Raw genomic sequence first — 67,926 nt, 5'->3', positions numbered from 1 at the left:
GGAACACTAGTGTTGTTTAAATGTTACAAAGAATATAACAGGATATGCAAAAAGGAAATCAAGGATGCAAAAATTCAAAACGAACGACAGATTGCAAAAGATAGTAGGACAAACCCAAAAAAATTCTTTAAATATATTAATAGTAAAAAGGTGAAGTCTGAACATGTAGGCCCCTTACAAAATAATCTAGAGTGGGTGACTGGGGACAAAGAGAAGGCAAATTTATTAAATGTTTTCTTCAGCTCTGTGTATACAATGGAGCATGGGGGAGCTCATGTCCAAAATGGGGGTGGGAGTGACACAGCCTCAAATCCACAATGGCTCAAAAGTGATATGGTCCAGAAATATTTAGACAGAATAAAGGTGGATAAAGCACCTGGACCTGATGGCATCCATCCACGGATCCTAGGTGAGTTGAGCTCTGTCATTTCAAAGCCACTGTATCTAATATTTAGGGACTCATTAAAGACAGGAATAGTACCACTGGATTGGCGCAGGGCCAATGTGGTGCCCATATTTAAAAAGGGAACAAAGTCTTTACCAAGTAACTATAGACCTGTTAGTTTAACTTCTATAGTTGGGAAGATACTGGAACGTTTAATAAAAGACCACATGGATGAGTGCTTGCTGGAAAAAAACTATTTAAGCAGCAGACAACATGGATTCATGAAAGACAGAAGTTGTCAGACAAACCTGATTTCCTTTTATGAAGAGGTAAGTAAAACCCTGGACAGAGGCGTGGCTGTGGACGTGATATATTTGGATTTTGCAAAATCGTTCGATACAGTTCCGCACACACGGCTCATGTGTAAGGTAAGGTCTACAGGATTGGATATATCAGTTTGTAAATGGATAGAAAACTGTCTGAAAGACAGAATTCAGAGAGTCGTGGTTAATGATTCTTACTCTGAATGGTCCAAGGTTATCAGTGGTGTACCCCAAGGTTCAGTGCTGGGACCCTTACTTTTCAATATATTTATAAATGATATTGGGTCTGAGATCAAAAGTAACATTTCTGTCTTTGCAGATGACACCAAGCTATGCAGTGGAATAACGTCCTTGCAGGATGTCTCCAATTTACAAGCCGACCTCAATGCTCTGTCTAATTGGGCGACTAAGTGGCAGATGAGGTTTAATGTAGATAAATGTAAAGTTATGCACTTGGGGGCTAAGAATATGCATGCATCATACATACTAGGGGCAGTACAACTGGGGGGATCTGTAGTGGAGAAGGATCTGGGGGTTTTAGTTGATCATAAGCTCAATAATGGCATGCAATGCCAAGCTGCGGTTTCCAAAGCGAGCAAAGTCCTTTCTTGTATTAAGAGAGGTATGGACTCCAGAGACAGAGATATAATTTTGCCCCTGTACAAATCATTAGTAAGACCTCATCTGGAATATGCAGTTCAGTTTTGGGCAGCAGTTCTCAAAAAGGACATCGGAGAACTGGAAAAAGTGCAGAGAAGGGCAACCAAACTGATAAGAGGCATGGAGGAGCTCAGCTATGAGGAAAGATTAGAAGAACTAAATGTATTCACTCTTGAGAAGAGGAGAATAAGGGGGGATATGATCAACATGTACAAATATATAAGAGGTCCATACAGTGAACTTGGTGTTGAGTTATTCACTTTACGGTCAACACTGAGGACAAGGGGGCACTCTTTACGTCTAGAGGAAAAGAGATTTCACCTCCAAATACGGAAAGGTTTTTTCACAGTAAGAGCTGTGAAAATGTGGAACAGACTCCCTCCAGAGGTGGTTCTGGCCAGCTCAGTAGATTGCTTTAAGAAAGGCCTGGATTCTTTCCTAAATGTACAGAATATAACTGAGTACTAAGATTTGTAGGTAAAGTTGATCCAGGGTAAATCCGATTGCCTCTCGGGGGATCAGGAAGGAATTTTTTTCCCCTGCTGTAGCAAATTGGATCATGCTCTGCTGGGTTTTTTTGCCTTCCTCTGGATCAACTGTGGGTATGGAGTTGGGTGTATAGGATTTTACTGTGTTTTTTATTTTGTTTTTTTATTTTTTGTGGTTGAACTGGATGGATGGATGTAACAAGAAGAATACACGGTTAAAAAAATAAATAAAAAAAAAAACAATATACGACCAACATAGCACCAGTATAATGGTAACACATCAAATATTGGATCTATACTTTGGAAACCCTCTCGCCAGGTGGCTTGAATGAAATGTTAGAAATATCTACCCTCCTCTAATCTTACCGTAAGTACATTTTTATACACTTTCTCAATTCCTCTATATACATTTAATTCTGTTTAATATAGACTTTTTTAAATATACTTTTTTATTGAGTGTATATACATATATTTTGTTGTACATACACAGTGTTACCCTAAAAATAATAATAATTTTCTAAAAAAAAAATTAAAATATTTGTAATAACTCAACAAATACACAGCATCCCCCATATTTTTTAAAAATAAATCTCTTTTTTCTTTTTGTCTCATACTTAAAAATAATACACTTTCCAATATAAGTATTGTTTAATTATTAATCATGTCACATTATCATTGGTTATCTTGTACTCCCCAAAGTAATCCAAAGATAAATAGATTTTACTTCTCTCCCTCCACACCATTGGAAACAAGCCCTTATCCCAGCCCTGAGTGTGTATTTCTCTTTGTGAATTTTAAAAAATAGGATCAGTTCCTTTTTTTTCCACTAGATGGCGCACTGTTTCTGCTTACAAATAGATATTGTCCATTCTCATTTCCCTATGCTTGAGAAAGGAGCGTGCTTAGTCATTGGAAAGCACCCGCTTCGAAACGTCGTCGCACCATAGTGACGTCACCGCGGCTCACGCTGCGCTCCGGGCCTCGTTTCCAACTAGTCCTCCGTACCAAGCTGTTTCTCCTTGCAATGGACGGTCCGACATAGGAGTTTCACCCGGGAGCACGATCGGCTTAACAACTAGCCCGGCAAGACGTCTCATCCCCCTCAGCACCCACTGATCGAATCTTCACACTGGATTTTATCATTTTACATGTAAGTCTACACTGTCATCTGTGTATTATTAAAGCTTCATAACGTCTAACCAGGAGGCGCCCTCTGTTTTCTTCTTTTGTGTACATGTTTGGAGTCCCTGCTCTGGTCTCCCCTGCTTTTGGAAGGGTTGCCCCTGGACAGCGTTTGGGACAATCAGCTTATCACAGAACAGTGTTTTTCCCTCCATCACCTTCCTCATCACTCATCATTCCCAGGTCTTATTTAATTATATAATTTTTTTATTTTTATTTTTTATCCATTTTTATATTTTATATTTTTTATTTCATTGTAACAAGGACTCATAACCTATACAGCGGACTTTTCCACCAATGTGTTACCATATTTTGTAAACCAAAGCCAGGCCGGGGTCATACACAGGGAGATCAGCAGATAGGTAAGGATGGGAAACCAATAGGACAGGGAGAGGACGGATGGATAGGCTGCAGGGCAGGGATCCAGGGTAAACAGGTAACCGGAGGGACAGTTCCAGGATGGCTCGGGATGTGGATAGGGATCAGATCGGATCAGGTCAGGTTTGGTCAGATGCAGGCTCAAGGTCAGGGAGAGAGATACCAAGGCAAGCATGTGAGGGCTTGCCGGGTATTTATAAGACCGCAGTAATTGTCCTCAGGTAACACCTGAGCGCAGGTGCCTGCCCCACACTGCCAGAATACACCCGCTGGTGGACACTGGTACTACGGCCCATGGATGAGAGTGCCGCCAGCAGGTGAGATCCCCCAACACAGATCCAGGCTGCAAGAAGACACCTGCTGGCGGACACCGGTACTGCGATCCACGGGACTACCAGCGCCACCAATGGGAGAACTCTTTCCTGACGTCTCTTCTTCCCTCCTGTCCACGGCTTATCTATTCTTTCCTCCTGTCCACCGCTCCCCTCTTCTTCCCTCCTGTCCACGGCTCCCCTCTTCTTCCCTCCTGTCCACAACTCTCCTCTTCTTCCCCCCCTAGCTCACCTCTTTTTCCCTCAGTCCACAGCTCAACTCTCCTTCCCCCTGTAGCTTACCTCTTCTTTCACCTGTCCCTCCTCAATTCTGCACCCCCGTCCACGTGTCATCTTAGCACCTCCCACAACTCACCTTTGTAACACATGTCAACAACTCAACTCTGCAGCCCCCACATCTACAGTTTACACTCCCAATCCACAACTACAGCTTGTCTCTACCCCCCTTCCACATTTCACTACTGTACCCCCATCTACAGATTACCCCAATCCACAGCTGTCATCTCTCCAGCTCTCCAACTTTCACCTCTTCACCCCCTGTCACCTTCAAACAACCTGCCAGCCCCCCTTACAAGCTCTTGCCACTGTATCACCTGCCCCCTCTCAACACTACACAGCTCTCACTTTGCACAACTTCTTTCCAGCTTTAACAACTTAACCCCCCCTTCACAAATTCACCACCACTGGCACCGTGGTCCACAGCTGTCACCCCCCTTCCCTTCATAGTTTTTAGTGCACTGCACTCACCTCCTCTCTGGGAGCCACGGGGCAGGGCAGGGCAGGAGCCGTGGGTCTGCACAGGACGGGAGCTGTGGGGCTGCACAGGATGGGAGCCGTGGGGCTGTGCAGGACGGGAGCTGCAAGGCGGGACAGGAGCTGCAGGGCGGGAAAGAAGCCGCCTCTCAACTTCCATTAAAAGTAGTCTCTTGGAGTTGGATGGCAAAACTGTCCATGAGAGAGCAAATCCATCATCACTGGAAGCGGTAGTGGTGACTCAATGCTTAAAGGGGTTGTAAAGGCTTGTTTTTTATTTTCTAAATAGGTTCCTGTAACGGCACCCCAAATGCGAAAGGGGTTAAAGCCATTTAGGATATTCCCTTTCCAAACACAAGGCAGCTACCGACACCCCACAATCAGGCGAACAAGATAATAATTCTTCCCCAGAGACGAGACGACACTCTGTATGAAGTTCAAGCAGGTCTGACTCTATTGAGAAAATACAGGCTCTTATATACAATTTAGGATACTGCAGTAACCAAATGAACAATGACCCAACTCCACCCACAACATCACACAATAGTTACCTAATGAGCCCCCCCAATACACATCATCCTCAATACATCTCTTTGCAGACATCCTGGCTCCGGGACCTGGCCTAATTTACATGATCTAATTAACTACAGCTGATGACTCAGACACCAGACCTTTAGGTTGTCTGCTAACTTACAATACACATTATCACAGGACTTCTTCACACAATACAGGGTCAATTTGCACAAGCCACAATGAAAGGTCCTCAGAAGCCTTCCTAGAATCATTTACATCACAACAGACAGACAGGTGGGCTGGAGTTGATGGCATTAGCATCTAACAGTATGTAGCCCCACATTATGAATGAGTCACTCTTTCAATTAACCCGTTGAGTTCAGTAAATAGTTCTTTATAGGTATCCTGGAATATATTGTGAATTACAGACCCATGTTAAAGCAGTCCAAGACATATTCTGAATGTCCATTATTTTCTGGCTCATGCTTTCTAAGAGCTGTTGTGTTCCACAGGCCCTCCGTTACATCTCTCCCCTTTCGGCAGGAGACTAATTGTGGTTTTTTTTTGTTTGTTTTTTTTCTCTTCCCTTTAGAGTGTCTTGGGTCCATTTAGACACGAAAGGGTGAATTAGGCAGCGATGAGTTCTCGGAACTGGGCAGGACACTATGCGGCTAGTTAAACACTGGCGGGTCCTGGGCCTCTCTAGTTTCCACTCCTCTGGTAACTATTCCCCCTTTTTTTTAGACACTCTTGACGATCTATGGCCATGATTATCCTTTTGTGATAGCTAGTTATCTCGTACTAGTACCAACAATGCTTTTCCACATTGTGCATGGGTCACCTCATTCCCTCTTACTTCTCTCTGACTGGCCCCCTCCCCCTCTCCTCTTAGACCCTCATCCTAGGTGAGGCAGCCCATGTTCTGCACACCTATGCTTACTACCCTATGATTGGCCATGGGTGCTTAGCATATAACTATTACATTTATTATATGATTCTTATCTGTTTTATAACTAGGTAATGAGGGATGCTCGGACGTTACTCCACCTCCACACAACTCTTGAAAATAATTTAACTAATTAAAGGGGATCCACACCCAGTCCACTACGTGGTTTGGTATGCTATCCGTTTGCCATGTGCTACATCTCTCCAACATGTTTTAACCTAATGCCCTATTTGTATGTACAGTGTTTTATGATGTGTCCTCTATCATTTTTTATTATAAACAGAACTACAACCTGCACTACTCTTCTTACGTGGCCCCTGATGACTGTTGTTAACCAGAAACACGTCGGACATACTTACATCACCCACTAGGAGAGTGCTTTTTTGTTTTTTTCTCGCCATTTTTGGCACATGTATTGTTTTGGTGGTATTGTCCTTGTATTTTGTACATTTGTTGCATTTATATGCACCTAGGTGTGCATTGTGTGCTTTTATCAAGTGCCAATTTGTGTAAGTTTTGTCCCATTAAAGATCATGTTTTATTTCAACACCTTATTTCAACACCCAGGGGGAGTGACTTTCTTTTGTTACATGTTGCCCAGGGATGTTGCCAATACTATAGTCATTGGATCTATTAGTACCTCTTCCTCTTCTACTTTTGGCAGGAGACTAACGCAGGAGGAGACCCCAGACGGGTTGGTTCCGAAGTTAGTCCATAGTTCCATTCCTCTAATGCCTGGACAACCCATCAGCATTGCCATTTTGCTTACCGGGTCGGTAGCTGATGGTGAAGTTGTAAGGTTGCAGGGCAAATAATGGAATTCAGTTCTGGAACAGTCACTTGCTTTGCTCTCTCAATGGCTCCCAAAACTTGTTGCTGATGCTCTTGGGAGAGGTAAGGCAGAACCTGGGCGCAAATCCCATTTAACCTTTTGACAATTTCAGCCTGTTTGTGCATTTTAATGTTCAAGCCACGGGACATCTCCTAATACATGACGTAGTTGCATCTCCGATTTCTCACTGGCCAACTTGTCACATTCCAATTTTAGACTGTGATATTGTGCCTGATCTAAGGTACATGTCGGGGGAGATAGTCTTATCCGGGTCTCAGCAGCAAGCGGGTTGGTTCCAGCACGGGTCTGGGCACAGGTAATCACTGGGTTGGCTTCAGTGGGGCCCATCGGGGCGTAAGCAGAAACAAGGGGGGACAAATCATTCCCCAGTAGTACATCCACTGGAAAATCCTTCATCACCCCCACATTCACGTGTCCCGAACCAACCCCCCAATCCAGGTGAACACGGGCAATGGGTAGCTGGAAGACATTGCCTCCCGCTACTCTTACGGCTACAGTGTCTCCTGTGTGTTGGCTCTCTGGGATGAGGTTCTTCTGTAGTAGGGTCATGGTGGCGCCAGTTTTACGTAGCCCATTGGCTACCTTTGCATTGACCCAGACAGTCTGCCTGTGTTGCTGCCTGTTGTCCTGGTTAGCTGTTTGTATTGGATCTGCCTCGTGCTGGACGCCCCAATGTTCTTCCTCCTCAACGCAGTGGGCCGCAGGCATGGATGTGCGGGGGTTCCCCCTTGGTGTCTGTCTCCATGACTGTGACTGCCTGGCTGGATTCAACGGATAGTCTAGCTTTTTGTGCCCTAGTTGTTTACACCCGAAACACCTAATGGGTTGTGAGGAGTCCTGGGAGTTGAACCTGGGCTGCTGAGAATAAGTGGCGGCTGGAGGTGGTGCTGTAGGACGGTGCTGTGCTGTAGGCGACAGCCGGAGGGGGTGCCACCGATCGATAATCCACCTGAGCTGTTGTCTTGACCACAGAGTTATCCAGTTTGCGGGCATCTGTGTATTCGTCCGCCAGGCGAGCTGCTTCAGGCAAGGTTTTCGGTCCCAGACCCACTCTCTGACTTCCAGGGACAGTTTGTCAAAGAAGTGCCCCAGCAGGAACACCTGCAGCACCTCTTCCCCGGATTCTGCTTGGCATCCAGTGACCCAGTGGGATGCAGTGCGGTGTAGGCAGAATGCCCACTCGGTATATGAGTCTCCAGTCTGCTTGCTCGTCTCTCGGAACCGCCTCCAGTATGCCTCCGGTGTGATGGCATACCTGCCCAAAAGTGCTTCTTTTACCAGTCCATAGTTCAATATATCCTCGTCTGGGATGGCCCTGAACGATTCACTGGCCTGGCCGGACAATTTCTCAGACAAAATGGTAACCCATTCCTCTGTGGGCACCCGGTGTAGGGCACATTGCCGTTCAAAATCGGCAAGGTACCCATCAATCTGCCCTTCTGTTTCAATTAAATTTTTTAAAGCAGAAAAATGTATCTTTCTCCATTCAGTTGGTGCTGCTGTGACTTCTGCTGCTGCAGAACCTCTTTGCTGTAGCCAATTTGCGTCCACAGCCGGTATAACTCGGTCTATGATATCCGGTGTAGGGTTAGGACAATAATGTGGCAGTCTTAGTTTAACAGCCCGATCAAAACTTGCCTCCTCGGGTGTCCTGTCTGTTACGCTGGGCCTTTCCTTTATGTTGGGTCTTTCAGCTCCATTCATTTCAAATCGTTCTGCGATAATGTCCCTCTTCTTACGGGTGTTGGCCACTCTAACCCGTTGAGTTCAGAATCAACAACCAGTAAATAGTTCTTTACAGATATCCTGGAATATATTGTGAATTACAGACCCATGTTAAAGCAGTCCAAGACATATTCTGAATGTCCATTATTTTCTGTCTCATGCTTTCTAAGAGCTTCTGGGTTCCACGGGCCCTCCCGTTACAGTTCCTTCCATCTAGTGCATTGTTGGTTCACTTACCTTTTCCTTCGATTTCCCTTCTAAATGTTAATTGTCTTTGTTTTCTTTGTCTAAATTTCTCACTTCCTGTTCCTCCTCAGTAAGCTGTTCAGTAAGCTGTTCTGGCTGACTAACCACCGCTCGGATGATGGTGGCAAGTTTACTGAGGAGAAACAGGAAGTGAGAAATTCAGACAAAGAAAAAAAACATTTAGAAGGGAAATCGAAGGAAAAGGTAAGTGAACCAACAATGCACTAGCTTAAAGGAACCTATTTAGAAAATAAAAAACAAACCTTTACAACCCCTTTAGGTGTAGGAGAGAGAAAGACACCAGCGCCTCCTAAGCCAAAATGGTATATTTGCAATTATTGATACAGGAAGTTCCACTGACAGCCTAAGAATTCTACCCTTCCACTGCTGTCTAGGCACAGTACAAATCTTGGTAGTAAAATACCACTGGCGCAAACACAAATATATTAAAGTGAAGGTTGTGCTGCAACCAATATTCACCACCAGTGTAAGTGAAGGAAGAAAAATGTTGTATATTAGGTAGTTGCGCTCACCCTTATACTGTATGCATGTTCCACCAATTAATTAAATCCTAATAGTGCTATCAATAATAAAAAATACATATATGTCATCAATTACTATCTAATACAATGCTCCTGTCTATTTAGATCCAGTGAGACAGAAGATCAAAATTCAAAAAAGAAAAAACTTTTGCAAAATTATGTGTTCTACAAGTAACACCAATTGCATTCTTCATATATTTATCCACCATGCTTTAATAAATTGTACATCCAAAAAAATTATCGTGATCCGTGATTTATTACCACGTTCCAATTTAAACGCTTACCAGAAATAGAAATGCCTGTGTATATTTCTTTAACACCCAGTATATCACAGTTTCGCCAGGGTAATTTTCTTAAGTTTCTCTAATGTGGCTTCTTATGTACTCATAGAAAACAAAACGGCCATCATTGCGCAAAATTCCACATTTATTTTGATTTGTAAAAGATTTAAAAGCTTACACTCACATGCATATGTGCCTTAGACCGGCACTGAGTCTGTCCAGCAATCCAGTAATGGCCTGTAATGGCTGCTCTGTATGCAGGGAACTTGCAACGAAGGGAATTTGGGACTTTAAATGAAACAGTGGGCTAAATGGGGACAAAGTATTGAAACAAGCCATAGATGAAAAGTTCATGTATTGAGAAAATAGAATATTTAGTAAAAACAAATAACTTGTACAAAAGTACAGAACATACATTTCATACATAATACAATAATTGATATAAAAATACATTAAATAAATAACAGTCCGTGACAACATATATAGCCACATAGAGGTTGGGCATAACCACGCAATAGGTGAAGTATAAAATGTAAATAGATCATAGAAGTAATGGGTCCCATAAACGCGTATAGCTACATCTTTGTAAGCCCGACGCGGCGTTTCGTGTATATGAAAAACACTCATCAGGGGCGGATGTAGTGGGATATCTGGAATACAGATTTGATTAGTGATCAAGGTATTAAAATTGGATCCACCAAAAAAGAGGTAGTAAGTCAATTCTGGTTACTTACATAGTATGTCAAAGTGGTAATGTAAATACAGTTAAGACCAAACATATGCCCGTCCCGGGACAGAGGTGGCAGACCAGCAGGCATTTGCTGGACGTATTTAAGCACCTTCCCAGCTCTTCAGCCAGTGGCCATTTTCTATGCAGGTCTTACAGCTGTCACTAGCTGTGGCCATCCTACTCACATTCCAGGTATCCTTTGTTAATTTTAATGTATTTGTTATGCCCTTATCCCCTTACCATGTGGGCCACTGTTTGATGGACCTATTCATTCATTCATTACAGATACCTACCTGTACTATGAGGATACACTATAATTTTACTTTACCCATGGTCGCTGTGCTGTCTGGGTGGGATGCTTTATGCGCTCTGCTGTTTGCCTGCTGGTCTGCCACCTCTGTCCCGGGACGGGCATATGTTTGGTCTTAACTGTATTTACATTACCACTTTGACATACTATGTAAGTAACCAGAATTGACTTACTACCTCTTTTTTGGTGGATCCAATTTTAATACCTTGATCACTAATCAAATCTGTATTCCAGATATCCCACTACATCCGCCCCTGATGAGTGTTTTTCATATACACGAAACGCCACGTCGGGCTTACAAAGATGTAGCTATACGCGTTTATGGGACCCATTCTGACCAACCAGTACTTCTATGATCTATTTACATTTTATACTTCACCTATTGCGTGGTTATGCCCAACCTCTATGTGGCTATATATGTTGTCACAGACTGTTATTTATTTAATGTATTTTTATATCAATTATTGTATTATGTATGAAATGTATGTTCTGTACTTTTGTACAAGTTATTTGTTTTTACTAAATATTCTATTTTCTCAATACATGAACTTTTCATCTATGGCTTGTTTCATTACTTTGTCCCCATTTAGCCCACTGTTTCATTTAAAGTCCCAAATTCCCTTCGTTGCAATTTTCCGCATATGGGATGGAGATATAGTATGGATGTAATCTCATATAAAGTCCAAGACACAAGGATGGAGATACATCACAGAGGTATTCTCTATTAAAGTCCCAAACACCTTTGGGTGCCCCCCCCTTTTTTCCTGTATGCAGGGAACCAGCGTGCGGTTCAAGCCTTAATGAGAGCGTAGTTCATAGGGAGGATGTGAAGTCAGTGTCACACAATTAGCCTCTGAAGCTAATTGTGCGACACTGACAGGGCCGGCCTTTGGGGTGTGCGAGCCGTGCGGCTGCACAGGGTGCCATGGGCAACAGGGGGCGCCGTGCAGCACACACAGCTCACAGAATGTGAGTCACATCAGGGCCGACCCTAGATAGGGTGCAGTTCACCCAGGCGCCACAGAGGTGGGGGCGCTTAAGCGCCAGAGTGCTCCCCTCCCTCCTCCTCCCCCTTGTTGGTGTCTCTCTCACAGCTCACAGCCGCCGCGCTGTTTCCCAGGTCCGTCCTGGTCCCCCCCCCCTGCAAGCCGTGCAGGGAGGGGGGGGGCTGCCTGCCTGTAACACTCCCCCATCCAATGCTGTTCCTCAGGGATCTCCAATGTCTCCGGAGGCAGCCTGAGTTGGTGGGCGTAGCTGGGGGTGTGGCTGCTTCCCCCCCACTCCTCCCACAGACTCCTTCACTCTGGCTGATCCCACAGCTGAAGGAGAAAGAAACGAGGACACAGCAGCATCTCCAGGCATGCTGTAAGTTAGTTACTGCACTGCTGCACATGTCCCTACATAGAGTCCTGACCTGGCACCATACCACCCCAGCCTGCCCTATGCCACCTCAGCCTGCTCTATGCCACTGCAACTTGCCCTATGCCACTCCAGTGTGCCCTATATCACCTCAGCCTGCCCTATAGCACCCCATTCTGCCCTATAGCACCACAAACTGCCCTCTACCACCTCAGCCTGCCCTCTACCACATCAGCCTGCCCTCTACCACCTCAGCCTGCCCTCAACTACCCCAGCCTGCCCTATACCACCACAAACTGCCCTATAGCACCCCAGCCTGCCCTCTACCACCACAACCTGCCCTATACCACCCCAGCCTGCCCTATGCCACCGCAACCAGCCCTATACCACCCCAGCCTGCCCTATGCCACCACAACCTGCCCTATACCACCCCAGCCTGCCCTATGCCACCGCAACCTGCCCTATGCCACCGCAACCTGCTCTATACCACCCCAACCTGCCCTATGCCACCACAACTTGCCCTATGCCACCTCAGCCTGCCCTATGCCACCTCAGCCTGCCCTATGCCACATCAGTCTGCCCTATATCACCCCAACCTGCCCTATGCCACCGCAACCTGCACTATACCAATCAAGCCTGCCCTATACCACCACAAAACTGCCCTATACCTCCTCAGCCTGCCCTATACCACCCCAGCCTGCCCTATACCACCTCAGCCTGCCCTATGCCACCACAACCTGCCATATACTACCCCAACCTGCCCTATACCACCACAAACTGCTCTATACCACCCCAGCCTTCCCTATGCCACCACAACCTGCCCTATACCACCCCAGCTTGCCCTATGCCACCACAACCTGCTCTATACCACCCCAACCTGCCCTATGCCACCGCAACTTGCCCTATGCCACCGAAAATTGGCCTATGCTACCTCAGCCTGCCCTATGCCACCACAACCTGCCCTATATCACCCCAACCTGCCCTATGCCACCGCAAATTGCCCTATACCACCCCAGCCTGCCCTATACCACCACAACCTGCCCTATACCACCTCAGCCTGCCCTATACCACCTCAGCCTGTCCCATACCACCCCAGCCTGCCCTATACCACCACAACCTGCCCTATACCAACCCAGCCTGCCCTATACCAACGCAACCTGCTCTATACCACCCTAGCCTGCCCTATACCACCCCAACCTGCCCTATGCCACCGCAACCTGCCCTATACCACCCCAACCTGCCTATGCCACCGCAACCTGCTCTATACCACCCCAACCTGCCCTATGCCACCGCAACCTGCCCTATGCTACCACAACCTGCCCTATGCCACCACACCCTGCTCTATACCACCCCATCCTGCCCTATGCCACCTCAGCCTGCCCTATATCACCCCAACCTGCCTTATAGTACCCCAACCTGCCCTATATCGCCCCAGCCGTCCCAATACCACCCTATACTATAATCTACAAGGGCCATTTTGGGGGGGGGGGGGGGCGCCACAGGATTATCTCGCACAGGGCGCCTGAACACCTAAGGCTGGCCCTGGACACTGACATCACATAATGCTTTCCTTACTGTGACCGCAGGGAACACCGCTCTTGAAAAACATCAATTGACATCTACTGGGACTTCCACCACAGAGTCTGCCCCCAATTTCACCTCTTACAAAGCTGATACCATCTTGACTATTCACTCCTTCCAGAAGGGCTTCTTTTAAGGGTTATCCCACATTCCTCAGAGTCCTGCAGGTGCAGCAGCAAGTTGATAATTATGAAACCACTCCGGTTAGACTCACTCAGCACATGGGCTGGTTATTGCTGGTCTGCTGGCACCTGTGGAGGCTACAGTATGAGCACTTCAGATCTAGATCTAATTTTTGGACTAGAGCCTCCTTGAACGTAACAGCAAGGTCACATGTCTTATCAGCTACATTAATGATGCATGCACCATCGGAGGAGACTGCAGCAGGTTGACCTTTAGCTTTTTCAGGGTATACACAAAAATGCTACCAAAATTTTGTAGAATATGCATTATTTCTCTCATGAAACCATGCAGAATTTTATATCTCATTCGATATCCAGTGGGATGGATAAAGTGGAGAAGAATTAGAACCCCTGTCAGTTTTTATAAAGAGATAAAATTTAAACCGTAGAAATATGTCAACTCACTAAGTCAGTGCGGTCCCTGCAGCATATGTATTATACAAAAGAAAAAAGGTGACTAGAATACCAATCAAAAGGAAGCTTCTTTCACAGGACACAAGTGGTGTATCAAAAGCAACTAAATTAATTAAATACATAATGTGAAAATAGTATAAAAAATTACACACGTATACAAATACCCTTCTTCTTCAACACTGTCGTTTTTATTGGTGGAAGAAGGGTATTTTTATAATTTTGATACTATTTTCTGCTGGTAACCTCTGGAGAAACTCTAGTAGAGAAATCATGGAACCCTAGGTTAAAAAACCCTGCTTTCATTTTTGCTGTGATATTTGGTGAAGTCGACGCTAAATCCTTGGACAGATCTGTTTTTTTCTTGCTAGAGAATAGCCATTGGTCTTCTCTGATGTTCTTAAATGTTTCACACTGGTATCCATATGCCAAACCTTCAAATTTATGACAACCCTCTCCTAACAGTTCAAGTTTATAAGAATACTTGTCTATTCATAATCCCATTATGTCCTGCAAATATTTGAGTCAAAGATATTTCTAAAAATAATTGTAAAAAAGTCAAGTATCCCCACTACATATGTACTAATGTTGCACCGATACCGATACTAGTATTGGTGCCGATACCAAGCATGTGCACAAGTATCTGTACTTGTGCAAATAGTCCGATGCTTGATCAGATACGTGTTGTATCAAACCAGGCATCCTCAGTGTAGCAGGGGGGCCGGGTAGCCTCACAGGTGATCGGTGTGGCGGCAGGGGCAGTTAAAAGCACCGATCCGTATAGCTTTTCAATAAAGCAGCTGACGGGCGCTTCTCCCCCTCTCCCTCCCGAGGCTGTCAGCTGCTTTATTGAAAGCCTATACAGGGGGATCGGTGCTTGTAACTCCCCCCCACCGCCGTACCGATTATACTCAACTGTTCTCCTGTGTCCTCCTTTCGGGCCCTCGTGGATCTCCTCTGGCTTTAGGTGTCCTCCTCCCTCTTTCTGGTGTTGTCCTCCCTCCCTCCGGTGTCTTCCTCCCTCTCTTCATGTGATCCTCTGGTCCCCGTCTTTCTCCGGATCCCACTCTCTGCTCTGCAGGTCCTCCTCGGGTCCCCATCCTTCTCCGGGTCCCCCTCTGTGCTCCACGGGTCCTCCTCCGATACTCCTCTGTGCTCCGTGAGTCCTCCTCCAGTCCCCGTCCTCCTCCGGGTTTCCTTCTGTGCTCCACGAGTCCTCCTGACACACGACATTAAAAAAAGTACTTGACAAAAAGTATTGGTTTAAGGGATGTATTGGTACTTGTACTCGGTCTTAAAAAAGTGGTATCAGTGCAACCCTAGTTTTAACAAGGGATTAGACCATTGTGATATACATGTATATTGTATTATATTTGTAGTGATTGGGAGGTTTGTACCAATTGATGCATAAGCTTGTATATACACAAAAAAAGTCTCCAAAAAATCTGGCAAAATGACCAGGGAAAATATACTTCACTCCATGTAATGGGGTGGATTTACTAAATGCACGTAGACTGAGGACTTTTTTTGAACTTTTGCTTTTAATGGCAATGGGAAATAGAACAAATATAGAGAGGGTAAATCTCCAAAATAGGGGCACAGACAAAAATGAAAACCTGACAGGTGTTCTAATTCACCTCCACCCTATCCAAAACTAACATATCGTTTTTCCTTTAGTTATACTTTAAGTAAATCCACCCCAATGATTTCTATATTTAGGTTCATAAGCATTACTGTTGAGAGAACTGAGACTACTCAAAATTGCCTATTATATTTTTAGATTCCCTAAATACTGCATGCTTGCACCACTATTTAATGATGCATTTAATTATTTATTTCCTTCTGTGAATTGACTTTAACCACTTTTAATGTGGTATTTTATGACAGTTTTGAGCATTTTGCGGTAAATACCACAAAACAGTATAGTGAATTGACAATTTCAGGATTGCATGCGATATTTAGGGGAAATGTGTCCGGACACCTTAATACCGCATAGGAGATGGTTTTGTAAAAAGGATCCCAGTAACTCATACCAGACATCACCTCTGTGCTCTGCTCTTTCTTCTCTCGGATAATTATTGGTGTGGAGGGCTAAGAGGGCCTAGTATAATGACAGACAGAGGTGCAGTTCTATTTGAGAAAATACCTTTAACCACTTAAGGACCCGCTCATGTATATATACGTCTGCACTTTAAAGATGGATATCTCGGTAACGGCAGCAGCTACTGCCACAACCGAGATATCCATCTTTTCAGTGAGCCGTCCTGTAAACGATAATGGTGGTCACCGCTGTGAATTTGCCGCAAGATGGTATACATACCTGCTGAAATCATGGTATACATACCTGCTCTGTGCAATGCATTGAATGTCTTCTTCTGGGATCCCCTGCCAGTGCTGTCTGCTACTCCTTTTTTCCAAGTGCCATCATAGAAACCAGCTTGCTATGGGGGCACTCGTTCGGGCATGCTCCTGAGCCAGTCTGTGTGTGCGTTCAAAGCAGGCCTGGGCATTTTGGACTGAGCAGCCCATGAGATGTTAACAGGCCCCTTCCCCAATCTCCAGCAAGGAAGAGGAGAGCACAGGGGGCCGGGAGAGTTTGGGGGGGCTAGTTCCCTCAATGAACTGTAGCTCCCCAGTGTCGGCAGCACTCATGCAGCCCCAGACCATGAAACTCCCACCACCATGCTTGACTGTAGTCAAGACACACTAGTCCTTGCACTCCTCATCTGTTTTTCTCCACACATGCTTGACACAATCTGAACCAAATAAGTTCATCTTGGTCTCATCAGACCACAGAACATGGTTCCAGTAATTCATGTCCTTAGTTTGCTTGTCTTCAGCAAACTGTTTGTGGGCTTTCTTGTGCATCATCTTTAGAAGAGGCTTCTTTCTGGGGCGACAGCCATGCAGACCAATTTGATGCAATGTGTATGGTCTGAGCACTGACAAGCTGATCCCCCACCCCTTCAACCTCCGCAGCAATGCTGGTAGCACTCATATGTCTATTTTCCAAAGACAAACTCTCACGCTGAGCACGTGCTCTCAACTTTTTTGGTCGACCATGGTAAGGCCTGTTCTGAGTGGAACCTGTCCTGTCCTGGTAAACCGCTGTATGGTCTTGGGCACCGTGCTGCAGCTCAGGTTCAGGTTCTTGGCAATCTTTTAATAGCCTAGGCCATCTTTATGTAGGACAGCAATTTTTTTTTTTTCAGATCCTCAGAGAGTTCTTTGCCATAAGGTGCCATGTTAATCCAGGGAATATCTGATTGCCTCATGGGGGATCAGGAAGGATTTTTTTCCCCTGCTGTAGCAAATTGGATAATGCTTTGCTGGGTTTCTTTTGCCTTCCTCTGGATCAACTGTGGGTATAGAATTGGGTATATGTGATTGTACGATATTATTATTATTATTATTTTATTTCTTATGGTTGAACTTGATGGACTTGTGTCTTTTTTCAACCTGACTAACTATGTAACTATGTTGGACTTCCAGTGACCAGTATGAAAGAGTGAGAGCGATAACACCAAATTTAACACACCTGCTCCCCATTCACACCTGAGACCTTGTAACACTAACGAGTCACATGACACCTGGGAGGTAAAATGGCTAATTGATCCCAATTTGGACATTTTAACTTAGGTGTGTACTCACTTTTGTTGCCAGCGGTTTATACATGAATGGCTGTGTGTTGAGTTATTTTAAGGGGACAGGACATTTACACTGTTATACAAGCTGTACACTCACTACTTTACATTGTAGCAAAGTGTAATTTATTCAGTGTTGTCACATGAAAAGATGTAATAACATATTTAAAAAATTGTTCAGGGTGTACTCACTTTTGTGAGATAATGTATGTAATTCCAATTGTTAACTGGCATTGTTTGCCAACAAATACAAAGCTTGCTGCATCTTTTTTTCCAAAGTAATTTAATAGGCAAACAATCAGAGGCCAGTTATGTTGTATTTGTATTTGTAAAAATTCTTATGACACTAAATTATTAAAATACATGCTGATTGTTACACAATGATATCAGACAATGGTCATAATAACACCCGTCACTTACTGTCTGTGTCTAGTTTCTATGAATTGTATTGGTGGTAAATTAATAATTATCAGTAACTTACTGAGAATAGGTAGATTTAATTTTTAATAATAGGGGAGGAATGGTACTAAATGTTTAGGATAGGGGCATTGAAGGAAGGGCAAGGGAAAGTATTTTCTAATTTTGAATAAAGTGGGGAAGGTATGATGTTGTCTGTGTCCCTGTTATAAACATTACTGCTCATTTCCTCTCTCAGAAACAAACCCCCCAAAGACGGGGCCACTTTTGACAGCTGACACTGGAAAGTGTTACCATTGGGAGATTTTCTTCAATGTGTCACTCTAGTGACAGCTATCTAATTTGTAATACATGTTCTGTGTTAGTACATGTTATGCAAGGTTAAAATTCTGCACTAAAACAAAAAACGTATTCTAAAAACTCTATACAAAACTAAAAAAATGTTTTGGCTGGAGTTGTTTCCAAGTTTTTGTATAATTTAAGTGGTTCATAATTCCGTGACTTATCAACAGTTCTGAGGCTGTCTATTTAGTTTCCTTTAGAGTATATCTACTTGGCTAGTCATCAGCCTATTACAACTAACTCTAATCAAGAAGATTCAATGACAAGAAAAGGTCAATGCTACTAGACTGTCATGTGTTCTTTGGAGGCAGGTTGTTTAATATTTGTTATTCTGAATATAGAATACGACAGAAAAGCCCTCATTGGTTGAGTCCACGTACAGTACACCTAGGAAAGTGTTCCAATGACCTCACTATCTGATTTCTGTTGTATGAAAGCCTATGGAGCTTTCCAAAAACAACACATTAAAACAAAAGATATTTTTTATTGCTTGCTTTTGTAATCAACATACTCCAAAGAATGATAAAAATCTAGCAATTTAAACATAATTCCATAGCAATATTATATTTTAAAATGTCTAAGTGTCAACATGATAAAAAAAAGGGACCAGAGAAAAAGTATAAATAGGTAAAGCTGTCTAGCAGCAGTCAGTACAGAGGCAAAGATGGCAAAGCTTATCCTCTTCACCGGTAAGTGAATGCTCACCATGCTATAATAGGCTTTTGTATTGTGGTATTTTATTGCCAACCACTGTATTATGTGGTTAACAGCTCAAAGCATTTATGTTATGATATTCAGGGTGCCTGGCAAATCTGCCTGTTAAATTAACACTGATCATTTCTAAAAATGTTATATTTTCTTAAAGGGTAAGTCCACTTAAAAGGCATAACTTAGTAATGATTTAGTAATAGAAGGAGCCATGGTGGCCCCTGCTTATTATGTATTTTGGAAACTCCAACAGCAAGATCTCCCTTCCATAATTTTTAAAGCAATATTAAACCCAAAAAACAAAAAATGTTGCAGCTGACCAAACCTTAAATTTTGTAGCCACATTCATTTTCTTTTGTTCCCTTTTTTCACCAGTTGACCCAGCCAGTAACCCATTTTCTGTCTTTAGGGTGTCTCCAGTCTGGATGGAGGAGTTTTGGAGACACCCTTGGACAGCAGCATTGTCAATCTGGGGAGAGGGTAGTGTTGGAATAGATTTATATGGGCCTGACTAACAAATTAAATATGAAAAAATGTTTTATATAAATGAATAAAAGCTGACAATTGTAGGCACTCATGTCAGTTTTAAATGGTTTGCATCAAGCCTTTAACTGCCACTTCTGGTGCATAACTTGGTCTGCTGAAATGTAACAGACTTACTGGCCAGAAATAAATGCCTAAAAAAATTGAATCCAGAAACCACATAAGAATTGGTTATTTAAAATTTTTGTTCTGGGGATAAGTATCACTTTAACTCTTCCTGACCACCCAAATGAGTTGGCCGGCGCAACTCATCCTGTTGAATTCCTTATAAAATAAATACAATATCAAACAGGATATGTTGAACCCTCTGACAATAGCCAGGGTAGGTGTGCACAGCTGCAGAGATTTCTATAAATGAGTTCCTAAGGATAATACAAAATTGCCAGGTAGTTTAACTATCCAGTATCTACCAAAAAACACAAATATCAATATTGGATGGCACAACAAAATGTAAAAGTATAACAGAGCCATAAATAAGTATAAAAACAAAAAACTGACTGGAAGGTTCCCTTATGCTTTTTTATCTATTTGGCAACATTTTCATGTTGAAAGAAAATGCATTTCTCTTGGAGGAGTACTAATGTAAATAACAGTATTTCCTTTATGGTGATAAAGCAAAGACACACACTCAACGCTATCCTTGTCCGTACACAAAGATAATATTCTAAAATAATTAAAAGGACTATTATCCCAATGTACTGAAATAATATAACATGATATGTTCCCGAAGGTTAAAAATAATATAAATGCATCAGTCACTGGCTAGCATCCAGGGCTGGAGCGAGACTGCCTTCTCAAAATGGACTGGGAAAGCCAAAGCCGGTGGACCCCCCGGCAGGATTGTCCAGATTCCGGCACTGCTGCTTCAGCGGCCCTGTTCACTGACGGCTTTGGCTTTCCTTTGACTTTCCCAGAGAGATTACACCCTGCACTATACTGCATGTTATCCAAGACTACAATGTAGTATTTGTGTATTTTATTTGCAAATTTGTGTTTTAACAATAAACCGTGCTACACCACCGTCAGCTTGGCATCTCTCTTTCCCTCCCCTCTTATATTTCCTTTATGGTGTACTTAGCAAAGATATGTCATATCTTTGGTCCTGATGCCAATCACTACTCCATCACTTACCTGGAAAAAACGAGCAGTCAATAGGGGAAATTTACTAAATCTGGTGCACATAGAATCTGGTGCAGCTGTGCCTAGTGACCGATCAGCTTCTAGCTTTTATTGTCAAAGCTTAAAGGGGTTGTAAACCCTCGTGTTTTTTGCACCTTAATGCATCCTATGCTGATGATGGTCTAGAGCACAGGTGTCAAACACAAGGCCTGTGGCCCGAATCCAGCCCTCCAGGCCATTTCATGTGGCCCTTGCACCTCTCCTGCTGCTGCAGGAGAGCTCCAGTCCTCCTCTGGTCCTCCTCCAGTCCCCTACTTTCTGCTTTTAAGCAATGCATCCAGCTTCTTCCCAGCAGCAGCATAAGGAAAGGGGGTGCACTGTGATGTAAGGGAGAGTGTGGGACTCAACTGCTGATGGTGGGTGGCTCTTGACATCTAATGTAAGGGAAGTTAATGCACTGGACATCTAATCTTACAGATAGATCCGGCCCTTTGGAGAACAATCGTAATGCTGATGTGGCCCATGATGAAATTGAGTTTGACACCTGGTCTAGAGCGTGCACCTTTAAAATAAGTTAACAATTGCAGAATGGATATTTTTGGTTTCACAATTTCAGTTCAAAAAGGGACGGATAGACCAACATTCTAATGGAAAATTAAACTGCTCAAACTCTGCCTGTAGAATTTAGAGGAGACTCAGGCCGCGTACACACGACCGGTTCATCCGATGAGAATGGTCCGACGGACCGTTTTCATCGGCCCACCGCTGAAGTGGCCTGATGGTCTGATGTGTGTACACACCATCAGTTCAAGATCCGATCGGGTCAGAACGCGGTGACGTAAAACACATGACGTGCTGAAAAAAACGAAGTTCAATGCTTCTAAGCATGCGTCGACTTGATTCTGAGCATGGGCGGGTTTTGAACCAATGCTTTTGTGTACTAACCATCGGGTTTGGACCGATCGGTCAGCGGTCCATCGGTTCGATTTTAAAGCAAGTTTTAACATTTTGGTCCGAAGGACCAAAGACCGATGGGCCATACACACGGTCGGTTTGGACCGATGAAACTGAACTTCGGTCCATTCGCATCGGTTTTGACCGACCGTGTGTACGCGGCCTCAGACGTGAATGCACATTACAGCGACCCTCAAGAACATGAATTATCAGGAAGTTATATGTTTTGCTTGGCAGAACAATTCTTTTCATATCAATGGAGAGGTATTGAAGAATATAGAGGTATATTGACAGATGCTGCCACTAACACTTATATTGTAAGGAAACCATAGCAATCAAGGGTAAGTTTTATAATCCAGCAGACACAGCGAGACCATATGGATTTGGGGGGGGGGGGGGGTATGGCATTGTTACCAGATTTTGCAGCAAAGGGACTAGATCAGATTTATCAGATTACTGGCATCTCATATCCATGGGTACCTAGTCAGCTTAGTAATAGCTTATATGCTGATTACAGCCTTAAGGCACGCATTTCACAAACTAAAAAAACATTTCTTAGCAGCTGCTTCCCGGCACAGTGTTGCTTTCTCTGTAACTGACCAAAAAATTGTGACCTGTGAAATGTAAAATAAAGGGAAATCCCAGACACAAGGCTAAATTATGTAAAAAAAATAAAAATAAAGTGTGACAACATTTTTCAAGCAAGTCTATACTCTATGGCCCAGATTCTCGTATCTGGGCGTAAAACTACGGCGGCGTAACATATGTCATTTATGTTACGCCGCTGCAAGTTTGACAGGCAAGTGCTTTATTCACAAAGAACTTGCCTGTAAAGTTGCGGCGGCGTAGCGTAAATCCCCCGGCGCAAGCCCGCCTAATTCAAATGATCCGGGTAGGGGGCGTGGATCATTTAAATTAGGCGCGTTCCCGCGCCGAACGTACTGCGTATGCGCCGTCCCTAAAATTTCCCGACGTGCATTGCACTAAATGACGTCGCAAGGACGTCATTGGTTTCGACGTGAACGTAAATGGCATCCAGCCCCATTCACGGACGACTTACGCAAACAACGTAAATTTTAAAATTTCGACGCGGGAACGACGGCCATACTTAACATTGGTTGCCCCTCATATAGCAGGGGCAACTTTACGCGTAGCAAATCTAACGTAAACGTCGTAACTTCACTGCGTCGACCGCGCGTACGTTCGGGAATTCGCATATTTTGCTAATTTGCATACTCAACCGGGAAAACGATAGAGACTACACCTAGCGGCGAAAAAAAAATTGCATTTAAGATCCGACAGCGTAAGAGCCTTACGCCTGTCGGATCTAATGGTTATCTATGCGTAACTGATTCTAAGAATCAGTCGCATAGATACGACGGCACAGATTAGGACTTACGACGGCGCACATTGCGTTGCGCCGTCGTAAGCCCTTTCAGAATCTGGGCCTATGTACTTTGCTCCATCTCCTGCCTGCTCTCTGAAATTCTAGTGGACACTGGTGGCATCCACCCTTAGTTCGCTTTCTTCTGCAAGCCAACCTAGGTATCTTCCCTTTCTGCACAATCAGCTCATCACTACAAGTATAATTTTGACTTTTACTTGGAACCTAGAGATTCCATTAAAAGCCAGGTTTCAGATTAATTAAAAATGTATTATATAATACCTCTTTCAGTGAGAGATTTTAAGTACAGTATGCAGCATATTATGCAATATTTACCAAACTTTAATGTATGTCTTCTAGGGCTGGCTCTCCTGCTGAATGCTCAGATAGGTAAGGTATTAAATATCTTTTAAGATCAATTGCTATTTAATGATATACAGTAACATATTTTTACATAGAGTATATTAATATTAAAGATATTGATAGAAAAACAATTATTAAGGCAATCTTAAACATTAGGAATGTGTATTCTTTCTCCACCCAGGCTCTGCCTTCGAGCTGTCATGCTACTTCACCAACTGGGCCCAATACAGGCCTGGACTGGGGAAATTCAAGCCTGACAACATTGATCCATGCCTGTGTACTCACCTGATCTATGCTTTTGCTGGAATGTCCAACAACCAGATCACCACTATTGAATGGAATGATGTCACCCTGTACAGCTCTTTCCAAAACCTGAAGAACCAGTAAGTAATTCCTCATGTTAAAAGCATAGAATAGTATAGATGGCAAGTTCATACTAGTATGCAAACACATGATGTAGGTGCGTAATTGCAGTATTATAATGCTATTACTCTAAAATAGTGTGTTTACTTAACTGTGTAGCCACCTTGAATGTTGCATCTACTATGGAAGTGTAATAAAAGGGTAAAACCAGACTACACCATAAAAAGTGATACATTAATATGCTAATCCAGTTTAAGCCTCCTGATATGCTGCTAGAAATTACATACAAATACATAAAGGATTATTAAATTTTAATAATCTTATGGTAATTACTTACAATAGAAAATTATAGTTTTCAAGTACAAGTATTAAGAAGTATTAACCATATACAATATTAATTATGTAAAAATAAAATTTTCTTTCGCTATAGTTGTCCTTTAAATAAGGAGGTAAAAATCCGTCAGCGAAAAGTAATTATAATTAATTGCAGAAACAATATTTTCCACCTAATATTAACTAATGTGGGTGACTCATCACAGATTATATATCACAGTATTACCATGTCTAGAAACAGAGCATAATTCTGTTGCTGAATTAATTGGTTAATGTATCCATCTCATTGTCAATTTGCTACAAAATCAGTGAACTCTTATTAATTTCAATACTAGGTATAAAAGTTTACCCTTGAAACTTTTACACTACAGGAAGTTAATATTTGAATGGATTATTTTAATTTTCCATTTTTTTTAAACACATCACTTTTGTTAAAAGTCAAATCCTTCACAAAATACTTTTCGATTTCTGTTTTCAGGAATGGAAACTTGAAAACTCTGTTAGCCATTGGAGGTTGGAACTTTGGAACCGCACCGTAAGTATAATTCAGATAATTATATTGTGGAGATGCATATCCATAGTTCAGCAAGTTTTATCTTCTTTCTCTATTCTTAGTTTCACTCAGATGGTCTCTACATCTCAAAACCGCCAAACATTTATCTCATCTGTGATCAAATTTCTGCGTCAGTATGGGTTTGATGGGCTGGACTTTGACTGGGAATATCCTGGATCAAGAGGAAGCACACCTCAAGACAAAGCCCTCTTCACTACTCTGGTTCAGGTACAATTATACATATAAGCTTCTGGAAGGAAGTAAACGACATTGGGATCATACTGTATTAACCTAATTCTGAAAAGTCATAAAGTAAGACCAATTTTATTCTAACAGGAAATGAGAGCAGCCTTTGAAACTGAAGCTTCACAAACCAACAGAGCAAGACTCATGGTGACAGCTGCTGTAGCTGGTGGTATCTCCAACATTCAATCTGGTTACCAGATCCCACAACTTGCTCAGTAAGCATTGTAAAATAAAATCTCATATACAGTAGATAGTAACAGAGCTTTACAAGTTTTCATCTTGCAATAAATATGTGAACCCCTGTTGCTGACACATTCTTTGTTTATCTGAAATTTGCTGGACTGTCAAAGGCCTTGCATTAACTATTTCTATTTTCTACGTATTGTGTGAGGTTAGGAAGCTAGAAGGTAGCAATTCTCCCTGATTCTCTCCATCTAAAGTGTCAGCCTTAGGCAAAATAATTAAAGATTGACTATTCTGATTATTGCATAAACACAATACTGACAGGTTAACTGAAAGTTAAATTACAGAAAGCACTTAAATTAAAAGAAATTATCAAAATGAATGAACTATAGGAGAAAGTTCACTTTCATAGCAGCTGGGACCTCTTTATTAATGTTTTTGCATTTGTTTATTTCGTTGGGTACTGTGTACTCTAATTTTACCCCCTCTGGGTCCCGACTCCTAGATCCTGAATGCTAAAAGAGTAGAGAAAAAGATTTGCACTACCCTTTCAAAGTCCTAGATGTACTGACAACAATGAGTACATTTCCTCTTTTAGTATCTCTACCTCTAGCAGTGTGCCATGTATGGCTAAGATGCCTTATCCTTTTCTAGTAATGCTAAGACTAACCAAGTGAATGAGACTGGAAGCAGTTCCATGTGTATATATATCATTCCAATAATATTTTTTTCAATATTTAGGGCTTTGGATTACTTCCATGTCATGACCTATGATCTGCATGGCTCATGGGAAGGTTACACTGGAGAAAACAGCCCCTTGTATTCTAACCCCTCTGCCACTGGTGGAAACGCTTACCTGAATGTGGTAAGTATTTATCAGACAATAATGCTAATATACTAAAATAGTTGAGAATATAAAACTTAAAATATGTGATTGTGCAATTCAGTTATCCAATCATTGAAAAAAGCATCTGCGTTAAACTGAGTATTTGAAATTACCAGGAATTTGCTTTTCAAGTAATTGGATAATTGAAGTGAATAATCATACGTATATTTTTGAGTGAAGATTCTCTACTTTTTTGGTAAATTAACCTTTATGTCAATAATGATGCAAGATTATAAATGCAAGTGCATATCATCTGACCATTTTTAATATGTATCTGTAAAGAACATATCACAAAATAATAGCTATCTATAGTAACTAAAGTTACAACTGTATTTACACGCATAAGCACATATAGACAGACTAATATTTCTTCCCCTTGTAGGATTATGTCATGAACTACTGGTTGAACAATGGTGCACCAGCCTCAAAACTCATTGTTGGCTTCCCAACCTATGGACACACCTTTGTTCTGAGCAATCCATCAAACACTGGCATTGGTGCCCCTACTTCTGGAGCTGGACCTGCTGGACCTTACACCAGACAATCTGGATTCTGGGCCTACTATGAAGTAAGATTACAACGTCATTTTGCAAGGGGACTATATTTTAGAGATATTTACTTATTGCATTACTAAAAGTATCCTTTAATGCCTGATTCAATCCTTAATATTTACAGTAAATGATGTATTAAACTGGTAGTACCACGTCAGTGTTGCTACTAATTAAGTAATAGTATATATTATGTAGAACATTATGTAGTACTGTATTTATTTATATTCTCCATTCAATAAATTCCATTATATGAAAATTAATATATCCATTTGAATGGAAATGAATGGATCACTGAGCCTTTTGTTGTGATCTAAATAATAGATATGAATATTTGACATTTTTCTTTGAATTCCCTTAGATCTGTACTTTCCTGAAGAATGGAGCTACAAATCAGTGGTCTTCTGCTGAAGATGTTCCTTTTGCCTACCAAGGAAATGAGTGGTTGGGATACGACAACCAGAAGAGCTTCCAGATAAAGGTACTTTTGTTATACAATAAAATAGAAAAAGCCAAAACACAGAAACAGAGCCTTACACAACTTTTCATTCTTGTACCTACAGGCTGAATGGCTGGTGAAGAACAACTTTGCTGGTGCAATGGTTTGGGCAATTGATCTGGATGATTTTACCGGAACTTTCTGTAACCAGGGCAAATATCCTCTGATCAGCACATTGAACCAAGCTCTTGGAATACAAGCTTCTGGTGAGTCATACGTTTTCTTCATACAGTATCTACAGTATATAATTATAACTGCTGAAGTTTTTGAAAGTGTTTCATTGTACAGTAATTGCATAGCCACTTACTTCAATAATTGCAAAAAATGGAGCTGAAACACATTCTGATATTCTTCTATCTTCCTTTACAGGTTGCACACCTCCCTCTTCTCCCATTGCCCCAATCACAGCTGCCCCAGCAACCCAGCAACCCAGTGGAGGAAGCTCTGGAGGGAGCTCTGGCAGCAGCTCTGGTAGTAGCTCAGGAGGTAGTGGGTTCTGTGCTGGGAAGGCAAGCGGCCTCTACCCAGTAGCTGGCAATAAAAATGCTTTCTGGCATTGCTTAAATGGTATCACCTACCAACAACATTGCCAGGCTGGCCTTGTTTATGACCCAAGCTGTGAGTGCTGCAATTGGGCATAATCAGATTATTTTACAGTACAAAATGCTAGTGTATTTACTACTCAAGTTACGTGGAGACCACATAACTTCAGTGCTACAATAAATAAAGTATTTAGCATAATCAAACTTGTCAGTGTGTTATTGTCAACTGTATAACATAATGTAGCTTATACTATAATCACTGCTTAATAGGTTTCTACCTACCTATGGGAATCTACATACAGTGTTGAGAGTCAGTTTTAAAATAATGTGATATTATCACTGTTCAGATACCTAAACAAAGAATTTTTAAGCAAACTTGCTTGGGCTACACGTGCTTGGACTACACAGATACTATACTATCCTAATAGAATGTGGTCTATCCATCCAGAACATGACAGTATTCACTCATTGCTTCTGCAGGAGCTGTATTCCCAAATGCCAGCCTGGTCAGTGCAGACAGGCACACAAATCGCTAGTGTATTCATGCACCTGCTGTTCCCTGGCAGTACAATGGACTCCTCGGGAGGGCCACTTGAGCAACTTGGTAACTGGTTGCTACAATTAGCAGAGTGGACAGATGACAGGTCTGTGTGCACTCTGCATATGGGCCCTCTCTACTCTATGGTAAACAGCACACTTTACTCAAACCACAACCTACTCGTACACAGCCCACTCTACTCTATGGACCCTCCGATCCGATCCTCCCAGATAGAAGGGGACCGATCCCCTTCTGTTTTTTTTTTTTGTGAATTAAATTAGGGGTAGGCAAGTGTAAACAGTGACATGTCTGTTTACATCTGCCACTCCATAGCGATAAATGGAGGGTCCGACTGGGTCCAGCTGGAAAACGGTCAGGTGGACCCGATCAGACTGATTGTGTGAAAGGGGCTAAAGCAGCTTTCACTGCCAAGCTGCGGGTGCAGCACAGTAACACCTGTGGCTTTCCTGCGGGTTTACGTGCACTTTGCCATAGTATTTTATTGTATTCAGCAGGTGTGTAGCTCTTTCTGAAAGGGCACCAAAACTCCTGCATTCAGGAGTTTTGGTGGGCTTTTAGAAAGCACACCAAACCTGCAGGTAATAACAGAAGTCTATGGATCAGTGCAGGAAACCTGTACATACATAGTTACATAGTACTATACTGCATCTGTGAATCAGTTTGAAAGCAGCCTGGAGTAACCAGTGTAGAGAACAAATATGCCCATTGCTGTTTGGCTTTTATTAAAAATGCTGACCTCAATCTTCACTTCTTCCTCAGGAATTCCTGCAGGTATCTGTCCCAAGCTGTTTCTGTCCCAGGCGGGTATCTCCAGCTGTTGCTGTCACAGGCAGAGCACATTTTGTATCACATGTCACAACGCTATACTGGAAGCATTGGCTCTGCTTTCTACTGAAGCCGCATGCTTCCTCTACCGCCAGCTCCATTCCTACCACTGATGTTCTGGAATAGCGAGTTGGGAACCTGCTATCTGGGCTTGCCAACCCACCATCCCAGAGCAGGAGTTTTTGCGGGGCACATCAGAGGGCCAGTGGTTTGCACCCTGTTCTACTCAGTTCCCATACCAACCTGCTAGTCCCTATCAAATTGCTGATCCAGCGTTGGATCATTGGTGTTGCACATGTGATCAGTTATGATATTTACATAACTCTAAATTGGATATTCTATGAATTACCAATCCAATGCTTAATTACTTAAAGCCTATCTCTGGGGAAATTAAAAAGCTTTTCTTGCCATGGGGCTGCCTCTGTACTGCAAGGTTTAATTGGTCTTTTAAATCTAGGGGACACAGAATATATATTTTTTTTTAAAACTGACAGTTTTAATAATTATTAACAATAAAAACAAGAAAACACAAAGCAATATGCATGACAAAGGGCAAAAGTTGCCCACTGACATTGCAATCACATGAAAAAGTGGAATAAGACATGTGGATCCTGTAGATAGTGACAATATACAACAACGTCAGGTTTAATGATCACAACCACAGCAGCAGTAATACCACAACATCACAACTGCCCAATGGCATGTAGCCGAGTAGGAAAAAGCACTGAAATTATCACAATGGCAAACATCAGAGAACATACATTAGAGCAAGACATAGTTAGAAAGAGAAGAAAAGAAAAGAGAAAATAGTAAAGAGCAATCATCCACACCAGTATCCCCCCCAAAGACCAGAGTCACTGTCCACACAGGGCGTCACCAAATTAATAAGACTTCAGGCTGAAGGGGATTCTAACAGATCCCACAATTCCCAAACCCAGTTATGGGCATCGAGAGTGTCATGCTTTCCATCCGTTTCAAGGGTTAAGCAGTTTTACTTACCTGATTCATGTTGCGCTTTGGCGCTTTCCTCTTTTCCTATGTGATCTGGCATTACACTGTTCTTTTTTATCCTCATGCCCAATGCAGGGCTATCATCCCTACATTGCACATAATGATGTCAGAGGACTTGCAACTGTTGGAGTGTAGGGGAGGAGAGGCTGCTGGCAACGATCTAGCAGAATGGATAGAAACTATAGAAACCGAGGATCTGTTAAATTGAACTGCTTTTCCTGGTCCCCTAGACCTAAAGGAGTATTCAGTAAGGCGTGGATGAATTTTTTCTTTCTTCGGAATTCAGCCTTAAAAATATTAAACTAGTCCATTATATTCCGTGCATTTAGAAACATATGTAGATCTTCTGAATTGACTAGAACTAGTTTATTCCACATTTTCACAGCTCATATTGTAAAGAAGCCTTTGCTTATGGAGGTTAAACCTCTTTCCTTCCAACATAAAGAGTACCCCCTTGTCCATTGTAATGACCTGAAAGTGAATAACTACACCAAGTTCACTATATGGATGTCTCTTCTCATTTCAGCAAATCTTTCCTCCATGCCTCTTACCAGTTTGGTTGCCCTTCTAGACACTTTCTCCAGTTCACCGTCATTCTTGCCAGACAAATCTATTAACCTTCTATGAGGAGGTGAGCTGCCATCTAGATAAAGGAAGGCCCATAGATGTGGTGTATCTGGATTTTGCAAAGGCATTCAATACAGTTCCCCATAAAATTTTATTGTACAAAATAAGGTCCATTGGCATGGACCATAGGGTGAGTACATGAATTAAAAACTGGCTACAAGGGCGAGTTCAGGGGGTGGTGATAAATTGGGAGTACTCTGAATGGTCTGGTGTGGAAAGTGGGGGTCTCCCAGGGTTCTGTGCTGGGCCCAATCCTATTTAATTTATTCATAAATTATCTGGAGGATGGGATAAACAGCTCAATCTCAGTATTTCCGAATGATACAAAGCTAAGCAGGGCAATAACTTCTCCGCAGGATGTGGAAACCTTGTAAGAAGGACCAAAAGAATATTGGCATGCATTAAAAAGGGGATTAACTCCAGAGATAAAGTGATAATTCTCCCACTTTATAAGACTCTGCTCAGGCCACACCTAGAGTATGCCGTCCAGTTCTGGGCACCAGTCCTTAGGAGGGATGTGCTGGAACTAGAGCGGGTCCAGAGAAGGGCAGCTAATAAAGGGACTGGAGGATCTCAGCTATGGGGAAAGACTGCAAGCATTGAACTTATTCTCTCTGGAGAAGAGACGCTTGAGAGGGGATATGATTTCAATGTACAAATACCACACTGGTGACCCCACAATAGGGAGAAAACTTTTCTGCGCAAGGGAATTTAATAAGACACACAGCCATTCACTAAAATTAGAGCTTAAAATGCGTAGAGGGTTCTTTACTGCAAGAGCGGTAAGGATGTGGAATTTTATTCCACAAGCATTGGTTTCAGCGGGGATTGGATGGGCACCTAAACGACCACAACATACAGGGGTATACAATGTACTATTAACATAAAAACACACACACAAGTTAGAATTGATTAACTTGTGTCTTTTTTCAATCTCTCCAACTATGTAACTATGTAGCCTGGTCATTCTGCCAGAAACACACCTCCTGTATAAGTGCCTAGTGCCTACACTCTGGACAGAGACACCTTTGCACAGCAGCATTGTTGATCTGGGGAGGGTAGTGTTAGATGCACTAGCAGATTTAAATAAACTAACAAATTGAAGACAAACTCCTGCTAAAACTATTTTAAACACTACAGTCCTGAGCCTCTTACTGAGATTTGGTGTTTACAAGTTAAAAATATTTCTTGTTGCTAGAAAATTAATTAGAAACCCCAAACATTATATATATATATTTTTTCTAACACCATAGAGAATAAAATGGCGGTCAATGCAATACTTTCTGTCACACTGTATTTGCGCAGCGGTCTTACAAGCGCACTTTTCTGTGAAAAAATACACTTTTTTTTAATAAAAAAATAAGACAACAGTAAAGTTAGCAAATTTTTTTATATTGTGAAAGATAATGTTACGCCGAGTAAATTGATACCCAACATGTCACGCTTCAAAATTGCGCCCACTCGTGGAATGGCAAAAACTTTTACCCTTTAAAATCTCAAAGGCAAAGTTAAAAATATTCTACGGGTTGCATGTTTTGAGTTAGGGCTAGAATTATTGCTCTCGCTCTACCGTTCGTGGCGATATCTCACATGTGTGGTTTGAACACCGCTTTCATATGCGGGCGCTACTGATGTATACATTCGCTTCTGCACGCAAGCTCTGCGGGACGGGGCGTGTTTAAAAAATGTTTTCCTTATTTATTTTACCTTTTATTGAAAACTTTTTCACTGATCTTTAAAGAAAAATATTGTGCCACTTTTATTCCTATTACAAGGAATGTAAACATCCCTTGTAATAGAAAAAAGCATGACAGGTCCTCTTAAATATGAGATCTGGGGTTAAAAAGACCTCAGATCTTATATTTACACTAAAATGAAATCACATTTGAAAAAATAAAATGAAAAAATGGCCCTTTAAGAGCTATGGGCAGAAGTGACGTTTTGACGTTACTTCCGCCCTGCAATGACTTGGAGACAGGTGGGGGCTACTTCCCCACACTCATCTTCATGTCAGGCTAGGATCCGATCGCCTCCGCCGCTACCGGAGGCCACGGTAAGCGACGGAGGGCACTTTTATCTGAAAGAGAACCACTGGCTCTTGAAGAGGATACCGGGGTTATGGTAGCTAGCTACCTTAACCCCGGTATCTTCAAAGACAGGGCGTATATAGTCATATGGCGGGAAGGAAGCGGTTAACTAGTTGTTAACCGCAATGTAGACCATTGTAAGCACCACTGCCAATGGTAAATGATTTGTCTCAATCCCTAACTGCTACATTTGCAGAACAGCTTATTCTGTTGAAAAACAAAAAACAAATTGGTCAGATCACCATGTGAAAATAAAAGAAAGAAAGCCTAACAAAGAAAACAAATGCAGCCATCACATCTAAGAATTGGTAAGCTGCAATATATTAAATGTTTTCTTTTAGGTTTAATACAACTTTAGCCCTCTTTTAAAGGACGACAAATGGAACTCCCTAAACACAGGAAGCTGTATTGCACAAACCCTGTAGGTAAATAAGAGAACCAAAACAATCACAAAGTGGAAGAGTAGGTTCGACAATAAACTTGGCAGAGCCTCTACCCAGGACAGGGCCTCTGTGAAAAGAGGGATTCCTTTCCTGGGAAATTACCAGCGGTCCTACTCATTCAGACGTGGTGTCTAGCTGGATGCCTTTCCCTGCATGGCTGCCTGCCTATAGAAGTTTTGGAGTCTGTCAATTAATATTGCATCTACTAAAGGGTGTCCTGGCCCTAACCCTCTCTCCCACAGTTCTGTTTAACCACTTCCCGCCCGGCCTATAGCCGATTTACGTCCGGGAAGTGGTTATGAAATCCTGACAGGACGTTCCAGAACGTCCTGCAGGATTTCATGCCGCGCGCGCCCGTGGGGGCGCGCATCGCGGCGATCGGTGATGCGGGGTGTCAGTCTGACACCCTGCATCTCCGATCTCGGTAAAGAGCCTCCGGCGGAGACTCTTTACCACGTGATCAGCCGTGTCCAATGACAGCTGATCACGATGTAAACAGGAAGAGCCGTTGATGGCTCTTCCTCACTCGCGTCTGACAGACGCGAGTAGAGGAGAGCCGATCGGCGGCTCTCCTGACAGGGGGGGTTCGCGCTGATTGTTTATCAGCGCAGCCCCCCCTCGGATCGCCACACTGGACCACCAGGGATGCCCACCCTGGACCATCAGGGTGGGCAAAAAAATAAAAAAAGCCTGCAAAAAAAAAAAAAGTCTAAAAAAAAAAAAGCATTCAAAAAAAGATGCCAATCAGTGCCCACAAATGGGCACTGACTGGCAACCTGGCAAAATCAGTGCTGCCCCACGGTGTCCATCAGTGCCACCCCAGTGTCCATCAGTGCCACCCCACAGTGTCCATCAGTGCCACCCCACAGTGCCCATCCATGCCCAGTGCCCACCTATCAGTGCCCATCTGTGCCACCCATAAGTATCCATCAGTGCCACCCATAAGTGCCGCCCATGAGTGCCCATCTGTGCCGCCTATGAGTGCCCAGTGCCGCCCATGAGTGCCGCCTATGTGTGCCCATCAGTGCCACCTATGTGTGCCCATCAGTGCCGCCTATGAGTGCCCATCAGTGTCGCATACCAGCGCCGCCAATCAGTGCCACCTCATCTGTGCCCGTCAGTACTACCTCATCGATGTCCATCAGTGCCATCTCATCGGTGCCCATTAGTGCCGCCATATCAGTGCCCGTAATTGAAAGAGAAAACTTATTTACAAAAAAATTAACAGAAAAAAATAAAAACTTAATTTTTTTTCCAAATTTTCAGTCTTTTTTTAGTTGTTGCGCAAAAAAAAAAAAATCTCAGAGGTGATCAAATACCACCAAAAGAAAGCTCTATTTGTGGGGAAAAAAGGACGCCAATTTTGTTTGGGTACAGTGTAGCATGACCGCGCAATTGCCATTCAAAGTGCGACAGTGATGAAAGCTGAAAATTGGATTGGGCGGGAAGCTGCGTAAGTGCCTGGTATGGAAGTGGTTAGGAGACAATAAATTTCTTTGCAAGTGTCTGGCGCCCATCAATCTACCTTGCATTACCCCACTATGCCTTAACAACACTCTACACAGAAGGATGTCAGCTGTCCCTAACACTGGAGGTCACCATTTGGCCTCAAGGGGTCCTGGACTTGGCTACATTCACACAGAAAACAATGTGTGAATGTTATCTACTATGACAAAAATTACCTGTTGATCTACATTGTCAACTACTTATTGCCTTGTTGTTTCCCATGTAAAATAAAAGAGAGGATATGTTTGTAGTAGGGTGCCCACGTGTCCCGGATTGCCCGGGACTGTCCCGCAATTGACATGTCTGTCCCTGGTCCCGGGCACCTTCATTCCGGGACAATACAGTGTCCCGGAATGAAATAGAGGACACGGCCACCCCCTACTAACTAATAACTACATTTCCGGAACTGGTTGCTAGGACCGTCACTGCCTGGTATCTTGCAACCACTGACAATTTACTCTCAGACAGTGAGACCCGGGAGCGAGGCCTGTGCCTAGTGCAGCGCTGCTGTCCCCACCCACCTTGGCACCTCCTCCTTCTCCGGCACCTAGCGCAAAGCAGCAGAGACTGGTGTGATCTTCACTCTCCAGATAGTGACGCCACTCTTTTCCTGTAATGCACGTGGCTCATGCAGAGGGAGTGACAGCGGTACTGCATTTGGTGGCAGGCTATGGGTGACAAGCGGCACTGCATTTGGTGGCAGGCTATGGGTGACAAGCGGCACTGCATCTGGTGGCAGGCTATGGGTGACAAGCGGCACTGCATCTGGTGGCAGGCTATGGGTGGCAAGAGGCGCTGCATCTGGTGGCAGGCTATGGGTGACAAGCGGCACTGCATCTGGTGGCAGGCTATGGGTGGCAAGCGGCACTGCATCTGGTGGCAGGCTATGGGTGGCAAGCGGCACTGCATCTGGTGGCAGGCTATGGGTGGCAAGCGGCACTGCATCTGGTGGCAGGCTATGGGTGGCAAGCGGCACCACATCTGGTGGCAAGTGTCATATTCAGCTGACAAATAACCCACTGCCAAATTCCCCATTAACCCAGAGACTACATTTCCCCCTGTCCCCCCTCATCTTTTTTTGGGGAAGGTGAGGGGGGGTGGGGTGTCCCTGAATGGCAGTTTGGAAATGTAGTCACCCTAGTTTGTAGTCTATTTCAGGAGAGCGGCCTGGATGACAACCATGACTCTCTGATTGAGTAGTCACCCTGAGACAGGAAATGTGTTACTGGAAGAATCATAAGGTAAAAAAAAAGAAAGAAAAAAGCCAAAACACATAACTACATCTAGGGACTGGTAAGCTACCCTTTAAGCCAATTTAATTTATATTTACAGAATGGATTGTCTAAACCCATGGACTAAAAATTACACATTAGCTGCCTGTGAGGAAATATGTCCCCATCAAATTTTTTGGAATAACAGTACTGTACCTGAATTTATACTGTACTGTAGTTTGGGTTTAGCAGTAAATTATTACTTGTAACCAGCAGGGGGAGCCAATGTATCTTTTATGAACTAATAGCAATCCTTATGTGACGTTCTTCTCCGAGTTCCACCCCACGTTGTCATGGCAATATCATATATACAAAGGCATCGGAAAGAATGGAGCATGAACCAGGTAAGGCTGGATTGATATGGTGATCATATCAGGGCATAAATCACATCCAGAGATATGAGGGTGCTAACATGAAAAACGCATTCCTACATTTTTTCTTAGTTTAGGTAACTCAAAAAAGGAGTTTAATTTTTACCGAAAATGTGAACTTTGCATAGTGCCCTATAGTATGTCATAATGGGTGGGTGATCAGCATCCTCACTTGACACATATTTCAGATAGGTTTAGTGCATATTTACATTAACTGTATACTTGAAACACAGCAGGACATGGTGCATTTAAAAACGCAACGCTATAAATTTAAAAAGCACAAATAAGTGTATATAGCTCCATGCGATCTAGCTAAAAAAAAATAAAACACTGCATTCCACGTTCCTTTCAAATGTGCATCAGAAACAAAACACAAACAGCAGTGTATGTTTACCCTAAAAATTCTGAAAGATGAAATGGCAAACTCTGATATGATCCCGTTTGTCTGAATGTCGAAGAACTTTGGGTCAGGGACTGATGGGAATGGCTTAATGTCCTTTGACCTGGTTCACATTGGAGCGATTTGGCATGCGATTTGACATGTCAAATCGTATGCCAAATCAACAGCAATTTCCGCTAATGCCACCGTCCGAATCGGTGCGACACCGCTTTTTCGTCACTGCACTAATTCACAGAAGTCGTTTTTGTACTACTTTTGGCGACTTCGGGGTGCGATCTCCATAGGCATCTGTGCAGCACAGATGTGTCTGAAATCGCCCCCGAAGTCGGGACTGACATGCGGGAGTCAGCCCAAAAGTTGGGGGTGATATATCGCACTGTTTACCTTTTTTATGAGTTTTGTTTTCAACTTTATTGAATTTTTATGAAATGTCACAAAATTATATTTCATTTGTCTCTATTCACCGCGGTAGGCTGTAATGCGATGTACTGCGTCACAACACGCAGATGTCCTATTTATTTCAGTGCACACTACTGCAGCACAGTTCTCCGAACTGAACTCATAGGGCCAGATTCACATAGGTTAGCGGATCTTTAGATCCGCGTAACCCAGGCATGTCCAAAGTCCGGCCCGGGGGCCAATTGCGGCCCGCGTTCTGGTTTAATGTGGCCCCCCTGTTAATTTGGATATATATATATCTTTTGTGGCCCCCAGGGCCGCAAAAGATATATACTGTATTTATTGGCACTACCTCGGATGGGACAGGGAGGCGGGATGAGTGCCGTCAGATTACATACAGGAGAATCTCCTGTTTACTCTGCGACGTCTGTAATAGGAAGTCCCGTCTCCTGGGCTGCCATTGGATGACTGTTCTGTCTATTGTAGGAGGCGGGACTTTGTATTAAAGAGGCTGCCGTGTAAACAGGAGATTCTTCTGTATGCAATCTGTTGGCGCTCGTCCCACCCCCCTCCCTGTCCCATCCAAGGCTGCAGATGGGCATCGATCAGGCTGCACTGATGGCAATGGTGAGGCTGCATTTAGAGGCTGCATTTATGGCAATGGTGAGGCTGCATTCATGGGCACTAATTAGGCTGCATTCATGGGCACTGACCCTTATTTTGCTTCACAGTTCTTAATTTAAAATGTTATTTTTTTTGTCTGAAACGTACTTCTTATAGTGAAAGTGCGTGTTATACACCGATAAATACGGTATATCCAAAAAACACGCCCAAGCTCATCTCTTCACCACACACAGCCACAAAGGCAAGAGAAGTGTTGTTGGGCAGTGTATTAGTGCTCAGACGGACACACTTGGACCAAATTTTAATGATTCAAAGAATTTCAAGCAAAATGGTCGGCCCTCACGCATGTTCACTTCATCAAATCTGGCCCTCTTTGAAAAAAGTTTGGACACCCCTGGCGTAACCTATCCTAATTATGATCCGCCGCCGCAAGTTTTTGAGGCAAGTGGGTAATTCACAGAGGGCCATATTCTCAGTAGAGTTACGACGGAGTATCTCAGGAAACTCCGTCGTATCTCTCTTTTTTGACCCGTGTATCTATGCGAGTGATTCCTAGAATCATTTTCGCATAGATACGCTGAAGATCCGACATGTGTAAGTCACTTACACTCTCGGATCTTAAATGTAATTCGCCGCCGGCCGCTAGGTGGCATTTACGTTCAGGTCTCATTTGTTTATGCAAATGAGCCTGATACACCGATTCAAGAAAAAAATCGCGTCGCGTAACCGTCGCTTACGTCGTTTGTGTAAGCGTAAGGTTACCCCTGCTATATGAGGGGTAACCTTACGCCAGTCCCAAGTATGCCATGTTAAGTATGGCGTCGGGTCCGCGTCGTTTTTTCCCATCGGGTACGTCGTTTTCCTAAGTCGTTCTTGAATACGACTTTACGTCAATGACGCACACGTCGGCGTCATTGACGTTTTCCGCCGAGAACTGCAGCATGCGCACTGGGCTATTTTTAGCCCGGCGCATGCGCAGTTCGATCGAAACGGGGGCGCGCTTAATTTAAATATAAGCCACCCTCTTTAAAATACGCGGGGATACGCCGGGCCTTTTACACTACGCCTCCGCAAACTACGGAGCAAGTGCTTGAGGAATACGGCACTTGCTCCAGTAAGTTGCGGCGGCGTAGTGTAAATAGCTTACGCAATGCCGCCGCAGAAAGTACGAGAATATGGCCCAAAGCACTTACCTCAAAACTTGCGGCGGCGTATCGTAAATCCCCCGACGGAATTAAAATTCTGCGGATAGGGGGAGTGTACTATACAAATCAGGGGCGTTCCAGCGCCGATCGAACAGCGCATGCGCCGTCCGCAAATTTACCCAGCGTGCATTGCGCTAAATGACGTCGCAAGGACGTCATTGGTTTCGACGTGAACGTAAATGGCGTCCAGCCCCATTCACGGACGAGTTACGCAAACAACGTAAAATTTTTAAATTGCGACGCGGGAACGACGGCCATACTTAACATTGGTTGCGCCTCATAGACCCAGGGGTAACTATCCGCCGGAAAAAGCTGAACGCAAACCATGTAAAAAAAAAGCGCCGGGCGGTCGTTCATTTCTGAATCGGCGTATCTCCTCATTTGCATATTCGTTGCGTTAATAAACCGAAACGCCACCTAGCGGCCGGCCTGGAATTACAGCCTAAGATCCGACGGTGTAACACAGTTACACCTGTCGGATCTTAGGCATATCTATGCGTAACTGATTCTATGAATCAGTCGCATAGATACGACCAACGGAAATCAGAGATACGACGGTGTATCAGGAGATACACCGTGGTATCTCTTTGTGAATCTGGCCCATAGGACTCAAGGCAAATTGCTTTGTCTATGCCAGGGATATGCAATTAGCAGACCTTAAGCTGTTGCAGAACTACACGTCCCATGAGGCATAGCAAGACTCTAACAACCACAAGCACGACACCCAGAGGCATGATGGGACTTGTAGTTTTGCAACAGCTGGAGGTCTGCTAATTGCGTATCCCTGATCTATGCATTGGAACAGAATAAGTAAGGTTGCCTATTCAGGATAATTCAAATGCTTTGAATGTACTGTTGGTGCTATACTTAAGTCTAGTAAAGTGTGGCCATTTGTTGTACAGTTAATTCAGGACGGTGTGTTTTTTTTTTTTAAAGCGTGTCTAAACTCAAAAACTAAAATGTATAGTATTGCAGCTTACTGATCCTTAGATGTGGTGGCTGTATTCGTTTTGTTCTTTCACACTTTTTTATTTTATTTTAACCTGGTAACCCTGCCATTAACTCTCTTCCTTAGCTAGGGTGACAACTGTACTGAGCAGCATTGTCACCAGTGTTAATTTTGATATCAAATTTCTATTTAGTTTTAGTTATAGTCTTTTTTTTTTATTATTATTATTTATTTATATCAGGAAAAAGGCCCACATGGGCTGCCATGTTACAAAGCAAGACAAACAATAGAAACCAGCACTTAAACATAAACATAACTTGGCAAACATCGCCATCACAGTAAGGACAGTACAGTTGGCATTAGGTTACATTCTGGTATACATAAGTAATGTAGAACATCCCATCAGTGCCTCTTGTTTATCCTGTATCTGGCCTGGATTCACTGCCGTGTAGTGCGTTTAGGGTCAATAGAAGGACCCCCGTCCCGGGCGAGATCGAGTTTGTGCTATCGATGTGTTGTGGCGTGAGGCTATTGCCTCATGGGCTCAGTCCTGTCTTTTCCATTTTCCATTTGCCTCTCCAACATGGGAGACAAAAAATTGTGTAGGAAAGACCTACCTTGAAAGAATAGAAAAAATAGTAAAAAGAAAAAGAGAGTAGAGAAATCGAAAAATAAAGAAAGGCAGTCTGGAAACAGGGGGGGAGGCGGGGGGGGGAATAAAAGGGGGAATGTTCCCACGAACATGGAGTACCGGCTGCCCGGCTGAAATATAGCTATGGAGTGCTACATTACCGCCGGTAAGACACAGGGGACAATGTACTGCGTCATGTGTGTTCACACATCAACGGTGGCATCTCGTAACGCCTGGCCCTCAGCCGAGAATATGAATATGTTCCACAGCTGTCAGGGTTTGGAAAACCCCTCCTGCCTATTTTGTGCTGTGAGGATAAGGTCTTCCATGTGTTTAATGGCTTCCACTTTTTGGAGCCACAAGGTGACGGTTGGTGGGAGTGGAGATTTCCAGTGGAGTGGGATGCAAGCTTTGGCTGCATCCAGCAAGTGTCAAATAACGGACTTCTTATAAACCCTAACAGGGATGTTGGACACATGGAGGAGGAAGAATGCTGGGTCGTCTGGGATGGTACGGTCTGTGAATTTCTGCGTTGTCTCCCGGACTACTCACCAGAAGTGTGTTAGTCTGTGGCAGGGGTCGCAAAGTACCAGCCCGCAGGCCATTTACGGGGCGCTGACCGGTTACAAATGGCCCGCAGGCAGGGCCAATCCTAGGTGGGTGTGACATGTGATGTGGCAGGACGCAGCGGCTGGGAGCTTTCTCTCTCCATCTCCACTCCCCCACATCTCCCCCAGCGCACACAACACAGGAGAGCAGAGCAGAGGTAGAATCCACCCATCGCCCGCCCGCCTAGTTTTATCGCATGCGCCGTATGTAATGCCACAACATCTAAGTTTATGATGTTGTTGTTTCAGCGAGACGGCGCATGCGCACAATAGCTGACTGAAGAAATGTTTCAGTCAGATTGTGCCGAGGCACGTTCATGGGGCGGAATTTAACATGAAGGGCGCAGATGTTTTTAAGGATGGCCACTGCAAAGATGGGGGCAGAATTTTAAACATTTAGCTAGCTAAATAGGCCCTCCAGGAAGAATAGCAGATAAATATTTGTTTAGCAGATTTGTTTGGGCATCGTTAAAAATTCCGCTACCATCTTTGCAGCACTGGCCATCATTGAAAACATCCACACCCTTCATGTTGAATTCCGCCCCTCACCTACATGAACGTGCCTCGGCAGCGCAAGGCACAATCAGACTGAAAATGTTCTTTAGTCAGCTATTTGCGCAGGTGTCGTCTCACCAACACAACAGCTGATCGTAAAATAAGCTGTTGTGCTATTACGTATGGCGCATGCGCAGTTCGTCCCGGGCACTATTCGATAGCGGGCACTTCTCGACAGAACACCGACCCTGGATCCATGGTCCTATTGCCACCTCAGGACGGAATATTGTGGAGTTCTCGGGGTGCCCTGCCACTAGGCCTGGTATGAAGCCAAGACCACACAGGAGGAGAGGACTTGGGAGGCATAAGATCAGGCCACCAGCTGACTGCCAGGAGGAGAGGTAAGTGAGCCATCACACAGAGGCTGAGCAAAGTATGGGAGGCGCACAAGGCAGTGATACATGGAGTGCTCATCAAGCACAGAGCGAGTATCAAACGCCAAAGGACTGAAAAAATAAACACACTTCTCTGTAAATTACAGGCCTTGGAAACTAAACACAAACAGACCCAGACCAGAGCACTAACTACTGAGCTTGACACAGTTCGTGCACATGATAGAATATAAATAGAGGGCGCTAGGCCCATACAAAATAAGTATAGTGCCGTGAAAAAGTATCTGTTTAGCAATGAAATTGCAACATAGATAACACAAATAGTATATAAATAAGTCCCAACAGTTGCAGTCGGAGCTGCACTTGAAACCACACACAGTGAATTCAAATATGATCAAAAAATAAAAATAAAATAAAACAGTGAACAAAGTCCAATTGTATTGATACAGTAGTTCTGTGAAAGAAGAAATGCCACCACCGCTTCTGTATAATTTTCAATTCCACCCAAGGTGCTTTAGATAAAGTTTGCTCTTACCAGAGCTCGTTGACCCCTTTAATGAAAAAGATGGTCAACTAAGCTTATGCAGGATTGTGCCTGCAACACATGGAGATACGGACAGACCACTTTGCAGATTCAGGAACCTCACATGGGATTGTATGCAAAAGAAGAGAGGCCAGGAAGCCAAATAGCGTGATACCGTTTAATTTAAAATTTTAAAATATACATAAAAAACAGCCAAATGGCTCCTTACATTGGGGGGTGCCCACCCGGCACTGAGGCTGCGGACCTGTCACCGCTCAAAGCGGTTCCTATAGTGGGATTCGCTGGGGAATGAAAGCCGCCGCTCAACATATATAACCAAACGATCTCTCCGACAGTCCAAAGCACGGGGGGTACGTCACGTGACCAAGCTGCCTCCGACGTACGTTTCGTTATGTTAACGTCATCAGGGGGGCGTGCCTAGTCACAAAGCATGATGGTAAATGTAGTCGAGAAAACGCAATGATTGGTGGACTGAAACTAATTGCAAATACAGCCTCGGTGCCGTGTGTCGTCCATAAAGTACAACACCGTAGGTAAATTACATTACATTAAATTAATCATATTGAACAAGAAATTAGAGAGATGCACAAAAGTTTAGGATTGCCAAACAACATTAATTCAAGAGTATTACACTGTTGAAATACATATTAGATAAAATACAGATCTCGCATCCCTCCGGACGTGCAGATTCAATAATCAGTGCCAAAAAACAATATAACTTAACTCCACAAAAGTTAGATCGTGGTCACTAGAGGTGATTAATAATGGAAAATCAACTTAATTAAACCAAAAATAAATATATATAAATATAAAAAATATATAAAAAAATATATATATATAAAAAAATTATATATATATAAAAAACCGGACTCAAACAGGGTAAGAAGGATTATCTCACAATAATTAGTGATGTATCACAAATGTCACTGGATCCCTCCGGACATGTAATGTGGGTGAATAGAGATTATAAAAGTATTCAAGATGATTGGGTCTTATCTACAATTAGGGCATGGAATACCTAGATATAATGATGATCTCTAAAAAAAGAAGAAGAATCTCACTAATTGGGTAACCCCAGCCGAATTCCAACGTGCAAGAATAAATTATATAAATAAAACCATTGATAAATATCTAACAATCCTAAATTGTCACTAGCGACTATAGATTATTAAATAAAGAATAAATATAATTAGAAACATTTGTGCATAAATAACCCAAATAAGGAAAGGGAGATGAATTAGAGGGATAAGGAACTGGAGACTGAAAAGAGGAGAGAACACTCAATCATCGGTTAGAAAACAATTGAGGTCCAACTCCACATTCAGTCCCAAAGGTTGCATGGTACGTAATCTGTGTACCCATTTCATTTCGTTTTGGCTTAAGCTGAAAAATTTGCTTATCGTTTGGGTTAACGAGGGACTAGAAAGAGGTATCCTAAACCCTAAAGAGGCGGATTACATTGTCCTACATGCACCTAAAATTCCAGTCTTATATACTCTACCTAAGATCCATAAAAACAAGGTTAACCCTCCTGGTCGACCGATAATTAGTGGAATAGGTTCCCTTTTTTCCCGTCTAGGAGAGTACCTTGATGGTTTTTTCAAACCACTAGTTTCAGCAAGTCCATCTTATTTAAAAGATAGTAGGGATCTGATTGTGGCACTTCAAACTTTACCAGCCACCCAAGTCACCATTATGGCTACTGTGGATATCCAATCCCTTTATACAAATATCCGACATTCTGATGCCCTAACAGCCCTTCGATGGGCTTTAGGTAAATTTTCTAAGCTAAAGAAGGTACAAATAAATTACCTGATAAAGGGACTTGAACTAGCAATGAAAAATAATTACTTTTGGGCCAACAATCAATTTTTTAATCAGGTGGGCGGTGTAGCAATGGGAGCTAGATATGCTCCAAGTGTCGCAAATATTGTTTTGAACAAGTGGGAACATGAGACAATTTTTTCAAACAGACCAGAATCTTTGCATTTTTACAAACGCTACATCGACGATATTATTCTTTTTTGGGAAGGTTCTGAGGAATCTCTCGAGATATTTATAGCCCAAATGAATTTAAATAATTATGGACTTACCTTTGTAGCTGAAACCAGTAAAACTCTGGTAAACTATTTGGATCTTACTATCAAAAAGAATGACTTGAAATTTGAAACACTTACCTACTTTAAATCTACGGACCGGAATGGGTTTGTACCCACTCATAGTTGCCGCCATCCCTCCTGGATAGGAGCAGTCCCGAAAGGGCAATATATGAGGTTAAAACGGAACTGTGATAATAACGATGATTTTGAGACTCAGGCTAACATACTAACCACTAGATTTTTAGAAAAAGGTTACTCTGAAACTACACTAAACCAAGCGTACAATCAAGTGGCAGTTCTCGATAGACAATCTTTATTGGTCCCCAAACCGAGAAAAGAGTATAAAAATGAAGTACCTTTTATTAGTGGATTTCATAGGCAATATCGACAGGTAGAAGCTGTGTTCAAACGACATTGGCATATTTTGAGGAAAGACAAAGACCTGATCACATCCATCCCAAAGGTGCCAAAGTTCATCTATAAGAGGGCTCCAGGCCTCAGGAACAAAATAGCTCCCAATGTTCCTGTTCCACCAAAGAAATTGGTGACCTTTTTGGATGGATCTGGTTTTCACCATTGCACCAGGTGCAAAGCGTGTAGAACTACACGGAATCCTGGCGATAAAAAGAAAAAAATCGAGTTCAGTTCTAATGTAACAGGCGAATCTTTTAAGATCAAACCCCTAATCACATGTGGATCTGATCATGTTACCTATGTGCTCGAATGCCCGTGTCATTTACAGTACGTTGGCCGGACCACTCGCCAACTTAAGACCCACATTAACGAACACTTAACAAATATTAGAAAAAGTTTCCCTAACCATAGTGTCTCAAGACACTTCGCCAATCATCATGGAAGTGACCCTAGTTTATGTAAGTTTTATGGCATAGACAAAATCAAAAGGAACTGGCGAGGCACTCATATGTTACGGAGTGTTTCCCAAAACGAAATGAAATGGGTACACAGATTACGTACCATGCAACCTTTGGGACTGAATGTGGAGTTGGACCTCAATTGTTTTCTAACCGATGATTGAGTGTTCTCTCCTCTTTTCAGTCTCCAGTTCCTTATCCCTCTAATTCATCTCCCTTTCCTTATTTGGGTTATTTATGCACAAATTTTTCTAATTATATTTATTCTTTATTTAATAATCTATAGTCGCTAGTGACAATTTAGGATTGTTAGATATTTATCAATGGTTTTATTTATATAATTTATTCTTGCACGTTGGAATTCGGCTGGGGTTACCCAATTAGTGAGATTCTTCTTCTTTTTTTAGAGATCATCATTATATCTAGGTATTCCATGCCCTAATTGTAGATAAGACCCAATCATCTTGAATACTTTTATAATCTCTATTCACCCACATTACATGTCCGGAGGGATCCAGTGACATTTGTGATACATCACTAATTATTGTGAGATAATCCTTCTTACCCTGTTTGAGTCCGGTTTTTTATATATATATAATTTTTTTATATATATATATTTTTTTATATATTTTTTTATATTTATATATATTTATTTTTGGTTTAATTAAGTTGATTTTCCATTATTAATCACCTCTAGTGACCACGATCTAACTTTTGTGGAGTTAAGTTATATTGTTTTTTGGCACTGATTATTGAATCTGCACGTCCGGAGGGATGCGAGATATGTATTTTATCTAATATGTATTTCAACAGTGTAATACTCTTGAATTAATGTTGTTTGGCAATCCTAAACTTTTGTGCATCTCTCTAATTTCTTGTTCAATATGATTAATTTAATGTAATGTAATTTACCTACGGTGTTGTACTTTATGGACGACACACGGCACCGAGGCTGTATTTGCAATTAGTTTCAGTCCACCAATCATTGCGTTTTCTCGACTACATTTACCATCATGCTTTGTGACTAGGCACGCCCCCCTGATGACGTTAACATAACGAAACGTACGTCGGAGGCAGCTTGGTCACGTGACGTACCCCCCGTGCTTTGGACTGTCGGAGAGATCGTTTGGTTATATATGTTGAGCGGCGGCTTTCATTCCCCAGCGAATCCCACTATAGGAACCGCTTTGAGCGGTGACAGGTCCGCAGCCTCAGTGCCGGGTGGGCACCCCCCAATGTAAGGAGCCATTTGGCTGTTTTTTATGTATATTTTAAAATTTTAAATTAAACGGTATCACGCTATTTGGCTTCCTGGCCTCTCTTCTTTTGCATACAATCCCGTGTGAGGTTCCTGAATCTGCAAAGTGGTCTGTCCGTATCTCCATGTGTTGCAGGCACAATCCTGCATAAGCTTAGTTGACCATCTTTTTCATTAAAGGGGTCAACGAGCTCTGGTAAGAGCAAACTTTATCTAAAGCACCTTGGGTGGAATTGAAAATTATACAGAAGCGGTGGTGGCATTTCTTCTTTCACAGAACTACTGTATCAATACAATTGGACTTTGTTCACTGTTTTATTTTATTTTTATTTTTTGATCATATTTGAATTCACTGTGTGTGGTTTCAAGTGCAGCTCCGACTGCAACTGTTGGGACTTATTTATATACTATTTGTGTTATCTATGTTGCAATTTCATTGCTAAACAGATACTTTTTCACGGCACTATACTTATTTTGTATGGGCCTAGCGCCCTCTATTTATATTCTATCATGTCCACATATCACTTGTGTTATTGAGGAGCAGCTTATAATTTATTTATATACACTTATAAATATTTGTATACACTTATAAATATTTATATATATTTTTATTTATAGTTAGGCGCGGAATTTCACTTTACACAGTTCGTGCACAGATCACTGACCTGCTCACCTTTAAGGCTAAGGCGGCGCTTCAGATATTCCGCAAAAAGATATACGAATTGGGTAATAAATGTGGTAGATTGTTGGCTCAATCCTTACGCACTCAGAAACTGGCATCCTACATACCATGTATACATTCTCCAACGGGACAAAAAAGCAGCGACAAAAAAGCAGCCCTACCCCGACAAATTACTCAAGAATTCAAATCTTATTACAAGTCCCTCTTTAACTTGAACACGACACACCCACCCCCGGAACGACTGTCGGAATATGTTGCTACCTTCTTAATGCCGACCTTATCAACGGAAACGCGTGACCTCCTAGAAGACCCCTTTACATTGCCAGAACTACAGCTGGCGATAGGGAGCACGCTACATGGCACTACACTACAGGTCCAAATATCCATCATCCCCAAGGAAGGGAAAGATCTGACTCAATGCGGGAGTTACAGACCAATATCCCTACTCAACACTGATCTTAAACTGTTAACTAAAATCATAGCCACCAGACTGCAACTCCATCTCTCTCACCTGATACACTTAGATCAAGTAGGCTTTGTCCCCACCAGGGAGGCAAGGGACAACACCACCAAGGTCCTGAACCTACTCTACTCGGCCACTCTTACCAAAACGCCAAGTGTCTTCATAGGCACTGATGCGGAAAAAGCATAAGACCGAGTCGATTGGGATGTCATGTTCACAACACTGCAACAAGTGGGAATAGGTAGCAACATGTTTGGATGAATCTCGGCGGCCTACACAGCACCGACAGCCAGAGTCAGGGCTAACAAAGTGATTTCAGACTCGTTCCCAATAACTAACGGAACAGGGCAGGAATGCCCACTTTCGCCCCTCCTCTTTGCACTATCCCTCGAACCCTTTCTAGGTCACGTGAGACTGAGCCCAAACATCTCAGGAATTCAGATAGGACAAACCCAGCATAAGGTGTCAGCCTATGCAGACGACCTGATGTTTTCACTCACAAACCCAACGGTGTATTTTCTAGACATGTGCAATTCGTTTAGTTTCGTTTACCGAAAATTCGGAAATTCGTTAATTTCAAATTTTTCGTTTTCACTAATTTTTTATTTCCGAATTTTCGGACTTCCGAAAATTTCGAATTTCCGAATTTTCGTATTTCCGAAAAATCTAATTTCCGAATATTTGAATTTTCGTATTTCCGAATTTTCGGACTTCAGAAATTTTGAATTTCCGAATTTTTCATTTCCGAATTTTCGTATTTCCGAATTTTTAAATTTCCGAATTTTCGTATTTCCGAATTTCGGATTTTTGGAAGTACGAAAAAATTGTTTTTTTTTTTTAATTTTAAAAATCTAGAATTTTAGAAATATCCAATTTTTCATTTTTTATTTTCGATTTTTTCAATTTGAGAAATTTCCAATTTTTCATTTTTTTTTTAATTTTCGAATTTTCGGAAATTCGGAAAAAAATTAGTTTTTTTTATTTTAGAAATTCCGAATTTTTCAATTTTAGAAAATTGAAAAATTTCATTTATTTTTTAATTTTCGCATTTTCATTTTCGATTTTTCAAATTTCGAATTTTTCAATTTTCGAATTTTCGAAATTTCGAATTTCAAAATTTCTAATTTTTTACTTTCGAATTTCGAAATTTTCAATTTTCTAATTTTCGAATTTCGAAATTTTCAATTCAATTTTTTATTTTTCCAATTTACGAATTTTTAATTTTTGAAATTTCGAATTTATGAATTTTCGAAATTTATAATTTTCGAAATTCCGAATTTTCTAATTTTCGAAATTTCGAATTTTCGAATTTTTCATTTTCGAATTTTTGAAACTTTTCTTTTTCGAAATTTCGAAAATGAAAAATTCGAAAAAAAAGTTTTTTTCGAAATTGTTAAATTTTTCGAAATTGTGGATTTTTTTCATTTCTGAAATTTTACGATTTTTTTTGAATTTCCGAAAAAAAAAAATCATTTTCGTTTCATTCGTTTTTTTTCGGAAATTTCGTTTTTTCCATTTTGTTTGTTTTTTGCTTTTTTCGGAGATCCGAAAATTCGGAATTACGAATTTCCGAATTTCCCGAATTTACGAAAAAAGCAAAAAAAACAAATAAAACGGAAAAAAATTTTTTTTCGATTTTCCCGAATTTCCGAAAAAATAAAAAAAACAAATAAAACAAAAACGAAAATTTTTTTTTTTTTTTTTCCTGAATTCGAATTTCCGAAGAAATAAAAAAAAAGAAAATAACATAAATGAAAAAAACGATTTTTTTTTGGCAGTGCACATGTCTAGTCTTTTCCAAACCTGCTTCGGGAATTCGCATCATACGGGGCACCCTCCAACTTAAAAATCTATTTTGCCAAATCAGAGGCCATTGGGGTAGGGATATCACCACTACAGCTGACCCATCTCCAATCCAGTTTTAAACTGAAATGGACAAACACCGCCTTGAAATACCTGGGCACACACATCCCCCAACAGTTCTCAAAACTCTATGGGCCAGATTCACGTAGAATCGCGGCGGTGTAACATATCTTAGATACGTTACACCACCGCAAATTTTCATCGCAAGTGCCTGATTCACAAAGCACTTGCGATGAAAACTATGCCCGCGGCCTCCGGCGCAAGGGGGGCCAATTCAAATGGGCGTGTGCCATTTAAATTAGGCGCGCTCCCGTGCCGGACCTACTGCGCATGCTCCGTTTCCTAACTCCCGCCGTGCTTTGCGCGCCATGACGTCATTTTTTCGAACGGCGACGCGCGTAGCATAATTCCGTATTCCCGGACGGCTTACGCAAACGACGTTCATTTTTAAATTTCGACGCGGGAACGACAGCCATACTTTAGACAGCAATACGTTTGCTGACTAAAGTTAGGGCACCTAAAACGACGACTAACTTTGCGACAGGAAACTAGACTAGAGGCGACGTAGCGAACGTGAAAATTCGTCGGGGATCCGCCGTAGCTCCTAATTTGCATACCCGACTATTACACCTGTCGGATCTTAGGGATATCTATGCGTAACTGATTCTATGAATCAGTCGCATAGATAGAAACAGGGATACGACGGTGTATCCCTTTTGTGAATCTGGCCCTATGAACTTAACTTCCCACCACTACTAAAAACAATTAACTACTGAACCAATGACACACGGGCCTGCACTCCTGGCTAGGCCGCTGCAATATCCTGAAAAAGACCATTCTCCCAAAATTTCTTTACCTTATGCAAGCCCTACCAATCCACATACCAACATCCTATTTTAAGCAGGTGCAATCTGTATTCGCTGAATTTATCTGGGCCAAGAAAAGACCCCGGCTCGCAAACAAACTACTCGTCCTCCCCAAACTACACAGTGGTCTTGCACTACCGGATATTCGCGCATACAAATAGAGCAAACTCAAAGCCCGGTCCCTCTTAGTAGAGCCCCATGATGCTACTTGGCACTATCGGCCGAACTCAAGCACCACCCATTGATCGGAACCTCATCTCAAATCTGTTCCCTCCCATACTCCCCTGAAGGTGAACAGTCCTGCAGGGGGGGAGAAAAGCATCTGCTGAAGGTAAAAAAAAAACCTCAGCAGGCACTGACCAGCGTGGCTGGATTTCTAACATGACACTCTCCTGTAAAACCTGGATTGTGAGCGTTGGCCTAATTGGGAGTGTGTTCAGCATGAGCCGTTGGGAGGTTCCCAGGCCCTTCCCAACCCCACCGACCCATGCTGAGTGTGCTGTCGTGGGCACTTGGCAGATGTCAATTGTTACAGTATACAGGTATAATAAAAATAATAATAATAACACACATAGGACCCGTGGGTGCCACAAAACTTTTCAAAACTCCATAGACAAAAAAACAGCAGAAATATGCAGGTTGACTTTTAAAACAAGAAATTACAGTATATTATATTAAATGATTATATTATATTTTAGGCAGTTGTCCCCATGCTGCCCCCATCAGTATGGTCCACCCCTCTTCTGTGACGTTTCCAGTTGGGCATTAACAGGAAACCCGAGGGAGAAGAGTTTCAACTGCTCTCGGTTCTATTCCCCCCTAGCTTCCCGCAGTGGTATTGTAATTTCCCCCATGTGGCACATGCCTAATTGGTTATACAGATACTCTGCTACCCAGCCCTAGGATACACTGCTCAGCTATGTCTATACAGAACCCTGTGAGGATCCGGCACCAACATACCCTCTCAAGGACCCACCCTCTATTACATAGTTACATAGTTAGTCAGGTTGAAAAAAGACACAAGTCCATCAAGTTCAACCATAAGAAATAAAATAATAATAATATCGTACAATCACATATACTCAATTCTATACCCACAGACCCACCCTCTGCGTTCTCATGATGTGCCCCCCCCCACCCCATCTACTCACATGCCCCCTATAAAGGTTGTTGTGTGTCCTTTTCCACCTGGTGTTGCCGGGGGTAGTGTAACCATGAGGGCTGGTCAAGCCTGGTCTCGAGCGCACCTGTAACACAAAATTAAGTACAGAAAGGCAGTGGTGACATTTCACATACACGGTAGCTCTCAGCCAGTTGGGGGGGCTCCAAGAATCACCACAGTTTGGCAGTGCTTACCATTTCAGCTCAGTCCCCCCTCTGCTCTATGCTTGTGCCTCAAGCTAACTTCTGGGCTGAGAATAGGGAGTGCAACCGCAGGTGGGGGTCTCTAGCTGCCAAGTTCTGGAGTCTCTTCAAGTAGGGGGGGTCACTTGCATTTTTGTCCCCCATGAGGTTCCTCCAGGAGTGACCGAGGGCAACAAAAAACAACAAGGCCCCAAACAGTTCCTGGAGGACCAGTGTAGGGCGTGAAAGGCAGCATCCAAAGTCCAGGGAAGCAGCGTAAAGGTCCCATGCTGCAAGGTGGGGGGGTGAGGGCAGTGGCGCGGCAGGCCGGATTGGCGCCAAAGTCTCCTGTCCCCTGTCCAGTCTAGGTGGCTGGGGGCATGCTGATGAGGGGGTAATAAACAGTGGTGGAAAGTGTTTGCCTGGGGAGCATGTCTGCAGGGGAAGACATGGTCAACCTATGCACAAACAGGTAATAGAGTTTGCAAGGAGTATTTATGACTCACGTGACCCGATGTTGGACAGGGCGCGGGTTCGCCCCTGAGACCTCTGAGAGCGGGCAGGCTGGTTTGATCTACCCACGGTGGGGCCCGAACAGCCCGCTGGTTTCAGGATCCTCAGCAGCCAATTCTCACCTTGAACGGTTCCGCTCCTAAAAAGGTGAACAGTGTTGGGAGGTTCGCTGGCATTTGCAGCATGAATGAGGCTTGTTCTGTGCAGATGATCACCGCCAAAGAGTATCCCCAGAGATATGTGCAGCCGTGTCGTCTTGCAATCTCCAAGGCCGGTTTCAGCATAGCACGCCGTTGCAGCGTGGCTCTGGATAGATCTGGGAGTATCTGCATATGTGCTCCATCGAAATCGATGTCCCCCTGGTCGCAGGCCTTGCGCAGGATGATCTCTTTCTGTGCGTAGCGGTGTAGGCAGCAGAGGACATCCAGTGCAAATATAAAAAACAATTCCGCGCCAAAAAAAATATTTAGATATATTATTAAACAATAATTTGGGTGCCCATGTAAAGGTCCCAAACACACAATGTGTGCTAAGCTGCTCCCCTAGAAAGTGATGAAGTGTATGTAAATTCTATCTGATGTGTGCTAAAAACTGTACTGGGGGCGCTATAGAGTAATATGTAATTACACAACTTTAAATTAATAAAAATGTGTCCTGTTGTACGTGATAAATCAATCAATAAATCAATAGTAAATAATAAAGTCCCATTGGTGCAAACAAAGATACAACATCAATGCTCGAATATCCTCTAGATATATTTCTTGCTGTGATACAAAAACCATCTCTGGTCGTGCAAACTTAATTGATCTTCCACCACCTGGATAATTAGTACGACACCCAATGTGCACAAGTAGTAAATTGTGCTTACCAGACCTGGTTGACCTCTTTAACCGAGGCCGACGCCGACATACGTTTCGTATAGTTACGTTTTCAAGGGGCTTACCTGGTCACTAAGCATCACGGTATATGTAGTCTAAATAAGGGGAGTGGTTTCAGGTCCACGCCTAATTAGCCAATCGGAAGAGAGCAGTCTCAGTGCCGGTTTACATTCCAGCTTCTCTCCAAAGGGCTGGCATATTATAAATCGTAACATAATCTGTTAAAATTGTAACATAATCTGTTAAAATTAGCATCTTCAAATCCAAGATTCAGAAACCAACGTCCGCCCGGCGCATTTTTTTTACGTAGTTTGCGTTAGGCTTTTTCCGGCGTAAAGTTACCCCTGCTATATGAGGGGTATATGCGGCGTATCCTATGTTAAGTATGGCCGTCGTTCCCGCGTCGAATTTTGCAAATTTTACGTCGTTTGCGTAAGTCGTTCGCGAATAGGGCTTTGCGTAAGTTACGTTCACGTTGACACCAATGAGGCTTTGCGGCGTAATTTCGAGCATGCGCACTGGGATTTTTCACGAGCGGCGCATGCGCCGTTCAAAAAATATGTCAAATACGCGGGGTCACGATTCATTTTAATAAAACACGCCCACATCATACCCATTTAAATTAGGCGGGCTTACGCCGGACGAGATAAATTACGGCGGCGTAACGTATCGAGATAGATTTGCAATCCGCTATTTCCTCCAAACCCAAGTTTATATATAGGCGGGCACCAGGATTGCGAAATCGGATTGCCCGTAATGTACCAGACCCCCCTAAGAAACTGGGCACTTTTCTGGACGGGGCCGGGTTCCACCATTGCACTAGATGCAAGGCTTGCAAAATTACTAGGAGGTTGGGAGATCCGAAGAAGAAGACACACTTCCAATCTACTGTAACGAAAGAACAGTTTAAAATCAAACCTTTAATTACCTGCGATTCCGACCATGTCACCTACGTTTTGGAGTGTCCCTGCCCACTTCAATATGTAGGTCGGACGACACGGAAACTTAAAACAAGAATAAATGAGCACCTGACGAATATAAAAAAGGAGTTCCCCAACCACAGTGTGTCTAGACACTTCAAAAGTCATCATAATAGTGATCCCAGTTTGTGTACCTTTTATGGGATAGATAAGATAACCCAGCACTGGAGGGGGACCCATATGAGACAAGTTATTTCCCAAAATGAAACCAGATGGCTGTACAAATTGCGGAGTATGCAGTCTAGAGGTATGAATATAGAACTCGATCTCAATTGTTTTTTGTCTAATGATTAATTCATTGGTCCCTATCATTTTTCCTTAAGACTTCCTTCAATTGTTTACTATTGGAGTGGTAAGATGTGGGTTCTCCTCTTTGAGAAACCCACTAATACACTTATTGACTACTACATTTTTTATTTGCCGAATCTATTATCATGCAATGGATCTATTAAATCCACTTTAGTCATGAATTAGGGTATGACAACTTTCATTCCCTATAAATTCTTGTGTACTCACACTCATTTTTATGTGATGTACTTAATATTTTAACTCTGTTTTTTGTCATTTATGATTTTGAAGGAGTCTATCTATATTAGTCCCTTAATCTTCCTCCCAGCTTACATCATTTAGCTTATGGAGAGTGGGAGATAATATAGCGAAAAGGAGAGAGATTCTTTAATGTTTACCTATCTTGGTGGAGATTTGAAGATGCTAATTTTAACAGATTATGTTACAATTTTAACAGATTATGTTACGATTTATAATATGCCAGCCCTTTGTAGAGAAACTGGAATGTAAACCGGCAATGAGGCTTCTCTCTTCCGATTAGCTAATTAGGTGTGGACCTGAAACCACTCCCTTTATTTAGACTACATATACCGTGATGCTTAGTGACCAGGTAAGCCCCATGAAAACGTAACTATACGAAACGTATGTCGGCGGCGGAACCTGGTCACGTGTACTATGTCCTACATCACTTCCCGATTGTCTGTATAGTGTCAGCAGCTGGTGGAATGCACGCCGACACGGAGGTGGGAGAGCCAGTGTTTTTTATCAAAGCTTGTAGCCCCAGTGTCGGGAGAAGGGCACTTTTTATGTGAGTAGCCAATTGGCTGGTGTTTTTATTCCATTTTAATAAAATAGCATTGCACTATGGAAGCTCTCTGTTTGTATTCCATGTTCTAAAATCTCAACATTCCAAGGGTGAGGTATCGTACATGCTCCAGTCCATTTATATGTCTGCAAGCATTATCCTGCTCAAGCGCATCTGACCGTCTTTTTCATTAAAGAGGTTAACCAGGTCTGGTAAGCACAATTTACTACTTGTGCACATTGGGTGTCGTACTAATTATCCAGGTGGTGGAAGATCAATTAAGTTTGCACGACCGAAGATGGTTTTTGTATCACAGCAAGAAATATATCTAGAGGAAATTCGAGCATTGATGTTGTATCTTTGTTTGCACCAATGGGACTTTATTATTTACTATTGATTTATTGATTGATTTATCACGTACAACAGGACACATTTTTATTAATTTATTTGTTGTGGAAGAGGATATCGCAGGGTCTAGAAGGGTCCGTGGATTTTGGGCCCAAGGTGCGATGCACTCAGTCAATTTCCAGCGTGGGAGGTGGGGTCCCCAGAAGTCTATGGAATATGTCCATGACAGTCTCCGCTAGATCTTCCGGACCTGTGGCCTCCGGGAGTCCCCCCCAGCAGCAGATTGTTGCGACGGCTACGGTCTTCCATTTCTTCCAGGTGAAGCTGCTGTGCCTCTGTTGTGTGCGTGTCTTGCACCCGTTCCTGTGCTCGGGTCTCCAGTGAGGTAATTAGAGTCTCCCTGGTGGACACACGACTGATGATAGTCTGCAGTTCCGTCTTCACCTCCTGGATGTCTCTGCTATGTGTCTCTTCAACGCGTAGGATCAGGGCCTTAATATTTGCCCTCATGGGGAGGGTTGCAAAATCATCCAGTCTGCTCTGGCTCTGGCTCTGTGAGGGGCCGGCCATATCTGGCTGGAAGTCAGCAGGGGTTTCCGTGAGGTGGTTTGAAGCGGGTGAGGGTATCGGGGAGGCCACCTGCATCGCAGTGTTGGCTGACTCCATGCGGACTCCATGAGGCACGACTACAATGGTGCCTGGTGAGGTCCTCTGTGTGTCTCGGAAGAAGTGTCGGATTCCAGGTTGCGAGGTCTGATGGCCGGTCCCATGGGTCCCTGATCGTGTCCTTTAGCATTTAGGGGTGTTCATGCCGTGGCCACATGAGTGAAAGGATAGCTGGTGGTCAGGACAGGGCAAGTTAGGCCGGGAGCTCCTTCAGTGCACGTCTTAACTCGGCCATTGCTAAGCCACGCCCTCCTAGTTATAGTCTTTTGACTAAAATGCCATTTTAGTTTTAGTTGTATTTTAGTCGCCTAAAATCTCCAGTACATTTTAGTTGTCTAAAATGTTATGGGTTTAGTTAAATTGTAATGCGTTATTTAACCATTTCTTTAGCATTGCCAAACTCATTATATACTCCTGGCGTAAAAATCTAATAACACATTATTATTTATTAAGGTTTAAACATGCACTACAGACAAGTTTCTTAAACCAACAAATACAATATCTCACAAAAGTGGGATATTTTTGAAAATATTTTATTATATCTTTTCATGTGACAACACTGAAGAAAGTAGTGAGTGTACTGCTTGTATAACAGTGTACATTTTCTGTCCCCTCAAAATAGCACACAGCCATTAATGTCCAAACCGCTGGCAAAAAAAAGTGAGTACACCCCTAAGTAAAAATGTCCAAATTGGGCCCAATGTGCCAATATTTTGTGTGGCCATCATTACTTTCCAGCACTGCCTTAACCCTCTTGGGCATGGAGTTCACCAGAGCTTCACAGGTTGCCACTGGAGTTCTGTTCCACTCCTCCATGATGACATCACGGAGCTGGTGGATGTTAGTGTCATTTTAAAGGTATAATAAAATATTTACAAAAATGTGAGGGGTGTACTCACTTTTGTGAAATACTGTATTTAGCAATTGAGAATTTATTATGTCCAATATAAATTGTATATGAGGGATTCCTACTGCAGTGGTGGCAGCAGATTCGCACAGAATTGTCAAATAATCCATACCAGTGTTCTCTCTCTTTATGCATACTATATATCAATGATGCAAATAGTTTTCTATTGTTGACTTTACAAAACCTAAGTGGCATTTCCTATACAGCTCTTTCAACAAGCTAGCTGAACATTTATACACTTCCTGGCAGTATAATTAGTACAGAGTCAGTGGACTTCAGTGCACAAGAAGTGGTACAGTAGAATTAAAAAAAGTCTGTATAAAATAGTACTTAAAAGTACGATGTTACCTGGTCATTGCTGCTTATTTTTTATTATATTGCTGGAATGTGTTTTTTTCCCCCCAGAAACCTTAAAGAAAGTTTGTTTCGGCAGCACACAGGAACGTAAACAATTTCCATATCACTGTGCACCAGACCGCTTGGGTAATGAATTAGCTCCTATCAGAGGGAGCCCGCAATGTGGGCCTGGATGCTATAACAATGAAGAGGTGGGTCAGCAAGATGGAAAACAGCTAAAATTACAACCAAAGGCTAAACAAATAATTTCAGTTTTAATATAATGTATAGTATATTTATTCAAAAACAATTTTGTGGCGCTAAAATAAAATAATAATAATAATCTGTGTCAACACCAATTGACAGTATGAGCAAGTGAAAAAGTCCATATGAGATGAAATGGCGGTGGACGGTTGAAATAAACTGTTGATAGATAAGTGACCAAATAAAAGATTGATTCCAAACACCACGGTGAATCAAAGTAAATGAATAGTGAAAAAAAACACCACCAGAAGCGGAGGCTAACCAGAGGTATTGAACCCAAATAAGCGTACGCCTAAAGGGTCAATACAAGCTGAATGTAAATGGATGGAGACCACATCAACCGGATCTGGATATAAAGTTGGGGGGATATCCTGAAGACATCACGTGCACAAGCACAAGGGGGAGTAACGGCAACTCAGACGATCAGACCGTATCCAAAGTGCATAAAGAAAAGACGAAGGCACATAGTGTAATACCGTAACAATGTTGAAATTTAATAACGGTTAAAAACACTTACAGTTATGTTGTAAAAATAGGACGTCAATAGAAGATAGCGCATGGCAGCAGCAGAGTCCCGACGCGTTTCACAAAAGATTGCATCATCTGGGGTATTGCATCATCTACCCCAGATGATGCAATCTTTTGTGAAACGCGTCGGGACTCTGCTGCTGCCATGCGCTATCTTCTATTGACGTCCTATTTTTACAACATAACTGTAAGTGTTTTTAACCGTTATGAAATTTCAACATTATTACGGTATTACACTATGTTGCCGTTACTCCCCCTTGTGCTTGTGCACGTGATGTCTTCAGAATATCCCCCCAACTTTAAATCCAGATCCGGTTGATGTGGTCTCCATCCATTTACATTCAGCTTGTATTGACCTTTAGGCGTACGCTTATTTGGGTTCAATACCTCTGGTTAGCCTCCGCTTCTGGTGGTGGTTTTTTTCACTGTTCATTTACTTTGATTCACCGTGGTGTTTGGAATCAATCTTTTATTTGGTCACTCATCTATCAACAGTTTATTTCAACCGCCCACCGTCATTTCATCACATATGGACTTTTTCACTTGCTCATACTGTCAATTGGTGTTGACACGGATTATTATTTTTTTTTAGCGCCACAAAATTGTTTTTGTATACTGTACCACTTTCTTGTTTCACTAGATTGTTTGTGGCTGCTTATTAGTTGGATAGCGCAGATTTATTTTTGTTTTTATAGTATATTTATTGTTGTAGTATAAAGGAAGAAAACAGCCCCAAGTGCCGTATACCATCAGGACCCTACAGTCACTATAGTAGAAGCAGCCTCAGCCCAGCTTGTTTCAGGTCACACCTCTGATGCGTTTTGCCCCACCCAATAATATATAATATATAAGTTTACACTTATAATAAAATGGTTATCATGCTTAATATGGCCAAAGCTTTCTGTTTTACAAAAAAAAAAAGGGAGGAAAAATGGTCTAATAATGCTGGTAGCTTGGCTGTCTTTGCTATCAATATTTGTTGAGTCACTGACCTGAAACAAATGAGCAAATGAGGTTACTCCTAATTTACATACTTTTTCCAGGTCAGTTAGATAGAAAGCAAAAACGTATTGTATCAGCACTGCCTGGTCAACTAGCATTTTCAGGAGGATAAGTTAGTAATTGTAGACTAAATATTCCCCTTAGTTTTCCTTTATTGCTGTTTATTGGCATTAAATGCTTTTTAGTTAGACAATACCTAAATTTTTCTTCTTGAATAAAGTTTGTGTTAAGGGAATATTTTTGGCTTTGTAGAGAGTATGGTACCAAGACATGGGTCTACTAGTTCAGCCTTGAAGTTTTTTTTTAGATATTGGATTCTTTTAATGCTGCGATTTGCTGCTGTATTACCAGGTGTGTTTTATTTTTCAGGTTACCAACATGATATATCTTCAGAACAGGAAACCCATGAGTAAAAAAGGGTACACTTTGGGAGCCAGAACAGCAAAACGTTTCAGCTCTAATGAAAAGGTGATAGTCAAAGAAGTCATTTTATTGGCTGATATAGAGAATGACTATGTGTGTGTACCCCAAATTGAGGGGCGCTAGCAATAAATTTAATTTGTTCTTCATCCTTGGCAAGCAAGTGATCTGAATGCCAGATGCTCTACAACAGATATATTCTGATGCATAACGCATACATTTTTTTCTCTAAATTTCCCCAAAAAATTGCACTGTGCAAAATGTAACATGTCTTGCATGATTGGTGTACATGTTGGTGTGAATTGGAGCTAAAGGGCAAATGGCCTTGTTCTTGCATTGGACAACACTGCCAAACACAGTCCAACACCACTGATGTGAACAAACCCTAAATGAGCGGGTATTTCTTGAGTAGTAATAATATATATATTGTGACAGGAAGTCAGGTAAATCTGTGGGTGTTGTCACAAACGGGACATACATTTCTGCCTTGCTTAGACAATACACTAATCATTATTAGGCGTCGGCTGCGAGAAGAGCCAGACAAGGTCTAAGGGCGTTGGAAGACTCCAGCTGTTCAGAGTGAGGCAATTAAGGCCTCTATAAAGTAGCCCAGAGGATTACCACTAATTGGCTGCATCACTCCTAAGGCTGTGTGAGTAGGAGAGCAGTGCCAGAAAGTCTCATGATGAGGTGAGGAGACCATTGACTTTTTCCTGTGTTATCAATATCAAAAGACTATTGTTTTGTGCTGTATGACCAGCACTGTCTACCCAGCAGTAGGCTGTGTTAGACTTCATAGATAGGTTCCTGTGTGGAAGGTAGATGCCCAGAGTGGCTAGGATTTATTTTATGTTTGATTTTGTTTATGCTGTTTGGATGCTTGCAATTGTTTTCCAGCAAGATGGAAAAATAAACCAGAAACTTTGATTTCAACCGTCTTCGACTGCCAGTCTGTAGAAATTCAGTGTGTGGTTGACCCATCCAAGGGGACACACATCCCGCTACCGAGCTAACCCCTCACAATATATATAGCAGTTTAATTATATGTATACTGTAAAGTTTCTTATAAAATATAACCAGGTAGTTCTGTCTCAAAATGTGACACATTGGGTCGGGAAGGCAATTATATTTTTGGGAATTAAAGGGGCTGTAAAGGAAAAAATTTTTTTCCCTAAATAGCTTCCTTTACCTTAGTGCAGTCCTCCTTCACTTACCTCATCCTTCGATTTTGCTTTTAAATGTCCTCACTTCCTGTTGTTCTACTGTCTGTAACTCAACCCCGTAATAAGAGGCTTTCTTCCTGGTGTGGAGAAAGCCTCTTGAGGGGGGAGGGGGCGAGCAGGAGTGTCAGGACGCCCATTAACACACAGCTCCTTTCTTTATCTGCAAAGTAGAGTGTCCCCTGACTTGCCTGCTCGCCCCCTCCCACCTCAAGAGGCTTTCTCCACACCAGGGAGAAAGCCTTGCATTACGGTGTTGAGTTTACAGACAGGAGAACAGGAAGTGAGCATTTCTCAGAAGAAATAAGGACATTTAAAAGCAAAATGGAAGGATCAGGTAAGTGAAGGAGGACTGCACTAAGGTAAAGGAAGCTATTTAGGGAAAAAAATAATTTCCTTTACAACCCCTTTAAGGTACAAAGTTGTTTCAACTGCAACATCAATGTGCAATTCTCACTTTAACCACTTGATCACCGGGCCTATTTTGGCACTTTTCTCCTTCATGTAAACATCTCATTTTTTTTGCTAGAAAATTAATCAGAAATAGTTACCTAACATGTCACGCTTTAAAATTGCGCACACTCATGGAATGGCGCCAAACTCCGGTACTTAAAAATCTCCATAGGCTATGCTTTATTTTTTTTTACAGGTTACTATTTTTGAGTTACAGAGGAGGTCTAGTGCTAGAATTGTTGCACACATTCTAATGCACGTCACATGTGTGGTTTGAACGGTGTTTACATATGTGGGCGGGACTTGCTTGCGTGTTCCCTTCTGCACACAAACTACCGGGACAGGGGCGTTTTAAAAAAAATAAATAAAAATGTGATCACTTTTATTCCTATTACAAGGAATGTAAACATCCCTTGTAATAGGAATCACTGTGACAGGTCCTCTTTATGGAGAGATGTGGATTCAATAAGACCCCACATCTCTCCTCCAGGCTTACAAGCATGAAATCTGTGAAAAAAATCACCGATCACATGCCGACAGCCGTGATTGCGGCTTTGTTTACTTCCGGGTACCGGGCGTGATGTCATAACGTCGCGCCCGGGCCTCCGACGGTCATAGAGATGACTGGTGACCATCTGTTCACCAGTCATCTCTATGCTTCCCAGCAGCACCGGACGATTCGCTCTCCGGGCCCCCGGTGGCATGGGAGAGCCCGGAGAAGCACCGGATGGCGGTGGGAGGGGGGGACGTCCTCTCCCGCTGCCTATAAGAACGATCAAGCCGTGGAACTGCCGCTTTGATCATTTTTATCACGCACAGGATCGCCGGCTGAAGACAGCGATATCTGAATGATGCCTGTAGCTGCAGGCATCATTCAGATATCACCGCATAAAGCCGAGGACGTCCATGGACATCCTTGGTGATTAAGTGGTTAATGACTGCCACTACTCTCTTACTAATAAACATATGTCTAATACTCTGGTTTAAACCCCGTTTATAAGGAAAGTACAGTGTCTAGGATTATTCTGCACCCCACACACATAATATACAATCCAGTGAGAGCCACAAACAAGAGTCCAAGGTAATATAATGATAAAATTGACTCAGAGCCCATGCGTTTAGGGGTCCAAATATACCCCCCCCCTTCCCCTTCATCTGGGCTTAAGAATTCTGATTGGGCTTAAATAGACTCAGGTGAGTAAATACCTAATAAAACTGCACCGTGATCTACTACTTGGAAAGTTTCAGAAGGGCAGGTGTTACACCAGTGTTAGTGAATGCACCAAAAGGATTATTTGGGGGCTGGGGTGACAATGACAAAACGCTCACCTATATCTATTCTTTATTTGCCCTCAAAATATGTGCCAAGTTAACCATGATGCAAAAATGCTGACCATATTTACAAGTATATATCTTTATATCACATTTATAGCTATGTGTCTTATTTTTAATGAAAGGGTTTGCTTTTTCCAGATGGAGACACCAAGTCCGGCAGAGTATCAATCATTTTGGGCCAAAGAGCGGACATTCTCTGAAAGCTATGCTCCTTTTAGTATCAAAGATGTACGATTTCCAGGCAAGATGACAGATATCTCACAAAATCCTAGGTATTATAATTTTATTTGTTTGTTATTGTCACAGCCTTGGTAGTCCATGTTAGGCCATGTGTTGCTTTTTAATATAATACATTGACAGAGATGAGTTCAGCGGGTGGTTGTCCTATTTATTCCACATCACTTTAAGTGGGTTTTAGGTGCATATAATTAAGTGATATTATATGAAATGCCAAATGTGTAGTTTGCTGTGTTTGCTTGTAATCAACATATTTTAGTTCTAAAGTACATAGGGAGAGGCGAGGGGAGATTTATTATTTCACTAATGCAATGTGCTAATGCATTTTTACAGCCCAGGAACCTATGAACATTACACAGAGCAGGGCAGAAAGGTGTCTTGGCCTGGACGATTTGGATCCCCTGATTGGTCTTCTGTGCCCTCTTTGCCGAAGAGAACATTCAAATCAGAGGTAACTGATTTACCGTACGTTTATTTCTGCAAAAAATATTATTTTACTGAAAGAAGCACCAATTGCTAGCAGATAAAGTGAAAAAATGTGCAGTTACTAAATTTGCACAGATATGTATGTGAAAAATTAAATAGATTGGCAAAACAGATAGTACTCAACTGGACTTGTTCCGTAATGTTGAAAACCTTTTGCTGCTTATCAAAGTAGTCTTTTCAGCAGATAATGAATGGAAACAGACGGCGAGGTCTGGGTCCACCCCACAAACTTGCTTCCATCCTCAGTCTTCTATTACCCCAGTTTTCTTTCTACTCCGCTCCTTTCACTCTTGCTTCTTTGTCTCTGACCCAACCCGCTACAAATCTTAGGGCTGCTACTTTAAACCCACAACCCTTATAACATCTAGCTTATTCTACAGTATGACGCCTCTACCATATCAGGAACTTCATTACAGTCTACATTCACAGCTTTACCATAGCTCCCAACTGTCCCTGATTTTGAGGGACTGTCCCTGATTTGGAACAATGTCCCTCTGTCCCTCATTCCTCCTCATTTGTCCCTCATTTTGGTCTGATCCATATAGTTATATATAAAATGCACTTTTTATCTTTCAAATGGTGTTTCCCAGTGCTTAACCTTTCATCCAGTTTCCAAATGGTTGCATTTGTAAATTTTACAAAGCCAATGTAAAGAAATAGTAGTGGTAAAAAGGCACCTGTGGGTTTAACCAATCATTTTTTTGTACAATTCTCCTTTAAGGGGGTGTGGCAGTGGGTGTGTCCTATGTCTAGATACTTGTTCCAATAGGTGTCCCTCATTCCCATCTTGGAAAGTTGGGAGGTATGGCTTTACTCCTGACTATCTGGAGCCACACATTGTATAAACATTACCAGTTAGTCAACAGCCCAATATCAACATCACTCACAATCACCTGCTTCACTTTCCAGTCCATATATGGTTCTAGTAACTTATTACCCTAGAAAAAGGTTCTTTAAACTGTGGCCCGTAGGCCAGATGTGGCCCTTTGCTTGCCTTTATCCAGTCCTCTGGAAACTATTCTTTTTACTGATATGAGCCACTATTTCTTCCACTAACACCAAAGCTGGGGTACTCTTACTTCCACTGACACCAGAGATGGTAAACAAATTCTCCCACTTATACCAGTAATGGGGCACTATTTCTTCCATTGGCACCAACAACTGGACACTATTCCTCCAACTGACACCAATGATGGGACACTTATTCCTCTCACTGACACCAATGATGTAATGTTTTTTCTCCTACTTACCACCAAGCCTATGGAATTGTTTACTCCCACCAATGCCAGGGTATTTTCCACTCCCACTGGTCACAGTGAGGCCCCTCTAAAGTTTAAATTGTCCCTCTGTTTCAAAAGTTTGGAGACCCCTGTCCTAGAACATTTAACATTGTGAATACAATACTGTGTGTTTCACAAATTAGTTTGTACTCTTTTCTTAAAAATACAATTAAAAACTCTTTTGGCAACTGAAATACATTGTATGTGTATGAAAAGTAAAACTTTTTTTAGCAAAATAAGAAATATTATATAGACTTAAAGCGGTAGTTCACCCTCACTGACATGATTTTTCCATCGAGACAGGCATTGTAGCGCGAGCTACAGTATGCCTGTCCCGATTTTTTTACCCCCGTACTCACTGTGTACTCGTACATTAAAGATTTCTGCTCCCGTGGGGAATGGGCGTGCCTATGGAGAGGGAGGATGATTGACGGTCGGCCCTGGCATGTCACTCTCCCCGAAGACAGCCGAAGTAGGTCTCGGCTCTTCACGGCGCCTGCGCACAGGCTATGCGCAGGCGCCGTGAAGAGCCGAGACCTACTCCGGCTGTCTTTGGGGAGAGTGACGCGCCAGGGCCGACCGTCAATCATCCTCCGTCTCCATAGGCACGCCCATTCCCCGAGGGGAGTCGGTATCTTCGATGTACGAGTACAAGGTGAGTACGGGGATAAAAAAATCGGGACAGGCATACTGTAGCTCGCGCTACAATGCCTGATTTTATGGTAGAAGAAAAACATTTTTTTTTTTTTGCGTTTATAGGGTGAACCCCCGCTTTAATTATTAACATATTCTGTATTCCTTATTGGTTATGATTGTAAACACATTTGTTTATTTTACTTTCTTCTACAGCTATCAACAGATAAAGAATTTAGGAAAAACAGGAACAGAGTGGCATATTTGAGTCTGTACTACAGTTGAACAAATTCTACAAATAAAAGACTTTATAATTCATTTTGGTAGTCTTGTGTCTGCTTTCTGTGATAATATAATAAAAATAATGGCCCAGATTCACGTAGCACTTACGCCGCATAAGTCAATGTGCGCCGTCGTATCTATGCGCCGTGCCCATAGAACTAGATACGCCTGAAATTAGGCTTCATCCAACCGACGTAAGTTTCCTACGCCGTCGTATCGCGGGCGCATATTTACGCTGGCCGCAAGGGACGCTTCCATTGATTTACGAATCTAATATGCAAATGAGGGAGATACGCCGATTCACAAACATACTTGCGCCCGGTGCATTAATATACGCTGTTTACGTAAGTCGTACGTCCGGCGTAAAGTTAAGCCTCATAAAGCAGGTGTAAGTCATGTTAAGGTATGGGCCAGGGAACAGCCGTTGTATTTTACGTAGTTTACGTAGTAGTACGTGAATAGGGCTGGGCGTAGGTTACGTTCACATCGTAGGCATTGAGCCGTCGTATCTTAGGGGGTATATTCTACGTGAGTCGGAGCATGTGCACTGGGATACGTCCACGGGACGGCACATGCGCCGTTCGTTCGGCCCATCATTGCATGGGGTCACGCTTCATTTAAATGGATGATGCCCACTTCCACCTAATTTGAATTAGGCCGGCTTACGCCAAAGAATTTACATTACGCTGGCGCAACATAGGGAGCAAGTGCTTTGTGAATACTCTGCTTGCCTCTCTGTGTTACGCCAATCTACGTGGATCTGGGCCAATATGTATAAATAGGGGGAGATTTATTGAGACCCCTGTCCGTTTTTCAGGTGGACCCAATCAGACCACCCATTGTTCTCTTTGGAGGCGGATTTCAGCGGACATGTGGTGGCATCTGAACCGATCCGGACGGATGGGGATATGTTCACCATCCATCCGGCGGATCAGATGACAGTTGGATGGAGATAGACAGGCAGTCCATCTGACCGCCCCATAGAGAACAACAGGCTGTGTCGGTGTCATGTTGCCCACCTGCTCAGCGGTCACCTGATCCCCGGCTGAGTAGGTGGATCCGCTTGACAGATTATGCGCTATCTGAAAGGGGCCTAAAACTGGGGCACTCAGAATGTGGTGCAGCTGTGCATGGTAGCCAATCAGCTTCTAACTTCAGCTTGTTCAATTAAGCTTTGATAATAATAAAATCTGGATTGATTTCTATGCAGAGCTAAATCCAGTTTTAGTAAATCTTCCCCAAGAGTTATTATAAGTATCCTTTCTTGACGTATATGGATATTTTTAAAGTAATAATAAGTACCCTTTTATGGGAAATTGTGGATGGGTCATCGTGCTGATGTTGAAAGTTAAAAACAAAATGTCAGAAGAAAAATGGAGCAAAACAGTAATTGACATAATTAGAAACATTGGTGTATTTGCTTTATGTGTGCTAATTTGAGCATACCACCCCCTTATTTCCTTGTAGTAGCCAGGGTTGATTTTGTGTGTCCATTGTCCAAAAACCCATTGAGTTTTCTGGGTGTTGTGTTTGCCGCTTGCCATACAGTGTTATCCTGCAGTTGATGTTGCAGCAGTGTCTTGGCTGCATATAGTTTTCTCTGTGTGGTGTGTTACTAGCCCCAAGCATCTCACAGGGCTTGAAGTATACAAATATAGAAGAATCCATTGGCTGGCTTGCCTAATCTGAACAGGGCTATAAGCTTGTGTTGTTCAGGCCCTTGTGTGCGGATAGGTACCACTGTGATATTCAGAGGACTGTTCTCCTCAAGAAGATACAGAGAAGAAAGATGAAAATGTTATTGTGGATCATGCCTTGTTTGAGTGGGAGCTTCATACTGCGTGGCCTAGTAAGCAAATTATAA

General features: G+C 42.6%; 2 protein-coding genes across 2 annotated transcripts; both read left to right on the top strand.

The window, feature by feature from the left end:
- The first annotated feature begins 19,191 nt into the window (after nt 1-19,191).
- LOC120927194 (acidic mammalian chitinase-like) lies at nt 19,192-28,011 on the top strand. Its single transcript, XM_040337705.1, has 11 exons — nt 19,192-19,272; nt 23,652-23,681; nt 23,836-24,037; nt 24,829-24,885; nt 24,966-25,131; nt 25,240-25,364; nt 26,074-26,197; nt 26,601-26,786; nt 27,128-27,247; nt 27,330-27,471; nt 27,635-28,011. The coding sequence occupies exons 1-11, from the start codon at nt 19,248-19,250 to the stop codon at nt 27,904-27,906; spliced, it is 1,449 nt and encodes a 482-aa protein (XP_040193639.1). The 5' UTR covers nt 19,192-19,247; the 3' UTR covers nt 27,907-28,011.
- An 8,393-nt stretch (nt 28,012-36,404) lies between these two features.
- Nucleotides 36,405-66,098, top strand: LOC120927193 (protein pitchfork-like). Its single transcript, XM_040337704.1, has 6 exons — nt 36,405-36,480; nt 57,992-58,134; nt 60,086-60,184; nt 63,283-63,416; nt 63,715-63,832; nt 65,997-66,098. The coding sequence occupies exons 1-6, from the start codon at nt 36,465-36,467 to the stop codon at nt 66,063-66,065; spliced, it is 579 nt and encodes a 192-aa protein (XP_040193638.1). The 5' UTR covers nt 36,405-36,464; the 3' UTR covers nt 66,066-66,098.
- Nucleotides 66,099-67,926: the final 1,828 nt, after the last annotated feature.

Source organism: Rana temporaria, chromosome 2 (genome assembly GCF_905171775.1).
Source record: "Rana temporaria chromosome 2, aRanTem1.1, whole genome shotgun sequence".
Lineage (NCBI taxonomy): Eukaryota > Metazoa > Chordata > Amphibia > Anura > Ranidae > Rana > Rana temporaria.
The sequence above is the reverse complement of the archived record's forward strand: the minus strand, read 5'-3'. Positions and strand labels throughout refer to the sequence as shown.

Excerpts from the sequence above, each read along its gene's own strand:
- LOC120927193 (XM_040337704.1), top strand. Across the intron at positions 58,135-60,085 it reads GATGCTATAACAATGAAGAG|GTTACCAACATGATATATCT; the intron begins GTGGGTCAGCAA and ends TTTATTTTTCAG. Across the intron at positions 63,833-65,996 it reads AGAGAACATTCAAATCAGAG|CTATCAACAGATAAAGAATT; the intron begins GTAACTGATTTA and ends TTTCTTCTACAG.
- LOC120927194 (XM_040337705.1), top strand. The coding sequence starts at position 19,248 with ATGGCAAAGCTTATCCTCTTCACCG. Across the intron at positions 19,273-23,651 it reads AAAGCTTATCCTCTTCACCG|GGCTGGCTCTCCTGCTGAAT; the intron begins GTAAGTGAATGC and ends TATGTCTTCTAG. Across the intron at positions 26,787-27,127 it reads GATTCTGGGCCTACTATGAA|ATCTGTACTTTCCTGAAGAA; the intron begins GTAAGATTACAA and ends GAATTCCCTTAG.